The 70,521-nt window shown below is 50.5% G+C and overlaps 1 protein-coding gene across 1 annotated transcript; it reads left to right on the top strand.

Annotated features, from left to right (window-relative positions):
* The first annotated feature begins 25,330 nt into the window (after positions 1–25,330).
* On the top strand, positions 25,331–67,033 carry SPNS3 (sphingolipid transporter 3 (putative)). Its single transcript, XM_040243711.1, has 12 exons — positions 25,331–25,545; positions 29,304–29,369; positions 34,367–34,503; positions 35,160–35,311; positions 36,012–36,078; positions 36,807–36,955; positions 37,906–38,058; positions 42,127–42,316; positions 58,656–58,721; positions 65,289–65,387; positions 65,487–65,658; positions 66,648–67,033. The coding sequence occupies exons 1-12, from the start codon at positions 25,350–25,352 to the stop codon at positions 66,710–66,712; spliced, it is 1,512 nt and encodes a 503-aa protein (XP_040099645.1). The 5' UTR covers positions 25,331–25,349; the 3' UTR covers positions 66,713–67,033.
* The last annotated feature ends 3,488 nt before the right edge of the window (positions 67,034–70,521 follow it).

Here is a 70,521-nt window from a genome sequence, read left to right as displayed (position 1 = left end):
CAGAGAGGTGATGGGAGAAGCAGACAGGTGATGGGAGGGAAGACGCTGCCAAGGCCTAGGGAACTGATTTGCAGGAGAGACAGGTGTCCCCAATGCAGACAGATGCAGCCTTCCCATGGCCACTTGCTCCAAAGCCACAGGAGTGATCTTGGTCATCAGTAGATGGCAGTGCCTCCTATTTTTATTGTTGTTGTTTAGTTGCTAAGTCATGTCCAACTCTTTGTAACCCCAATGACTGCAGCATGCCCAGCTTCCCTGTCCTCCACTATCTCCCGGACTTTGCTCATTCAGTAATGCCATTTTATACCATCCCTTCCCCAGCCCATCAAAAGTCATCTTATGGCCACTACATGGGTACTGGTTTGGTTGGTTAGCTGTAAGATTAAGAAATAGTGCAGGAATCTGGTCTCAACTTTCATTGTTGTTGTTCATTTGGTAAGTCATGTCTGATTGTTTGCAACCTCACGGACCTGCAGCACCCCAGGCTCCTCTGGCCTCCACTATCTCCTGGAGTTTGCTCAAATTCATGTCCACTGAGTTGGTGATGCTATCCAACCATCTCATCCTCTGTCACCCCCTTTTCCTCCTGCCCTTAATCTTCCCCAGCATTAGGGTCTTTTCCAATGGGTCGCCTCATCAAATCACATAGTCAAAGTACCACAGCTTCAGCTTCAGCATCAGTCCTTCCAATGAATATTCAGGGTTGATTTCTTTTAGGATTGACTGGTTTGATCTCCTTGTAGTCCCCAAGACTGCCACTGTATAGATGGAAAACTGAGGTCTGGAAGGGGCAGGGCCACGCAATATGCTTATCACCATCTCTCATGGAGCACTAGGGCAGAAAAATCCTCTAGTTTTAGGGAATTCCCTTGGGGTCCAGTGGTTAGGACTCTGCACACCCACTGCTGAGTTTTGATCCCCAATTATAGAACTAAGATCCTGCAACTTTTGAGGCATGGCCAAATAAATAAATAAACATATTTTTTAAAAGGTCCCCTACACTTAAAATTATTTTATACACACACACATATATTATATACATATGAAATATACATTCATGATATTTTGCTGGATTTGATAATATTTCACAAAATTCAAAGGGCACACACCAAAAAGTCTTCCTCCCATTTTTATTCTCCCAGCATCCCACTCCAGGACACTGTTGTTGACTGTTTCCTTCCAAAGACACTCTATACTTATGAAACATTTACATTTTTAAAAAAAATCATAAGCTTTAAATGCTGTACTCACTGTTCTGCACTTTGCACATGATAAATCTTAATTAGGATCACTTAATTTTAGTACTTAGCTGCCTCATTCTTTTAAATAGAACATAATATTTAATTGTATTGCTGAAGCAGAACTTATTAACTACCCTCCTATTTAGGTTCCAAATGGAAACTATGAAACCTATAGTTCAGTGAATATCCTGGTGCATATCATATACACGTTAGGGCACCTGTATGGTGTTGTTACTGTTTAGTTGCTCAGTCATATCCAATTCTTTTGCGACCTCATGGACTGTAGCCTGCCAGGCTCCTCTGTCTCTGGGATTTTCCAAGTAAGAATATTGGAGTGAATTGCCATTTCCTCCTCCAGGGGATCGTCCCAATTCAGGGGTTGAACCCGCACTGTCTTCTGCATTGACAGACAGGTTCTTTACCATTGATCCACTGGGAAAACCCTGGGGCACCTGTATACCTGCAAGGTAAATTTCTGAAAGTGGAATTGCTAGGATGAAGAGTTTGTATATATAATTTTTTGACAGGTATTACCAGTTGGACCTTTAAAGAGACTGTGCCAATTAACTTTCAGACTTTGTTTTTAGACACCTTGACCTCGACAGGCATGAGCTCCCTTTTGTTGGGTTTCTGGTTTTGCTCATCTGATAGGTGAAAAGTGGTATCTTGTAGTTTTAATTTACGTTTCTTATGTTATGAATGGGGGCTTCTCTAGTGGCTCAGATGGTAAAGAATCTGCCTGCAATACAGGAGACCAGGGTTCAATCTCTGGGTTGGGAAGATCCCCTGGAGAAGGAAATGGCAACCCACTCCAGTATTCCTGCCTAGAGAATCCCTCGGACAGAGGAGCCTGACAGGCTACAGCAGTCTGTGGGGTCACAAAGAGTCGGACACGACAGAGCAACTGAGCACATTTTAAGAATGAGGTTAAGCATCTAAGAAATGCAGAGGGCAGTTTGTAAGTGGAGTGGGGTCTAGTCCTTACCCCAGGCTGAGCCACCACCGTGTCCCCCTTCCTCACCTCGGTTGATGAGAATTGGCTGGGCCAGAATCCTCCCTAGAGCTTCTTCCCTGCCTCCCCTCCTGGGATGAGTAAGTTTCTCCTGGGTGACTGACTGGAAGAGGCATGTTTTATTCAGGCACCCTGGTTTGTCCTGCTCTTGGTCCCTGAGGGTTGGGCCTTGGCCTCTGATGCAAAACAGGATTAGCAGCAGAGAAGTGGCAAGCTGAGACCTGCTTTTATGGGGAATGGAGCTGGGGTAGATGGGTAGATGGGGAGGAGGCTGCCACAGTTCAGGTGAGCTCTGATGAGCCTGAGCTAAGCAGTGGGGCTTGGGGAGGATCCAAGGGACTGACTAGGTGAGGTGGAGTTGGGAGAGGCAGACAGGTGATGGGAGCGGAGTCAGGATGGAGGAGGAGTAGCCAGTTGATGCTTCCCAGTGGGATGGACAGAGGAGAGGAGAAAATGTTTGTCAGATAAAAGTCCTCCATAGGAATGGAGTGGTCATGTGTCCAGTTGAGGGTTGGTTAATTCAGCCAGTCTGGTCACAGCAGGTTAAACCAGCTCTGGGGCATGTCTTGCTCCCAGCTTTCTGCAGCAACACAGTCCTGGTTTCCTGGAAGATAATTAACACCGAGCAAGCTTTACTCCTGATTTACCGCCTCAGTCTAGCTTCTTCTGTGATATCTCTTGCTGTCCCTCTGGTGTAGGGAATGCAGGGTTGGGAAGTGGGTTGTTGGCCTGGTGGCCAGCCCCCAGCCAGAGCTAGAGGAGGAGCAGGTAAACTGGAAACGGGGGAGAAGAGGAGAGACAGGGGTCCACCAAGCCCAGCCCCCATCCAGGCTGCTGGTGTGTTTGCTGCTGGTCTGAGAGCAGAAGGTGAACCAGGCCTAGAGGCCACTACTACCCTTTTTAGGACTGTGTTCTAGATCTTTTTACTTCAGCCCATATTTCTTTCACAGGCTCTCTCTCACCCCATCTTCTCCAGAGTTCTGTCTCAGACAAAAACTTTCCGGTAGCAGCAAGAGAATCAATCTATTATCAGTATCTTAGTCTCTCTTTTAGGGTTTGCAGATAAATTTGGGTTTCAGACAAGGAATACTTTTTTTTAGTCTAAGTATATCCCCAATATTGTACAGGATATACTTATATACTTAAAAACAAAAGTCTCTTAATTGAAATTCTACTTTAACTGGGCATCCTATTTTTAAAATATGCTAACTCAGGCCACCCTGCCAGCCCTCTCCCAGCGGGTGGAGACAGCCAGCATGCCTGACCTGTCACTGACCCAGGTCCTTTAGAGTGCAGGCACCAGGGGCTTTACTTTCATTCCCTGGGCACATGGTCACACGACAACACTCCGAGGACGGGGTTCAGTCCACTCTGGGTGAGAAAACTGAAGCTCGTAGACGTGAAGTGACTTGTCTAAGGTCAGCGGGAAAGGCAGGCGCAGAGGAAGAGTCCCAGCCCCCACCGGGTAACTCCAAGTTCAAGTTTTCTGCTCACCCGTCTCAAACCACCGTCTCCCCGAGCAGGAAAGCAAGAGTGGGTTTCCACTCCCCAAGTCACAGGGACGAAAAAACACCCACGCGGCCAAGGCTTCCAGGCACGGGAACCGCCAAGATTTGGTGCAAGAAAATTCAAAGCGATTTCGAAACCGAGCGCCTCTTAGTAATAACAATACCAACCCCGGTCATATGCATAGCTCTCGGCAGTTGACAAAGGGTGTCCCCGAGAGTCGATCAGAATAATAGAGAAAGCAGATGATGGGAGAGGGACCGCCTGCAGGACCCCACGGCAGGCTCGGGGACTCTTCCGGAATTCTAGCCGGGAGTGGGGCGGAGGGAAAGGCGGGGAGAGTGGGGAGGACGGAAAGCGGGAGGAGGGGGCGTGCAGCCTCTCGGCAGACTTCCTGGAACCTGGGGGGTTAGACACCTGGACCCCTCGCCCCCTCGCCCAGGCTCCGGATGCGGATCTGAGCGGTACTCAGAGTCCGGCGATGCCCCAGGGGGCGTGAGCCTGTGGGGATGATCACTTCTGGACTTTTCCTGCTGGGCTGTGTCCCGGTCTGTGGTCTGAGCCAGCGGCTGAGGTGACAGGTCATATTTCCATGGGAGGGGACTGGGAGCCTGGCCTCAAAGGTGGGTCACGGACGGTGGGTCAGGAAAGCCTGGCTGGGAGGGTTGGAAACCCCGCGCGGGGTGGGTGGGAGTGGGTTGGGGGGGTTAGGTGGGTGGACAGAGGTTGGGGAAAATCTGGTCAAAACGAGACTTCTGTAAATTAGACCTTATTTTCCCCTTGACTCACAGGGTCTTTACGGATCTTACTCAAGTTCTCACTTGCAGTTACCAGAGAGGCTGCTAGATACTTGAGTTTTGAATTTATTATTTTTTTTTAACGAGCCCTATGCTGCTGGTGGGGGAAGGGCTTAGGGTTGGGGTGGGGTTAGAAGTGAGGGGTGAGCTTTAGGCTCCCTAGGGGCTTAAGGAACGCCAGGAACCTTCATGATGCTTTCCCAAAAGCTAGAAAGGAGGAAAGGAAGAGGAGGAAAGAGAAGGGAACTGAAGGGGAAGGTGTTCCCTGAAAACAGTTCATCCCTTGGTGGGTGACACAACCAAGCAAAAGGATCAGAAGGAAGGATTTATTACATGCAGCAAGTAAGGAAAACAGGGAGCATCTCCTCCAAGGCAGTGTCTCCCCAACAGCAAAACTGGGGACGTTTTAACCTAAGGTCAGTTCAGTTGCTCAGTCGTGTCTGACTCTTTGCGACCCCATGGACTGCAGCACGCCAGGCTTCCCTGTCCATCATCAACTTCCAGAGCTTACTCAAACTCCTGTCGGTGATTCCCTTAACCTAAAGGTACACGTATATTTATGAGGGGGCTTGAGCAGAGGAGCATTCAGCCTAGAATTGGGGCCAAGGGTGACAGAGTCCACGCTGAAGGTGATTGAATTCAGAAGGGTCAATGTCATCGTTCTATCTTCCAAATGGATGGGGGCCTTAGTTCCTGCAGAACTCAAAATATATTATTATGTATATCCCCTGAGGAACCAGGACCCTGCCCCAAGGATGTATTATGGGACATAAACAAGTGCAGCCTGCCTTGCTTCTGGTTTCCCTGGTGGCTCAGATGGTAAAGAATCCACCTGCAATGCAGGAGACCCAGGTTCAGTCCCTGGGTTGGGAAGATCCTCTGGAGAAGGAATGGCTACCCACTCCAGTATTCTTGCCTGGAGAATTCCATGGACGCTGGAGGCTGGCGGGTTACAGTCTTTGGCGTCACAAAGAGTTGGACACGTCTTAGCAGCTAAATAACAACAGCGTCAGGAAAGTCATTCCTGGTTCTCTTTCTGCAGGGCCTCCCTAACCTATCTGCCTACAGAGGGAGAAAGAAAAGAAACAGAGAAAGGAGAAGAAAAGAGAGAGAAGAAGGAAGGATGGAAGGAAGGAAGACAGGTGATTGTGGATATAGACAATCTTCCCCTCAATTTCTGTTTTGATAACTATACTTTTTTTCTTAATTTTCTCCTCTAAGCAGCTGTGTTCAAAGTGTAGTCATGTTAAGCTGTTGAGAGGGTAGGAGAAGGTACACTGATTTGACGCCCCCGCCCCAAGTTAAAAGGGACTTCCCAGGTGGCTCAGTGGGTAAAGCATCCGCCTGTAATGCAAGAGACACAGGAGACGTGAGTTCGATCCCCCGGGTAGGGAAGATCCCCTGGAGAAGGGCATGGCAACCCACTCCAGCATTCTTGCCTGGAGAATCCTATGGACAGAGGAGTCTGGTGGGCTACCGTTCATGGGATCACAAAGAGTTGGACACAACTGAAGTGACTGAACACTCAATCACTTCACTCCCAAGTTAAAAATTTATTTCAAATCTGCTGCAAAGGGAGATACTTTGAAAAAAAATCCAGTGGAAAGATTCCCTCTGGGTAAAACATCCAGTATGACAAAAACTGTAGAGAATCGTCATCGCAAGCTGACTTTAAAAGTCTGGGTAAGTGACCTTAGCCTGTTTCCCAGATGGAAGATAGTTATGTGCATAGGTCTAACTTACAGAGAAGGCCTTCATCTCAATAACATCTACTCAAGTATTTTTTCCAGGAATGCTAATGACCAAGGGATCCAGGCAGTGTGAGGCCATCCTCAGGCCCAGGCAGGCCCCAGTCCTCGGGTCTCATCTGTAAAAGGTGCCCTGGGGGACGTGGGACAGCCGGCCAGCCGGCCAGTGCTGTGTGCTGGGGAGTGCCCCTTGGGACAGCCTCATTGGGGAAGCCTTAGGGGAATTTCTGCAGATCTTTACATAGTAGCCCACTCTGAACCTGGACAACTGGGCTCCTCAGCTCATCACCATGTCCAAGGGAATGGGGTACCTAGGTCCATCAAATGATGCGGCATGTGGGACTTCCCTGGAGGTCCAGTGGTGAAGACGCCAAGATTCCACTGCAGGGAGCACAGGTTTGATCCCTGATTGGGAAACTAAGATCCCACATGCCCAGAGGCATGGCCAAAAAGAAATAAAAATTGTTGATGCAAAACAATGAGTAATAAACAAACTAACAAACAAAAGATGCAGGCGGCACTTGGTCCCATCAAAGTGAGAATTATCTCTATTCATATACCAACAGTGACTCTCTAAGAAGCATTGGTAGGGTTAAATTTGGTGACTTCTGAGGGACTTCAGATGTGAGTGACTGCTATTTTATTCTATTATTGTTATTTTCTTTTTTGGCCACATTACATGGCTTGTGGGATCTTATGCCTCGACCAGGGATGGAACCCTTACCCCCTACACTGGGATCTCAGAGTCTTAACCTCTGGGCCGCCAGGGAAGTCCCTGAGTGATTGCCCTGTTAACATCCATTGTAGATGATATATGGAATTCTGGCAAAGTAAACCCCAAGGGAGAAGATTCAAGGCCTAAGCACACATGGGGTTTTGCATGCCCTGTGGATACACACGCACACTCACACAAGCACATATGTTGTAAATAATCCTCTAGGAAAACCCTGACCAGCCCAGCGATGGATGGGTGTAGTGAGCTGGGCAGTAAGATGGCGCAGGGAGAGGGGAGGAGGGAAGATGGGAGAGGGGAGAGGAGTGCTGGGGGCAGTGTGGGTGGAGAGGCTGGGCTGCATTTGGGGACCTCAGGTGGCGCAGCAGTCCCAGTTGCCTTTCTGGGAACTTAGTTTCTCCCTGGCCAGTTAGAATCAAGCCTTTCCCTGGGGCTCTGCCCACCAGCAAAGTGTGCAAAGTGTGGAGCCAAGAAAATGGCATTCATTTTGAGTGATGGAGTCAGCTGGTAGTTGGCTGACACTGGTCCCTTGGGTTGATTTAGACACGTGTCCATCTCCTGCCCCCACAAGCCTCTGCAGTGGTGCCAGGGATGCCTGCAGGCAGATGAGTGAAGGCGCTTCCACTGGTCTGGGGCACCTGCTTCCTGAATCACTGGCCCTGTCCCTTGTACTCCACCCCCTCCTAACCCACATCCTGTGACAGTCTGCATCCCCCACCCCCATGTCTTCCTGCTCACTGTCCTCCTTGACCATGAGTCCCACTCCCCTGAGGATTCGGCTGTATGCCATGAGCTGTCGTCTCCTCGAAGCCCCAGAAGCTGGTTTCCATGTTTGTCTGGGGCCGTGTCCCTGTGCCCATGGGGACAGGGGTTCAGAATTGCTGAGGCAGACAGAAGCCACGTGCAGTTAATAGCTTAGGGCACAACTGTGGTCACAATCATCACATGGGTACTTTTTTAAAGCATCACATTTACAAAAGCACCACTTACTGGTTCCTGTTCTGGTTCAACTTCAGGGATAGCCCCCAGTTACATAGGCATGTTCACCCACATGCAGACACACGTGAGTGTGCATAGGCCCATGTGGGCACGTGTAGAATTGTGCAGGCACTAACGGTACACATAAATACTCACAGGTGCATCTGTTGTCTCCAGCAGCTCACTGGGCAAGCGCTCTTTCAGCTCTCTCTCTATACAGCTCCCTGAAGGGCAGAGACCGCCAAGCCCAGCTGAAGAAAGAAAAGGCGGGGCATGAAGGGTCTGCACCGCCATTGAGAAGGCACAGCCTTCCGTAGCAGTTCTCATCCACCTTTGGGCAGACTTTTCCAGGAGGGAGCAGGTAGGGTAATGGCCTGGAGTTGGCTCTTCTGGGCTCACCAGAGCTGTGTATTTGGTGATGTTGCAATTTTAGCCAGTTTTTAGCTGAGATGGGAGTATTCACACTGTGGCAACTGGCGGATGCTCCAAGTCCCCCTCCCCACTCAGTGGGTTGCTAAACATTTCCCCAGAACACGACTGGAACGGGAACAGAATGCCCTTATTTCCCACATTCCCATGTAACCTATTAGCATGACCTACTGTGCCCGTCACAGGCAGAAGTGCTGGTAGGCAAGGGGTGAATGTGGAGAACAGATATTTCTACACATGTGGGTGGGCTGGGTTAAGTGGAACAGCGGCCCCACTCTCCAGCCCATGATGCACCTAAGTACCCAACAGCTGTGATTGTACCCTTTCCCTGGAAACCCTTTTCTTCTCTATCACAATCTGACCTTCAAGGTGCAGCTGGATCCTGCTCGCTCTGGGATGGTTCCTGGATGCCCTGCAAGTCGTAGGGATGGTGTCCAGAGTCCAGCCAGGACCCCGACTCTGCTGCTTACCAGCTGTGTGGCTTTGGGGTACTTAACCATGCAGAGCCTTGATCCCTTTCTCTATAAAACAGAAGTAATGGAGGGGGGAGATAAATTAGGAGTTTGGGGTTAACGTGTACACTGCTGCTGCTGTTGCTAAGTCACCCCAGCCGTGTCTGACTCTGTGTGACCCCATAGACAGCAGCCCACTAGGCTCCTCTGTCCCTGGGATTTTCCAGGCAAGAACACTGGAGTGGGTTGCCATTTCCTTCTCCAATGCATGAAAGTGAAAAGTGAAAGTGAAGTCGCTCAATCGTGCCCGACTCTTAGTGACCCCATGGGCTGCAGCCTACCAGGCTCCTCCATCCATGGGATTTTCCAGGCAAGAGTACTGGAGTGGGGTGCCATTGCCTTCTCCAAACATGTACACTCTACTATACAAAGAATAGATAGACATTAAAGACCTACTGTATGGCACAGGGAACTATACTCAATATCTTGTAATAACCTATAATGGAAAGTGTTAGTTGCTCAGTGCTAACACTGACTCTTTGTGACCCCATGCCCTGTAGCCCACCAGGCTCCTCTGTCCATGGAATTCTCCAGGCAAGAATACTGGAGTGGGTAACCATTCCCTTCTGCAGGGGATCTTCCCTACCCAGGGATTGCACCTGGGTCTCCTGCATTGCAGGTGGATTCTTTACCATCTGAACTACCATGGAAAAGAATCTGAAAAAGGATATATATATATATATAGGCTTCCCAGGTGGTGTTGGTGGTAAAGAACCCTCCTGCCAATGCTGGAGATGTAAGAGATGTGGGTTCGATCCCTGGGTGGGGAAGATCCCCTGGAGGAGGACATGGCAACCCACTCAAGTATCCTTGCCTAGAGAATTCCATGGACAGAGGAGCCTGGTGGGCTACAGTCCACAGGGTCGCAAACAGTCAGACACAACTGAAGCGACTTAGCTTGCAGGCATGCATATATATACATATATTCATGTATAACTGAAAAAGTGTTGCTGTATACTTAAAAAAACAAGTTAACTGTACTTCAATTAAAAAAAACAAACTTTCAAAAAAACCCAAAAAACTTCTGGGATTTCCCTGGCAGTCCAGTGGTTAGGACTCAAGCTTTCACTGGTGAGGACACAGGTTCAGTCTAAGAACTAAGATCCTGCCAGTCACATGGCTTGGCCATTAAGAAAAAAAAACCTTCCAAAAAAACAGGAGTAACGATGTTTATGCCAACACAGCGTGAGCATTGAGCAAGGCCACCTGTGGGACACACATGGCTCAGGGCTGGCACAGAACTAACATTTGATAAATGGCTGTTCCCTTTCCCTCCTCCCGTCCAGTCCATGGCAGATTGCAGACACCTCTGATTAGCCTCAGTCACGATAATTGTAAATGCACCAACTCGGCCAGATTGGCTGTCAGATTGGATTATAAAAAGAGCCCAGATTCATGCTGTTTACAAAGAGAAACATCTAAAGCAAGGAAATGGAAGGTTGAAAGTAAATAGAAAATATGAACCAAAAGAAAGCTGGTGTATCTCTGCAAATATCAAACAATTATTTAAGACAAAAAATATTTATGAAGGGGGAGAATGGATACATGTATATGTAGGGCTGAGTCCCTTCGCTGTTCTCCTGAAACTGTCACAATGTTGTTAATCGTCTATAACCCAATAAAAGTGAAAACTTAAAATAAAATAAATATTTGTGGGGAAAAATAAGAATGTCTACATCATAATTCTAGGAGTAACCTACTAAGATGAAACAAGTCACCTTAAGACATATAAAGCAAATCTCAAGAACATGACAACCCATGGGAGAATGAGAAAAAAGTTTTGCAAATCATGTAGCTGATAAGGGACTTGCATCCAGAAATTATAAAGAACTCTTAAAACATAACAATAAAAAGACATGGAGGGAATTCACTGGAGGTGTAGTGGTTAGGACTCTGCACTTTTACTGCCTTGTGTGTGGGTTAGATCCCTGGTTGGGGAACTAACACCCCATAAGCCACATGGCCAAAAATAAAGTAGAAAACAAAAGAACAATAAGACAACCCAGTTTAAAAATGGGCAAAGAATTTGAGTAGACGTTTCTCTGAAGAAGATATGCAAATGACCAGTAACCACACTAAAAGACGTTCAACATCATTAGTCATGAAGGAAGTACCAATCAAACCCCAGTAAATAAGATACAACTTCACACTCACTAGAATGAATGGCTAGAATCAAAAAGACAGATGACAAATGTTTACAAGGATGTGGGGAAATCAGAATCCTCGAATGTTGCTGGTGGAAATGTAGAATGTTACCGCTTACTCCTTGAAAGGAAAGTTATGACCAACCTAGATAGCATATTAAAAAGCAGAGACATTACTTTGCCAACAAAGGTCCATCTAGTCAAGGCTATGGTTTTCCCAGTGGTCGTGTATGGATGTGAAATTTGGACTGGGAAGAAAGCTGAGCGCCGAAAAATTGATACTTTTGAACTGTGGTGTTGCAGAAGACTCTTGAGAGTCCCTTGGACTGCAAAGAGATCCAACCAGTCCATTCTGAAGGAGATCAGTCCTGGGTGTTCTTTGGAAGGACTGATGCTAAAGCTGAAACTCCAATACTTCGGCCACCTGATGCAAAGAGTTGACTCATTGGAAAAGACTGACGCTGGGAGGGATTGGGGGCAGGAGGAGAAGGGGACGACATGGGTACAGGGTTTCTTTTCATGCTGATAAAGTGTTATTTATTTATTTATTTTTGGCTGCCCCATGCAGGATCTCAGTTCCCTGACCAGGGATTGAACCTGGGCCATAGCAGCAAAGCCCCAGAATCTAACCACTAGGCCACAAGGGAACTCTCTGAAGAAATGTTTTTGTTTTTGATATTTATTTATATTTGGCTGCACTGGATCTAGTAAAGATACCACTGGGCATGTGGTATCTTTAGTTGTGGCATGTGGAATCTTGTTCCTGACCAGGGATCAAACCTGGGCCCCCTGCATTGGGAGTGCTGAGTCTTAGCCACTGGACTACCATGGAAGTCCCTGAGGAAATGTTTTAAATTTGTTTCCTCCCACCCCAATTCTGCAGCAGTGGAAGTGTTTGACCTAGAACCTGGACAATGAGTCTATACCCAATGGACAGATTGGAAGACTGAGTCCCCAGCCCCAGGGCATTTGCCTGGCTGGCCTCTAGTAGGTGTGTGTTGACTCCCAAGTGTTCTTGGAGACCTTCTTAATGGTGAGCTGATGGTTTAGCCCTCTGGTGCAGCCTTGAAAGGGCTGGGCCATGGGATGACTTCTTAGCAAAGCTGTCTTTAGCGACACCTGGTGGTCACTGACCATCATAGCTCTGATTTGCCTTAAGGGCTATTGGTCCTTAGAGACAAAGAGCTTATTCAGTCACATAATTTTTTTGGTGGAGAAAGCTCAGAGAATAGCACTGTCCTGCCTTAAGTCACACAGCAATTCATTCCTTTCTTTATTAAAATGTGAATGAGCACGGTTTGAGTGTCAGGTGCTGGTGATGACAGCCGTTGTTAAGAAAGAGGGGGAAAAAAGAAAAAACAATCAGTGATAGGAACCATGCAGAGCATTAAACTGAAGCTGGGACAGAAAGTGACTGGATGACTTTTTTTTAGTTGAAGTATAGAGATTTACATTGTTGTGTTAATTACTGCTGTACAGCAAAGTGTTTCAGTTATACACACACACACACACACATATATATACATACTTTTTTTTAATGTATTTGTTTATTTTACTTTACAATTCTGTATATATACATACTTTAAAAAAAGTTCTTTTCCATTATGGTTTATCATAGGATGTTAAATACAGTTCTCTGTGCTATAAAGTAGGACCTTGCTGTTTATCCATTTTATATATAAAAGCTTCCATCTGCTAATCCCAACCTCCCTCTGCATCCTTCCCACAACCTCTCACCCTTGCAGTCTATTCTCTATGTCCATGATTCTGTTTCATAAATAGGTTCATTTGGTCTTATTTTATTTTTTGGGTGTGTTGCAAAGCACTTGGGATCTAGTTCTCTGACCAGGGATAAAACCCTCATACTCTGCATTGGAAGCATGGAGTCTTAACCCTTGTCGTATTTTATTTTCTACATATAAGTGGTATCATGTGGTGTTTGTCTTTTTCTGGTTTACTTAGTATGATAATCTCTAGTTGCATTCATGTTGCTGGAAATGGCTTTGTCTTTTTTTGTGGCTGAGTTGTATTCCATTGTATATATGAGCCACATGTTTGTCCATTCATCTGTCAATGGACGTTTAGGTTGGTTCTGTGTCTTGCTGATTCATATGGTAATTCTGGGCTTCCAGGGGGCCTGGTGGTAAAGAATTAGCCTGCCAGTGTAGGAGATGCAAGAGACTAGGGTTCAATTCGGAGAAGGCAGTGGCACCCCACTCCAGTACTCTTGCCTGGAAAATCCCATGGATGGCGGAGCCTGGTAGGCTGCAGTCCATGGGGTCACTAAGAGTCGGACATGACTGAGTGACTTCACTTTCACTTTTCACTTTCATGCATTGGAGAAGGAAATGGCAACCCACTCCAGTATTCTTGCCTGGAGAAACCCAGGGACCGGGGAGCCTGGTGGGCTGCCATCTAAGGGGTCGCACAGAGTCAGACACGACTGAAGCGACTTAGCAGCAGCAGCAGCAGCAACAGCAGGGTTCAATTCCTGGATTGGGAAGATCCCCTGCAGTAGGTAATGGCAACCAACTCCAGTATTCTTGTCTGGAAAATTCCATAGACAGAAGGGCCTGGCAGGCTACAGTCCACGGAGTCACAAAGAGACACGACTGAGCACACACACACACGGTAGTTCTATTTTTAGTTTTCTGAGGAACCTACATACCGTTTTGTTTTTTTTTAACAGTGGCTGTTCCAGCTTGCATTCTCACAAACAGTGTAGGAGGATTCCCTCTTCTCCACATTGAGTGACATTTTTGTTTTTCAAAAATTTATTTATTATCTAGTTTGGCTGTGCTGGGTCTTATTTGTGGCTTGTGGGATCTTTGTGGCAGCCTGCATACAGTATCCAGTTCCCCAACCAGGGATCAAACCTGGGCCCCCCTCCATTGGGAGTGTGGAGACCTACTCACTGGACTACCAGGAAAGTCCTCGGGTGACTTTTTAAAAATTGAGTAGTCAGGGAGGGCTTCCTGGAGGAGGTGACATTTACGCTGCTATCTTAATAAGAATGAGCTGGTTGCGCAACGATCTCAAGGAACAGCATTCCGGGCAGAGGGGATTAAATTTTTGAAATGAGGATGAGCATTTGTGTTTGAGGGATAGAGAAAGCATGCCTGTAACAAACAGGGTGGGGAGCAGGGAGGGAGATAAGAGATGTGGGGCCAAGTCAGCAGAGTCAGATCACTAGAGGCTGAATTCAGGGAAAGGGATTTGATTTTACACTGTGTGTGGGAGAAAACCTTTGGAAAGTAGTTCTCCCACTCTCAGTGGTTTACTCAAGCAGGGGAGTTACCTAATCTGATATCCATTTTACAAAGATCACTCGGGGGTTGTGTAGCTTGTTGGCCGGTGAGGCAGTGGTGGAAACAGAGGGGCCAGTTCACATCCCACTGTGGGGGTCCAGGTGAGGGCTGGTGGAGATGAGGAGAAAAAGGATAGATTCAAAATGTGTTTTAGAGGGGGCAGGATTTGCTGAAAAACTGAGTGTGGGGGATGAAGGAAGAAAAAGGCTCATTTGGTTTTTTACTTGAGCATCTGGTGGATGATGGCGCTTTAATGGTGTGAGAAGACGGAGGGAGGAGGAACTTGGGAGCAGGAACCAAGAATTCCATTTTTTTTAAATGTTTACATTTATTGATTTGGCTGCATATGGTCTTAGTTGCAGCACCTGGGATCTTTAGTTGCTCCCTGTGGGATCTAGTTCTCTGACCAGGGATCGAGCCTGGGTCCCCTGCATAGGGAACGCTCCACTTGATTGTCCTGACTACTACTTCTGCTAAAATGTTGAGTACAAGAGGGGAGAGCAGACATTCTAGTCTTATTCCTGATCTTGGTGGGAGGGAATATCCAGTCTTTTGTCATTAATTGTGGTGTCAGTTTGGATGTTTTTCATAGATGTACTTTTTCAGAATGGGCAAGTTCCTTTCTCAGTCGCAGTGTTTTAATCAGTAAATGGTGTGGGATTTACTAAACGCTTTTTATTTTGCATTCATTGAGATGATCATGTGAGTTTTGCTTATTGATGGGATACATTACATCAGTGGATTTTTCAGATATTAAACCAATCTGGGATAAATCCTGCTTGGTCATGGTGCATAATCCTTATAATTAAAAATATTGTTATTGTTTTAAGCCACTAAATTTGGGGGTAATTTGCTAAGCAGCAAAAGATAATTCGTTCAAGCTGCCTGATGTGAGGCCATGGGCTCCTTGGCACCTTAGCTGCCAGGTGACTGGGGTCAAGAGTGGGGCAGTTAGGGTCTCCAGTGTCTGCTCTCTCGGGTAGCCGTGAAGGCCTTGTCTCTCCAATGTCTGGGTGGTGGGGTAGTCTCACGTGGAGCCAGGAGCCAAGGACACGCTCTTCTCTTTGGTGGCATGAGTGTTACAGCTGGACACAGGATACCTAGAAGCAGAGCTGGAGCTAGAACCTAAGCCACCAGCCCCTGCCTCTCCAAATCCTTTCAGTGAAAGTCATGATTCAGCTTGAGTTTCATCTATGTCCTCCTGTCGCTTTCAGTTACACTTGAATACTTGAGGAAGACAGGTGGTGTCTATTTGCATGAGGGCCCAGGTGGTCCCTGGAAAATACTGGAGTGTATGGCCATTCCCTTCTCCAGGGGATTTTCCTGCCTCATCGAACCCGGGTCTCTCGCATCGCTGGCAGACTCTTTACCATCTGAGCCACCAAGGAAGCCCCCCACTGCCCGGAAAATAATTTGCCTTGATTAACCAAAGAGTCGGGGCCTCCAGCTTAATTTTTAAAAAAATTTTGACAGTGCTGTGTGGCGTGTGGGATCTTAGTTTCCCAACCTAGGATCGAACCTGTGCCCCTTGCAGTGGAAATGCAGAGCCCTAACCACTGGGCAACCAGGGAAGTCGCAGGGCCTCCAGTTTGATGAGGGCAAACCTCCAGTGATGGAGGGCAGAGTGATGCCACATAGGGCTCCTGCCCACCACTTGGGTTGCGCTCTGCGCCTGAGACCCTGGTCCACACCCAAAGGGGAGGGAGCTGTGAACACTGCTACAGCGATGGCTTCCCCAGGCCCCAGAGAGGTGCCCTTGTGTGCAGAGAGCTCCTGAGTGCTCTATATTTGGGAGAAACATTTTACGCACAAGCAAGCCTCCCTCTGTATGGTCCCTACAGAAGTGTTTGGGGTCATGTTTTCAAAAAGGAAGAGAGTTCTAGCTATTTGCTGGTAAAGGCTAGAGCGACAGAAATGCCACTGCTGAGAACGATTACTCCCAGGCTGGTGCAGCTGGTAGCCTGAGAAGCAAGTTTCATTCACTCACTCACAACATCCATTTTGTGTTTCCCCTCTGGTCAAGGCTAGGGTCAGACTCTGGAGAAGGCAGGCAGAGGGCCTTTCCTTTGAGGGGCTTGATGACCCACAGGGAAGACAGAAAATCTCAATAATGAACAGTAAGTTTCATGATAGAGATAAGCCAAGCCTGCAGGCTTCCTGAAGGAGGTGACCTCTGAGTGGAGTTTGGAAACACCAGTAGGAGGTGGGTAGCATCGTGAGGCTGATGGGTGGATGTTGAAAGCCAGGGATGGGGGAAGTTGAGAAAATTATCTTCCTTTTTTTTTCAATCCGTCTTCTTCCACTTCCTCTTCCCCTTTCCCTTTCTTCTTTTCCTTCTCTTTTCCCATCGTTCCTTCAGGTTGGCAGCCTTCTTCACCCTCACCCCGCCGCCAGTACAGGCCCACCACTCACCAGGGCTGGGTCCCTGTTAACTGCCAGTCCTTGCATTCATAGATTCTGAGGGAAAGGAGGAATTTTCAAAACTGCTCCCAAATCGAGAGAGCCCTGGTGGTCCAGTGGTTAGGACTTGGGGCTTAGGACTTGGTGCTTTCACTACCAGGGCCCAGGTTTGATCTCTCTGGTCAGGGAACTAACATCCTGCAAGCCAAGTGGTGTGGTCCAAAAAAAAAAAAAAAAAAATCAGGAGAGCCCACATGAAGAGGGGATATGGGCCTGTGCAGGCACAAAATCCTGACTTTCTGGTGTAGCTACTGTACCCACGTGACACCAGCAACCCTGACCCCTGCCACACACACCCTCCCATCCCGGCCAGAAGCACAGTTCATGGCCAGCCACGTTTTTCTTGCTTTGTTGCGTGCGTTATTTTTTGGCGTGATCGTAAAAACTACCCATGCCACTGCTTTTTTTTTTTAAATATTATTACATAAGTGGGATACTGCAGAAAATTTAGTATAAACAAACAAGATAGTGTAAGGATTTCGCTGGCAATCCAGTGTGGTTAGGACTCAGCATTTTCACTGCTGGGGCTCAGATTCAAACCCTGGTCAGGGAAACGGAGATCCTTCAAGCTCGGCCAAAAAAAGAAAAAGTAAAGCATAAAGGAGAGGAGCGCAGAGTTCAGAGCCAGAGGGGCAGTTGTTTAGCCTTTTGGGGGCTGTTTCTGTGTCTAAAAGATTACTATAATTATCATACCCAGTTCGCAGGTAGCTGGCAGGACCCATCACATGGAAAGTACTATGTTAATATTTGTTATTGTTACCATTAGCAAGTAAGGAAAAAAGAAAAGAAAGGAAAAATAGTACCTATGATTTTAGGCACCTGAGGTAAGTACTGTTAACCCTTTGGGATATATGTGTCTATGCTTTTGCCCTGGGTTTATGGTCGGTTCCATAATGTGGGATACAATATGATCACAGCTCTTATTTTCCCAGTTGATCACTCACACTTGCACGTGTCTCATTCGCAAGCAGTCCAGGATCTTGAGCCCACCCTGAAGTTTTCAAGTTTCCACTAACTTGGTTGCTTACACAATGCCTGAAATAGCTCTGACCGCTGTTGCTTCTTATGGCCACAGGGTGTCGCTATGGGAACCTGGTCCCAACCGGTCCCTAGCACTTGCTGGTGAAGGATGCCCTCGCTTTTTGAAAATGGGCTGAACTCAGCTAGGCCCTCCTCAGGCTTGACATCTCAAGACTGTGGCACTTAGTGTGCAGCAGCTCTCTTTCCCGTACACTTTCCTGGAAGAGGGAATGGTTACCCGCTCCAGTATTCTTGCCTGGAGAATTCCACGGACAGAGGAGCCTGGTGGGTTCATGGGGTTGCAAAGAGTCGGGCCCAACAGAGCGACTAACATTTTCACTTTTTTCCCACTAGTTAGGGTGACCACTAGCTTCAGGAGCCCCAGGTTAGGACAGTATTTCCTTTTTTCCTTGGGAGCCCACACCGTGGGCTTGTTTCAACCCTCCAAACGTCAAGGGTTATGTGACACCCCCTTTTCCTGGGAGCGCGGTTGCTCAGTCCCTCTTGGAGGGCGCCGAGGTGGTTAGCCATCTGCGAAAGGCGTTGGTTCATCCAACGGCTACTTTCCTTCCTCTTCTTCACCAACAGAGGCAGTCTCACCCCGTGCCCACCTTCCCAGCTTCTCATGCAGCTGGGTCACGGACATTGGCTCAAACCTTGCTGAGGGGTCCTGAGGAGCTGCTGGCTGGGGTTTTCTAGGGAAGACTTCCCTCCCTGATAAATACACATGACCGTCTTTCAGGAAACATTTCCTTTCTTCTTATATGTGAAAGATCAAGCCTACAGATGAAGGCTGAGGTCGCCAGCCTCCAGGAGGATCTCCAGGCAGCTTTGCCTCCTGGTTTTCCATGCCCTTGAGTAGTCCTGTCCTGCAGTGAATCAGGGCTGGCCTGTGTGACCGATCAGAATGCAGCAGAATGCAGACTTAGAAAGTGAAAGGTTTTGAAGTTTCTGCTCCAGTTCCTATCGGATTGCTCCCTCTGAAGGAAACAAGCTGCCACGTTGTAAGGACACACAAGGGCACATACCCCACTATGAAGACACTCAGACAGTTCCTCAGAGAGGAGCCAACAGCCAGCACCAACTTGCTGGCCATGTGGGTGAATCTCAGGGGTCCTGGGAGATGGACCCTCTCAGCCCCAGTCTGGCCTTCAAATGAGCGCAGCCCCAGGTGGCATCTCTCTTCACCACACAAGAGACTGACTCAGAACACCTGATAAGCTGCTCTCGAATTCCTGACCCACTGAAACCATAAGTTAAGTCGCTCAGTCGTGTCCGACTCTTTGCGACCCCATGGACTGTAGCCCACCAGGCTTCTCCGTCCATGGGATTCTCCAGGCAAGAATACTGGAGTGGGTTGCCATTTCCTTCTCCAGGGGATCTTCCCGACCCAGGGATCAAACCCAGGTCTCCTGTATTAGAGGCAGACGCTTTACCCTCTGAGCCACCAGGGAAGCCTGGCATGAGGGATAATAAATAACTATAGTTACTTAAGGGCTTCCCTGGTGGCTCAGGGGTAAAGGATCTGCCCACAGTGCAGGAAACATGGGTTTGATCCTTGCATTGGCAAGATCCCCTGGAGAAAGAAATGGTAATCCACTCTAGTATTCTTGCCTGGAGAATCCTATGGGCGGAGGAGCTTTGTGGGCTACAGTCTATGGGGTTGCAAAGAGTCGGTCATGTCTTAGTGATTAAACCACCACCAACTATAGTTGCTTAAAGCCATACGTTTGTGGGGATGTTATACACTAAGAGTGTGTGTGTGTGTGTTAGTTGCTCAGTCGTGTCCAACTCTTTGTGACCCTATGGACTATAGCTCCTTAGGCTCCTCTGTCCATGGAATTCTCCAGGCAGGAATACTGGAGTGGGTTGCCATTCCCTTCTCCAGGGGATCTTCCTGACCCAGGGATTGAACCCGGGTCTCCTGCACTGGGCTTCTCTGGTTCCTCAGTCAGTAAAGAATCTGCCTGCAGTGCAGGAGACTTGGGTTCAATTCTTGGGTCAGGAAGATCCCCTGGAGAAGGGAATGGCAAGGGTCTTTTCCAGTGAGTGGCCTCTTTGCAAAGTACAGGAGCTTCAGTTTCAGCACCCGTCCTTCCAGTGAATATTCAGGGTTGATTTCTTTTAAGACTGACTGGTTTGATCTCCTTGCTGTCCTAGGGACTCTCAAGAGTCTTTTCTCCAGCACCACAATTCAAAAGCATCAGTTCTTCAGTGCTTAGCCTTCTTTATGGTCCTCCTCTCAACCCACAGTAACTGAACCATATTCAGTCCTACCAGCTATATATGAAGGTTTCAATTTCTCTATTTCTTTGCCAACACTTATTTTTGGTTTTTTAATTGATAAAGCTTAAAATTCTAGTCCATACTAGTGGACATGAGGAATAATATATCATTGTGGTTTCTTTAAGACACTTAAAAATTATTTATTTATTTATGGCTGTGCTGGGTCTTCATTGCACCACACAGGCTCTTCTTGTTCATGTGGGCTTCCTTGCTGCGGAGCAAGGGCTCTAGTTAAAAGCCTATGTGCGTGCTCAGTTGCTCAGTCATGTCCGACTCTTTGTGACCCGGTGGACTGTAACCCGCCAGGCTCTTCTGTTCATGGGATTTCTCAGACAAGAATACTGGAGTGGGTTGCCACGTCCTACTCCAGGGGATCTCCCTGACCCAGGGATCGAACCCACAAATCCTGCATTGGCAGCTGGGTTCTTTACCACTAGCACCACCTGGGAAGCCCAGTTAAAAGCTTATGTCCACACAAAAGCTTGCACGTGGATGTTTTTTTATCACCTTTATTTCTTTATTTAGTCAGCTCAAGTTGTTTTTGAAATTTTGATTGCAGTATACTTGATTTACAATGTTGTGTTAGTTTCAGATGTATAGCAAAGTGAATCACTTACACATATATCCACTTTTTTTTTTTTTAGATTCTTTTCCCATAAGCCATTATGGAGTACTGAGTCAAGTTCCTGTGCTATGCAATAGGTTCTTGTTGTCTATTTTGTATATGTACTGTGTATATGTCAATCCCAATCTCCCTATTTATTCCTCCCCTCCCCATCTCCCAGTAACCATGTTTGTTTTCTATATCTGTGCATCTCTGACTCTACTTCTGTTTTGTAAATAAGTTCATTTGTACCCCTTTTTTTAGGTTCCACATGTAATTGATATCATATGATATTTGTTTTTTGTGTCTGACTTACCTCACTCGGTTGGTGTGACAATCTCTGGGTCCATCCGTGTTGCTGCAAATGGCATTTTTATTCTTTTTTACGGCTGAGTAATATTCCACTGTATATATGTGTGACATCTTTTTTATTCATTCCTCTGTTGATGGAAATTTAGGTTGTTTCCTTGTCCTGGCTAATGTAAATAGTACTGAAATGAACACTGAAGTGCATGTGTCTTTTCCAGTTATGTTTTTCTCTGGATATATGCCCAGGAGTGGGATTGCTGGGCCATATGACAGTTCTATTTTTAGCTTTTTGAGGAACCTCCAAACTGTTCTCCATGGAGACTCTACGAATTTAAATTCCCACCAAGAGTATAGGATGGTTCCCTTTTCTGTACATCCTCTCCAATATTTCTTGTTGTAGATATTTATTTATTTATTTTTAATGGAAGGGTAATTGATTTATCGTATTGTATTGATTTCTACCAAACATCAATAGGAATCAGCCACTGGTTTACCCATGTCCCCTCCCACTTGAACATCCTTCCCCCCGCCCTCCTCACCCCACCCCTCGCAGTTGTTATGGAGCCCCGGTTTAAGTTCCCTGAGTCATACAGCAAACTCCCATTGGCTATCATCTGTTTCACATATGGTACTGTATGTTTCTATGTCACTTTCTCCAGACCTCCCAGCTTCTCCTCCTCCTGCCCATAAGTCTGCTCTCAGTGTCTGTGTCTTCACTGCCACTCTGTAAATAATTTATCAGTACCACCTTTTTACATTCCATATATATGCGTTAGTATAAGATAATTGTTTTTCTCTTTCTGACTTACTTCACTGTGTATAATAGGCTTTAGGTTCATCCACCTCATTAGGACTGACTCAAATACTTTCCTTTTTATGGCTGAGTAATACCACACCATCTGACCTGCCTCTTGAGAAATCTGTGTGCAGGTCAGGAAGCAACAGTTAGAACTGGACATGGAACAACAGACTGGTTCCAAAGAGGAAAAGGAGTACGTCAAGGCTGTATACTGTCACCCTGCTTATTTAACATATATGCAGAGTACATCATGAGAAACGCTGGACTGGAAGAAACACAAGCTGGAATCAAGATTGCTGGGAGAAATATCAATAACCTCAGATATGCAGATGACACCACCCTTATGACAGAAAATGAAGAGGAACTAAAAAGCCTCTTGATGAAAGTGAAAGAGGAGAGTGAAAAAGTTGGCTTAAACTCAACATTCAGAAAACGAAGATCATGGCATCCAGTCCCATCACTTCATGGCAAATAGAAGGGGAAACAGTGGAAACAGTGTCAGACTTTATTTTGGGGGGCTCCAAAATCACTGCAGATGGTGACTGCAGCCATGAAATTAAAAGACGCTTACTCCTTGGAAGGAAAGTTATGACCAACCTAGATAGCATATTCAAAAGCAGACTAAGGTCCGTCTAGTCAAGGCTATGGTTTTTCCAGTAGTCATGTATGGATGTGAGAGTTGAACTGTGAAGAAGGCTGAGTGCCGAAGAATTGATGCTGTTGAACTGTGGTGTTGGAGAAGACTCTTGAGAGTCCCCTGGACTGCAAGGAGATCCAACCAGTCCATTCTGGAGATCAGCCCTGGGATTTCTTTGGAAGGAGTGATGCTAAAGCTGAAACTCCAGTACTTTGGCCACCTCATGGGAAGAGTTGACTCATTGGAAAAGACTTTGATGCTGGGAGGGATTGGGGGCAGAAGGAGAAGGGGACAACCGAGGATGAGATGGCTGGATGGCATCACTGACTCAATGGACATAAATCTGAGTGAATTCCGGGAGTTGGTGATGGCCAGGGAGGCCTGGCGTGCTGCGATTCATGGGGTCGCAAAGAGTCGGACACGACTGAGCAACCGAACTGAACTGAATATTCCATTGTATATATGTACCACAGTTTATCCATTCATCTGTTAGTGGACATCAAGGTTGCTTCCATGTCCTAGCTATTGTAAATAGAGCTGCAATGAATATTGGGTTATATGTATCTTTTTCAATTTTGGTTTCCTCAGGGTACATGCCTAGTAGTGGGATTGCTGGGTCATATGGTGGTTTTATTCCTAGTTTTTAAGGAATCCGCATACTGTTCTCCATAGTGGTTGTATCAATTTGTATTCCCACCAACAGTGCAAGAGGATTCCCTTTTCTCCACACCGGCTCCAGCACTCATTGTTTGTAGATTTTTTTATGATGGCCATTCTGATTGGTGTGAGGTGATACCTCATTAGTTTTGATTTGCATTTCTCTAATAATTAGTGATGTTTAGAATCTTTTCCCGTACTTTTTAGCCATCTGTATATCTTCTTTGGAGAAATGTCTATTTAGATCTTCCACCCATTTTTTGGTTGGGTTGCTTGTGTTTTTGATATTGAGCTGCACAAGCTGTTTATATATTTTGGAAATTAATGCCTTGCCAATTGCTTTGTTTACAAATATTTTTTCCCATTCTGAGGGCTGTCATTTTGTTTTGCTTATGGTTTCCTTTGCTGTGCAAAAGCTTTTTCGTTTCATAAGGTCCCATTTGTTTATTTTTGTTTTTATTTATAATTGTCCAAACTTGTGAGCCTCCAAGATGCCCTTCAGACGTGAATGGATAAATTGCAGTCCATCCAGACAATGGAATATTATTCAGCACTAAGCAAAGATGACCTCTCAAGCCATAAAGCAACATGGAAGAAACTTCAATGCAAATGACTAAGAGAAAGAAGCCAGTCTGCAAGGGCTCCATGCTGTGCAGTTTCAACTATATGACATTCCAGAAAAGGTAAAACTATGGAGATAGTAAAAATTTCAGTGGTTGCCAGAGGATGAGGGGAGGGAGGGATGAACAGGCAGAGTACAGAGGATTTTAGGGCAATAAAATTTTTCTATAAGACACTATAGTGATGTGCATGTGTGCTTAGTAGCTCAGTCGTGTCCGAATCTTTGCAACCCCATGGACTGATAGCCGGCCAGGCTCCTCTGTCCATAGGGATTCTCCAGTCAAGAATACTGGAGTGGGTAGCCCTTCTCCAGGGGATCTTCCTGACCCAGGGATCGAACCCTTGTCTCTTAGTCTCCTGCAGTGACAGGCGGATTCTCTACCACTAGCACCATGGACTCCAGTTCATAATGATAGGTACAGGTCGTACTCATTTGTCCAAACCCATAAAAGGGACAACACCGAGAGTGAACCCTAACGTGAATGATGGACTCCGAGTGATGAGGACGTGTCAGTGTAAGTCCATCAACTGTGACAAATGTCCTGCTCTAGGCAGGGGTGTTGATAATGGGGGAGGCCAAGCATGTGTGAGAGCAGAGGGGTAAGTGGGAAATCTAAACATTTTGCTCAATTTTCTGTGAACCTATGACTGCTCTTAAGAAATAAAGTCTATTAAAAAAAAATAGTGTCCCTCGTTTGGGTTTGTCTGAGATTCTGTGGTGATTAGACTGGGGCCATGCAATCCTGGTGAGAATTCTGCCCCTCATTAGTGATGCTATTTTATTTATTTGACTGTGCTGGGTCTTAGCCGTGGCACGTGGGATCTTTTAGTCGCAGCATGAAGGGGTCTAGTTCCCTGACCAGGGTTTGAACCTGGGTCTCTTGCATTAGGAACATGGAGTCTTAGCCACTGGACTGCCAGGGAAGTCCCTAGAGAGAAACTTTAAGAGCATGCCAATGTTTTGCCCTTCATCAAAAATCTCCCCTTAAATTTCACATCCACTGGTGAACTTTGCCTTCGGGCTGCCTTCCTGTCGGCCTCATCGTCTTTGTTTCTCTCCAGGTAGGACTTTACACAGGAGCAGGGTTTAACCTCCTCTTACGGTCCAGTCCAGTGTCACTCTCCTGGCCAACACCTAGGACCCAGATTCGAATCCCTCATTCAAGTCCTTCTCGTGTGTGGCAGCCAGACCCTCCCCTAGCACATGGGACTCTAGGAAACTCTTCTCACTTCCTGTCCTGCAAAGCTTCTCTTTCTCAGGGCAGCTACCGGATTGCAGGCTGGGTCAAAAGGACCAGTTACTCTGGGGGGCGGGCCAGGAGCTCTCTTCCCCCACCTCGAGCCTCAGGGGCTGTGGATGGTGAAATCTCACCAGTGAGGCTGCAGTGGGCTCAGCAGAGACCTGTGATAAGATCCTGAGCGGTTAGGGCAGCTGCTTTGAGGTTGGGCGACTGGAGCCCACAGGAAGTGACTCTGTGCAGAGCTGATGTGTCTTTCATCCCGGCATCCATCCTGGGACGGGAGCTGTTGGCTGGAGAGGCTGGGGGCATGTCTGTGGAGTTCAGGCAGCCAGAGGGGTTTCACGGTCAGTCCCCGGGGCCAGGTGGACCTTCGAGGGCCACGGACACAGATTCTCCATCCATGCCCGCCCCCTGGAGCCTGCCCCGTTGGAGAGCTTATGTGGCCGCTGCCGTGCTCTGCTACATCAACCTCCTGAACTACATGAACTGGTTCATCATTGCAGGTGAGGCAGGGGCCGGGCAAGCTGGGCAGCACCTGCCACCAGCTGGTGCTGTGTGTCCACAGTGGCCCTCCATCCAGCAAACTTTCTCCTTGGGCAGCACATCTCTGCTATTCTCACCTCTGCAACCCCGCTCCCCGCAATGGTTTCAGGCCAGCCTGAATGGGGAGAGGACCAAACAAGTTCCCAATGCATCCCCTGACTGAGTGTGCCTACAGGTGTGGGTGCTTGATGGCAGTGGGTAGGTGAGGACTCCAGGGAGGGCTGGGCCTCAGACAAAGCTCTGGAAGTTCTGGGTGGAACGTTGAGGTGAGGTCCTGGCATAGGACAGGGTGGCCTGGCTCTGCTTCCAAGCAAGAACCAGCTGGCTGCTTGTTTCTGGGGCAGCAGGCGGCATGCAAACCTTGCACATTCTGCTTTCCTTCCTGTAGGCCCCAGGGCTCAACTCGCTCTGTCTGCATGTCACCACCCATTGACTTCTTCGTTCATTCGTTCAAAGTTCAACCTTGTTTTCTGCCTTGATCATGCGCTCATTCAAGATGAACTGAGTACTATGGGCCTTGGGGACCCAGTGGAGGGGGAGTCAACCTTGTAGCTCCTGAACACAGGAATGACCATCTCATGCGGCAAAGAGAGAAACTTGTTAATAGGACTCCTGCGAGACAGAGAGATGCAGCCAGATGAGGAAACATGGGTTGCGGGGAGGGTACCTAGGGAGCTCAGAGGAGGTGTCTGCAGCAGCCGGGCTCCTTGAGGCCAGGATGTGGATTAATCAGTTACCAGCTCGCAGATGCAGAATGAAGGTGACTTGGGGATTGCAGACAGCACCAGACCCTGTGGGTGACTCCCTTTGAAGAGCTCAGAGGGACACAGAACACACGTTCATGTGTCTCTAACGCAGGACAGAGCTGAGTGACCATTAGCTGGACAGCCCCAGGATGAAAAAAAAAAGGGGGCTTTCCTGGTGGCTCAGATGGTAAAGAATCTGCCTGCAATGCGGGAGACCAAGGTTTGATCCCTGAGTCAGGAAGATCCCCTGGAGGACAAAACAGCAATCCACTTCAGTATTCTTGCCTGGAAAATCCCATGGGCAGAGGAGCCTGGTGGGTTACAGTCTGTGGGGTCACAAAGAGTTGGAGACAACTGAGTGAATAACTTTCCCAGGATGAAACACTGAGGGTTCAGGTAGAATTCACAGATGAGGGGCAGAAGGTTTGGGTCTTGAAGGCTGAGAAAATCGGTAAGGCAGGGAATGGGGCAAAAGTGCATGGTCTGATCAGAGGTGGAGAGATATGGAAAAAGCAGGAAATTATTCTGAAAGAGTATTTGGGGCTGTATCATAGGTTTCTCGGGGACCAGGCTGGGAGCTTGCACTTTCTGCTGAAGCAATGGGGAGCCACGGAAAATTTTCAAGTGGGGAGACTGTAACTGGGATTGAGGCTCTGATGGAGGCCACAGGAGACACAGAGGTCAGTCAGAGGCTACTGCAATAGATCAGGCTGAAGCTGAGGAGTCCTGCGTTGGAGCTGGGGTGGAGGGCTTGAAGAGGAGGGGAAGGGGCAACTGGGGGTATGGAGGTCTTTCAGCCCCCGAGGACTGAAAGGACTTCCTCTGGCTGTGTGAGTAGCAGGGCCATGGTTATTGGGTTGAGGGAGGCCTGGGGAAGTGAAACCTTGCCCGGTGCCTGGGGACTGTTGAGGTAGGTGGTTCTCACGCACCAAGAATTCTCTTGTGTGAAGCAGCTCTCTGGGAGGCCAGAGTGATAGCAGAAAGATGAAAACAAGGCTGGACCCACACTTGGTCCCCCGGCTGCCTCCAGAGCAGCATGGGGCTTGGAGGAACCCAGGAGTGGCCAAAACAAGGGGCTGAGTCGAAGTCCCTAAAATGAATGCGATTATAGAGAATTTTTTACTTAGCCATTGACTTAAAATAATTTTATTTATTTATTTAGGTTTGGCTGTGCCGAGTCTTTGCTTTTCTCTAGTTGCGGCAAGCAGGGGGTACTCTCTACTTGCGATGCACCGGTTTCTCGTTGCCGTGGCTTCTCTTGTTGTGGAGCACAGGCTCTAGGGCATGTGGGCTTCAGTGGCTGCAGTTCCCGGGCTCTAGAGCACAGGCTCAGTAGTTGCGGTGCCCAGGCTTAGTTGCTCTGCGTCATGTGGGATCTTCCTGGACCAGGGATCGAACCCATGTCTCCTGCATTGGCAGATAGATTCTTTACCACTGAGCTACCAGGGAAGCCCACCATTGACTTTGCTTATCTGTGTTGTCTCTTTCTTGACAATGAATATATTTAATTCATGTAATTAAAAGTATTAAGAGAGAAGGAAAGACATAGAAGCTAGTATCTGGATTTTGTGGCAATTGGGTCCAAAGTAAATATCAGAACAAAAATCTCTTATTTGACTTCTCTGTTTCTGCCTTCTTTTTCACCCGCTGGCCGGTCTTCAAGGTGTGAATGGCAGGTTTTCTTCTCCATTGTGGGGGCGTTTCTGCAGAGCCCCATTTGTGACACTGGGTGGGAGGGTAGGCGGCCTCTGGCTGGTATGGTCCCAACTGTACAGCCATAGGTGGCTGAGACCTCTGTTTCTCAATCTGTATAATGGGGACAGTGATACTGCTGGCCCTCAGCCATCTCATAATTCAAAGTGATGACAGGGTCAGAGCCTCACAGCTCAGATAAGTAGGTGCCTTGGACCCTGACTGGCTTTGATATACTACTAGGGACTGACGGGATATTAGGCTAGCAAGATCTTAGAGCAAGAACCTGCAACCTTCAGGGAGGTGGGGCCAAGGTCAGACCTAAATGGGACCTATCTCTGAAGCTCTCATAGGCACTGCATGTCGGTGTGTTCATGCCTCTGGAAAGACGTGCTGTGTGTGCACCTGGGCCAGGCCAGGGCATATATATCTTTGCGTGTACATGCTCATGCATGTATATGTGTATTTGTGAATGTCTGGCGTTTGTATACAAGTAGGGCTGCTGTGCTGCACAGTTTCAGGAACTCTCATTACACCGTAGTCTAAGTGGATGGCTGCCAGTCATTCCGGGGCTTCCCAGGCGGCGCAGTGGTAAAGAATCCGCCTGTCAGTTCAGGAGACTCAGGTTCGATCCCTGGGTCAGGAAGGTCCCCTGGAGAAAGGAATGAAACCCACTCCAGTGTTCTTGCGTGGAGAAGCCCAGGGACAGAGAAGCCTTGTGGGCCACAGTCCATGGGGTGGCAAAGAGCCAGACACGACCGAGTGAGCACACCAGTAGTCAGTCACTCTGTGAATGGTGGGCCTGCATATGTGCAAATGCACATATGCCTGGGGGTGTGTCTTTATGTGTACCTCTCAGTGTACATGTGTGTGGGTGTGCGAGACTGGACTTACACGGCTGTGCGTGCTGGCTCCCGTGTGTGTGTGTGTCTCTGCTTCTGGGAGTATGTATCTCTGGGTGTGCCTGTTTGTATGTGCCTATGTGGGTCTGCATGTCTGTGATGTGTGAGTATGTGTGTGTAGTCCAGCCATGCAGGCTCGTGCGTGAATTGGTATGTCTGTGCCTTTGGGATATCCTGGATCCTGTGTGTGTGTGTGTGTGTGTGTGTGTGTGTGTGTGGTTGTGCACATGTGTGGGAGAGAGGGATGAGAAGAGTGGGCCCGGGTGCCATGTCTGCTGAGCTGGTCAGCTGTGAGCCTGTTCCAAATGCAGAGGCAGCTGCCTTTGGAAGCCTGGCAGGCAACTTCCCGTTTCCTGAGCACTGTCCATCTGTCCACAGGAGTGCTGCTGGACGTACAGAAGTTTTTCCATATCAGTGACAGCAATGCTGGTTTGCTTCAGACAGGTAAGGAGGGAGTCCCCAGCCTGGGGTCGTCGGCTCACGCTGGGCGGGGGTCTTTTGGCAGGTCCTGTTCTCTGTGCAGCTCCAGCTGCTGGTGAGGGGGCCAGCCTGAGCCCCACTGAGTCCCCTGGTGCAGAGGATGGGTGGTGTTTGTGCGGGAGGGACAGTCTGTGTCAGAGAAGGAGGCAGTAGAGGCTGGGATTTGGTGCCTGAACAGCCTCTTAGGGTTTGAGGGTGAGTGCTGGGGAAAGGAGGCTTCCTTGGTGGCTCAGCGGTAATGAATCTGCCTGCAATGCAGGAGCCATAGGAGACACGGGTTCTGTCCCCAAGCTGGGAAGATACCCTGGAGGAGGTCTTGGCAGCCACTCTAGTATTCTTGCCTGCGCAGAGTTGGACACAACTGAAGCAACTTAGCATGCACACAGGCCGGGGAAAGAAGGGAGGCATCTGGGGATTGAAAAGGCTCCCAGGCTTCAGATCCTGGCTGGGGAGTTGGTCATTCGTCCTTCATGTCTATTAAGCTCAGCTTTGTAGCTGGGGTTAGAATTTCTAATATGTGCTTTCTTCTCAGGGATCTGAAAACCCTGGTCACTAGGACCCAGACAGACAGACAGTGGACTTCGCTTGTGGTCTAGCGGTTATAAGATCTGTGCTTCCACTGTGGGTGCGGGTTCGATCCCTGGTCAAGGAAATAAGATCCTGCGTGGTGCAGCCAAAAATAAAAAAATAAAAGTAGATTGACAGACAGCGACACATATCCACAGGGGCTCAGATGAGGTCTGGGCCCACTGGGGCCTACAGTCCCGCAGAGGGGAGCAGCCACACCTTCCATTTCAAGGTGGGGGCGGTTGGGGTCATGAGGTGCTAACTTTTTCTCTATGGGTTTCTGGATGGTGACACACAGATGCACACACACGTACCCACATGTGTGCACACACTGTCACAACATAGGATACACATGGTGCTCTTTACAGTTTTGAGAATCCCTGTACGGATCCTCAAGCCCATATATTTCTTTCCTAAGATAGATCTGCCTGAGAACAAGCATCGGGGTCTTTTTTCCCACCTCCCCTTTAATACTCACCTGCCCACCATTTTGGGGAGGAAAATACAGCTCTCCCCATTCTGAGTTTTACTAGGTGTAAAAAACCTCCAGGGGAGACTTCTCTGGTGGTCCAGCAGCTAAGACTCTTCCCTCCCACTCCAGGGGGCCCAGGTTCGGTCCCTGGTCAGGGATTCCACATGCTGCAAGGAGGAGCCTGAGTAGTGAAACTAAGACCTGGTGCACCCAAATAAATAAATAGAATATTTAACACCCCCCCGCCCGCCTCCGTATCAGACAGAGGGACCTTTCATGGCTGCTGGCTTCTGCTGACGAGGCCCTGCGGGCAGGACAGATGTTTGCTCCAGGCCACAAACCCAGGATGGCAAGGCGCCAAGCCTTATCTCGCTGGCCCGTGCGTGTGTGTGACAGTCTTCTCTTTATCTACAACTGAGAATTCAGAAGTGAGATGGCTGTCTCAGGGATGGGTATCAACACATTTATTTCAATTGAAAAAAAAAGGAAGCTGTACAGTGGAAACCAAGACACCATTGCAAATCAACAAAACCCCAGCAAAAATTAATAAAAAAAAAACTAAGCTGACATTTTCATATCTTTCTCACAATCAGTCTGATTTGCCCTATCGATTTGCCAGATGAGGACTGACTTTGCCCATAAGGCTCTATGATGCATGTTTTCCATGAACTTGATCTGCAGCCCTAAGGACTGATTATAATCTAGTTTAAAAAATACAATCACGGCTGAAAATCACATCCTTTGCAGCTAGTTAAACTTATGATAAAAAAATGCCTTAGATGTCAGCTGAAAACATGCAAAGGGGTACATGATTCTATAAATGGAGGCACTGAACAAGAGAGTTAAATCATTGCATTAGATGGCAGTCTTTCCCAATTGCTCTTATCTCAGGGCTAAGGTGGGCAGATGGTGCTCATCTCCCAGTCATACTGTAGCCAGAGGGAGGCTTTCTAGGCTCAACACCCAGAACCTTCTAGATTAAACAGATAATGGAAGTTGAGTCAATATTTCCCTTCCCTGGTTCTTACCATGGCGACCAGGATTATCACTGCAAGGCCCCTGATAAATGAGTTGTGTGGAGGGAGAAGTCTGTGTGTGAGGGAGACAGGACGAGAGAGAGGGAGAGGGAGAAAGCCTGTGAGCACAGAGATGTGCTTGTGAGTGTGTAGTGGGGATGTGCACATGCGTATATGTGTTTGAGACTGGATGAGGGGAGGGTCTTTTCTGCAGAAGTAGCTCAAACAGGTATGTGGGAAGGGCAGTGAGCTTGGAGGCCTGACAACCAGGCTTGTCCCCGGTGACTTCAGGTGAGTCTTCTTACTTTTCTGAGTCACTGCAGGGGTGCAGACTGGAGGAAACTGATGGCTCAGAGGGCTCAGTGTAGCTGTAAGAATGGGGTGGGAGGTGGGGCGAAGCAGTGGTCAGACACCCCCCACCCCCTCTGCCCCACTACAATGGGACAGAGAAGCTGCTGGAGTTAGTTAATTGATTTACAATATTTAAAACAAACACTGATGTGGCTTTTACCATGTGCCAGGTGCTGTTCTAAGGGCTTAATAACATGTAGCCATTTAATCTTCACAACAATCCTACAAGGCAGGGGTTATTATTATTATGCCCATTTTACAGATGGCAAACCTGAGGCACAGAAAGGCAATGGGGCTTCTGAAGGCCACACAGCTTGCAAGTAAGAGAGCTGAGATTCAAATCCAGGTGGTTGCTTCTAGAGTCCTTCTCTGAACCTTGTGCTCCTTAATGACTTCCACCTTGTCACAGGAATGATTTGAATGTGGAGATGCTGGGAGTGAAGGCGTGCCTGCCTTCCACTTAGGGGTGGGCTTCTCCATTCCAGGAGATCTGCTGGTTTAAAGTGTTTATATCCTGCAGGTGGCTCAGTTGTAAAGAATCTGCCTGCCCATGCAGGAGATGCGGGGGACTCGTGTTCCATCTCTGGGTCGCAAAGATTCCCTGGAAAAGGAAATGGCAACCCACACCGGTATTCTTGCCTGGGAAATCCCATGGACAGAGGAGCTTGGTGGGTTGTAGTCCATAGGATAGCAAAGAGTCCAACAGAATTTAGCGACTGAGCATGCACACACACGTACTATGAGGGATCCCTACCCCTAATCTCAAAGTATTAGAACATTTGGGGAAATAGAACCTTTAGGTGACAAAGATATGTGTTAACAAGACACAAAACAACCTCCCCAGAGAAAGATTGATACATCTGATCACATCAAAGCTAAATTCTTCTGTATGATGGTGATTGAAACTATAAATGCAATTAGCAATAATAGATAACATCTGTTGGGTATTTACAGAAAGCCTATCTTTTATGTGCTTTATTTTATTTAATCTTCCTCATAAGCTTAGGGGGGAAGTACTATTACTTTTGTACTCTGATAAAAGGGGAATCAGAGAGTAAAGGATTTTGTCCAAAGTCACACAACTAGGAAGCGGTGGGGTCAGAATGTGAGCCCAGGAATTCAGTTTCAGAATTTGATTTTAAATCCTTAAAACAAATGTAAGGGACTGGAGAAATTATCAACAGAGCCAATAGAAAAAAATAGGCTGAGGATGTGAACACAGGGGCTGATACTAAGCCTCACTGGGGAAAAGGATGATGCAGATTAAAACGTCGGCGAGACACCATTTGTGTTTTAACCATTAAACGAACAAAAATAAATCGATTGATCCTATCAAGTGTCAGCAAACAATATGTAATACTTCTATTCTAGCGTAAATTGATATAGCCTTTTTGGAGGCCAATTTTCGCTTTTCATTTTGGCAGTAGTTATTAAATTTTTAAATGCCGTTGACATCAAAGACCATTCTCTGCGGAGTATTAGGTCAAACCACATTCAATTGCCGTTTTTGTAGGTCAAAACTGGCTTAATTTCCGCCAAGTGCTTATGGCGTAACCCAATACGAGAACGAGAACGGGTCAGGGCAAAGTGGGAGGGGCTGGAACCTGTTGGGACGCCTCTGGGCATTCATTGGATTCAGAAAACGTCAATCATCTGTGCTTAGTGAATGAAGACGCAGACGCTGGGCGGGGCCCCGAAGAGCCCAAGGCCCTTGGGTTGGGGGGACCGGGTGGCGAAGGGTTAGACCTTACCCTGGCCACCTGCCGGCTCTCGGAGGCAGCGGACTCAGCGAGAAGGATGGAGGCTATTTTATCTGAGCAATAGAAGCAGTGAAGGTATACCTATCCACGTGGTGTAGTTAAGCAAAAACGTGGCAATTTCTTTGTCTTCGCAGAACAGTAAACGCATTCGTTAATCCAGTCACCAATTCATAAGTGTTAGGTACTTTGGAAAAATGGTATAAATACAAGTGCAGCGTCAGGGGAATGTTTTACTTAGGAAAACCAAGTCTCTTCCAGCCTCCAGGGGCCGCTGGTTTATAATCAGTGTGCTCATTCTTCACCGTGCTCATCTGCTCAAAGCAGGCATCTGCCCCGCGCCCCGCCCACCTGGCCTTCCACCCGCTACCTCCAGCAGGGGCCTGAGAGCAAAATTTCACCAGGCCCAAAGTCAGGTTCACAGAGGTGGGAGTTCTCCTAAAGACACGGCCCTGGCATCTCCGTGCCAGACCCTGTGCTCACTCCTGTCTCACCTTTACACAGCCTGGGAGGGGGGAATGTTGACCTCCACTGTTGGGCTGGTGCTCAGAGAGCACTCCTTAGTCACCCAAGGCTGCACAGTGAGCTAGCCGCAGAGCTGAGATTTGTGTCCGGGCCCAGCCCCCCCACCCTTTCCTCCCACTCCCCCTGATTCTGGGTGGTGGCGGGGATTGGGGGATTCAACTTAGGTTTTTCTCTCGTCGGTTTCTACTCACTTTAAAGCAAGCTGAGTCAGTTTCCTTTTCTGGGCCTACTGGAGCCTTCTGCTGCACGCTGCCCCTTGTGTGTCTCCTCCAGTCTTCATCAGCTTCCTGCTGCTGTCTGCACCCGTGTTTGGCTACCTGGGCGACCGACACAGCCGCAAGGCCACGCTGAGCTTCGGTATCCTGCTCTGGTCTGGAGCCGGTCTCTCCAGCTCCTTCATCTCCCCCCGGGTAGGTGCCCTCATTCCTTCCCAGGCCCTTGGGGGGGGGGGCTCCCCCATCTTCTTCCTCTGTGATCCAGCTCCAGCAGAGCTGTTTCTGCTCTGTTCCGGGCTCCAGGCTGGCTGTGGGGGACTGCCTTCCAAGGGCTGAGGGAGGGGTCTTCTCAACAGGCCGTTGGACTTTCTTAACAGGGGCCTTCCTCTTTGGCATCTTCCTCTGGACTGAACTGGGGGTGGGGGTTGGGATGAGGGTAACTGCTACCGTCTGCGGGAAGTGGCCTGGTGAGCAAAGGCCTGTTTGCTAACCAGGATGCCCAGGAAGAAGGCTCCTCAGGGCAGTGGCTGTGGGCGCCAGCAGGGGGCGCCTGTGCGATTTGGGGGAATAGTGAGGTGTCTGGAGTCCTCGGTTGTGGAGATGCTCTAGAGAACCGAACGGCAACCCACTCCAGTATTCTTGCTTGGAGAATCCCATGGACAGAGGAGCCTGATGGGCTACAGTCTATGGGGTTGCAAAGAGTCGGACACGACTGAGCGACTAACACTTTCACTTAGAGCCCTGATCTCCGTGTCACAAGATGCCCTTGGCCCCTCTGACAGATCTTTAAGTCCCCTTTGCCCCGAGGGTGATTTCTGGAACTCACTGTGGTCTTGTGCCCATTTTCCCAGTACTCCTGGCTCTTCTTCTTGTCCCGGGGGCTGGTGGGGACTGGCACAGCCAGTTACTCCACCATCGCACCCACTGTCCTGGGAGACCTCTTCGTGAGGGACCAGCGGACTCGTGTGCTGGCCATATTCTACATCTTTATTCCTGTTGGAAGGTTGGTATTACCCTGGATCTACTTCTCTGGATGGTAACCTGAGGCCCAAAGGGGTCAGAACAGGGGCTGGGCTGGATGTAGGAGACATCGAGCAGAAGGGGTTGCATTTGAAACCCAACTCTGCGCTTCCTCTCTGTGTCACTTTCTCTCTCTGAGCCTCAGTTTTCTCATCTGTAAATGGGGCCAATAACACCTAGCTGCAGGCTACGGTGGGGGTTAGAGATATGTAATGGAGATGCTCCCTACATACTAATACACTCCAGGAGGAGGGAGAAAGAGCAGCTCAGCAGTGTGGGCTACACTGGGAGGGGCTGACTCTGGGAGGTGAAGCAGGGAACTGTGTTAGGGTTGGGCCACACACCCCACAATGGATAGGACAGGGCTTTGTAGTCGGACCCCTGAACTCTGACTTATGTTTCCTGAAATCACCTGACTTGGGCAGGGCTGAGACTTGGAGAGGTGGGGTGAGTGGTCCTTATATAGGGAGACAGTGGGTGGTTGGGATGGGCCTGGAGCCAGAGGTCACTGGTGACTTACCAAGGGCAGGGGACATCTGGGCCTCATGTGGCTCACTTTTCCCAGTTGTGAGCTGCTGAGAGCTGGCTCCCTGGGGTAGGGGCACCCTGGCTCAGTCTGGCCTTGGGGTCTTGGGGCCGCCTGCCTCCTCTCACAGCCCATTCCCCCCACTTCTCTGTTGCAGTGGTCTGGGCTATGTGCTGGGGTCGGCTGTGACAGAGCTGACTGGGAACTGGCGTTGGGCCCTCCGAGTGAGTCCAGCTTCCTTTTCTTCCCTCTGCTTTCCCCCCTGGGCCAGCGGGGACTTTCCAGTCTCCAGTGGCCTTTGCCCCTTGGCACAGGGTCTCGCGCCATGGCGGGTGTTCAGACGTCGGCAGCTTCAGGGCTGCGTATGGACCATGGCCTCTGGAAGCTGTGCCCCTGGTTCATATCCCAGCTGTTCAGTTTGCTAGCTGTGTGATCTTAAGGAAGTCACCTCCCTCTTTAGGGCCTCACTTTACCTATCTGTAGAGTGGGGAAGTAAAGCTACCTTATGGAATCTTAAGGATCAGTTAGACAAGGGAGGGGAAGACCCTTGGACAGGGCTGGCGTGGCAGATGGAGGTGTGGGCCAGGAAAAGAAACCCTTACTGGAGCAGTAAGTTCTCAACAGTCAGGGTCAGTGTAGTCCAGCCTCCAGTTCTCAACAGTGTCAGTCTCACTGATTCCAACAGAGTAATGTCTGTACAGGACAGACAGGTATTAAGTCAAATCCCAAGGGGACCATGCTCCCCAGGGAGCCTGTCCTCTCAGGGGTGAGGGGATGAGAAGCAGTGGTATGTCAAGCTCTGTATAACCAGCTCCCCCGATATGAACCCGTTTCCCCTATCCCCTGGGGCACAGAGTAACCAAAGAACCTGGTCCACAAAGTTCAGTCACAGCTGGGATCTCCTGGCTTCCAGGAATGTGGCCCTTAGCTTCCTGGGTCCTCCTGTCCCCAGATCATGCCCTGCCTGGAAGCTGTGGCCTTGATCCTGCTTATCATGCTGGTTCCAGACCCACCCCGGGGAGCTGCTGAGAAGCAGGGAGTCGCAACCACGGGGGACCCACGGAGCAGCTGGTGTGAGGACGTCCGTTACTTGTGGAGAAAGTGAGTGTCTCTGCTCCTCTCTGTGTGTCATTGAAAACCCCTTTGCCCGCCCCAGCATCACCACCCTCCCTCCCTCCGCCTCCAGGGAGCCCTCCCTGCCTGCCCCAGCAGCGTTCACAGCCCTCTTCTTCCTTTGAGTTCTTTGTCACCAGCTGAGATGTCACTCCCCCACTCAGAGACCTCCCTCTGCCTGCCATGAGACAGAATTTGGGCTGGGAGGGAGGGAGCTCTGGCCTTGGCTCTGCCACTGCCTTATCCCTGAGTGACCTGAGACTTGGAGCCTCACTCCCCTCATTTATTCAGCAGACATAGTTCTGTAGCTTTGCCGGCTTCTCAGGTTGTTGGGAAGATGCCCAAGTGTATAATGCTCACCTCTCTGAGCCTCATGGGAGAGCATCCCTCCTCTGTTCCAGGCATGGCTGGGGAGGTAGGTTGGGGTCACCTACCCAGGTCTCATAATTTACCATAATGTGGGGCATGGACCGGATGCCACTTCTTTGTTACAGAGCCATGAGCTGAGTGGAGGGCAGGGGAGAGGGACAGATTGCTGGAGAATGTGATGTTGGATTTGGGTCGCTCTGGTGGGGGAGACTTGGTCCTCAGAGAAGAGGGAGGAAGGCAGAGTGGGAGCGAAGGTGTGGAGGTGGGAAGGGCAGGCAGGCTGCTTAGGGGGTGTTGGTGGAGGATCAGGGATCACCTGAGTGCCCAGGAGACGGAGGAAGGGAGCGGACAGGCTCCGACAGCCCCGGCCCTCTCCCAGCTCCATCCAGAGCACTTTTCCTTGTTGTTCAGTCGCTCAGTCGTGTCCAACTCTGCGACCGCATGGCCTGCAGCGCGTCAGGCTGGCCTGTCCTTCACTGTCTCCCCAGAGCTTGCTCAAACTCATGTCCATTGAGTCGGTGATGCCATCCAACCATCTTGTCCTCTGTCTCATCCACTTTCTCTTTCAGCTGGAGTTTTGTGTGGTCGACACTTGGGGTGACAGCCATGGCCTTTGTGACTGGAGCTCTGGGCTTCTGGGCCCCCAAGTTTCTGTTCGAGGCCCGTGTGGTGCACGGGCTGCTCCTTCCCTGCTTTCAGGAGCCGTGCAACAGCCAGGACAGGTGAGGGACATCTCTGCTCTTTTTTGGCCACACAGCCAGCATGCAGAACCTTAGTTCCCTGACCAGGGATCGAACTCATGCCCCCTGCAATGGAAGCGTGGAGTCTCGACCATGGGACTGCCAGGGACGTCCCCAACATCTGGGTTCTTGATGGGGAAGTTCTTGGTGTTCTGAGTCCCAAGACTCAGTCTCTGGGTGGACACCAGGACTCGGGGGGCCCACTGGCCTGGTTCTAGCTCAGGCAGAGCTCTTGCTGCTAAGTGGCCACAGGCCGCTCCCTTGTCCTCTCCGGGCCCTATTCCCTGTCTTCTTGCTCTTGGGCCACGGTGAGGGTCCAGAAGGCACTTGGGGGTGAGTGAGGCTTCTGTGGGACCTAGGGAATGGTGGGATTTCTAGGCAGCCTTGCTTCAGAGGGACCTGAAGCATGAGGTTGTCCCATTTTACAGATGGCAAACTGAGGCACCAAAGGAGATTGTGTTTTTTTTTTTGGCTGCACTGTATGGCATGTGGGAATTTAGTTCCCCGACCAGGGAACTGAACCCGTGCCCCTGCAGTGAAAGTGCAGAATCTTAACCACTGGACCGCCTGGGAAGTCCCAGGATATTATGATGTTTATCCTGGCTCTACAGCTAGATTCTTATCTCCCCAGAGGCAAAGACTGAGTCCAAAAGTCCCCCAGCAGCTTGAAAAAGTGGAAAAATAAGCCAGGACTCCATCCCACTTCAGGCATTCACTGGCTGTGCATTCCTGGGCCGGTGATTTCCCCTTTCTCTGCTTCAGCCTCTTCCTCTAACTTGGCTCCTTCCCAGAGCCTGAGTGAGAAACTGACATGGGAGTTAGTTTTCGGGTCCCAGGGCTGATGGACCGAATGTCCACACACTCAGTAGCTTCGAGCAACAGAAATGTTTCCCATAGTCCTGGAGGCCAGAAGTCCAGAATGGTTTAACTGGGTCAAAACCAAGTTCAGCGGGGCCATGCTCCCGCAAGGGGCTCTCGGAAAGCCTCCTGCGGTGCCGCTTCTGGTGCCTGCGGGCGGCCTCTGGCTGAGGCCGCATCGCTGCATTCCTGGCCACATTGCCTTGTCCCCTTCAGCCTCATATCTCCCTCTGCTTCCCTCTTATAAGGACATTTGTAGCTGCACTGAAAGACCCACCAAAAAGTGGAGGAAAATTTCTCTAGCTCAAGAACATTAATATAGTTACATCCACAAAGATTATTTTGCCCATACAAGGGAACAGTCACAGGTTCCAAAAGTTAGGACATAGATGTCTTGGGTGGGGGCATTGTTTAGTCTACCCCAGTGTGGCTAGAAAGCTCTGGTTCTGCATAGATCTTAGCTTTTTTTTTTTTTTCTTAAATATTATTTATTTGGCTGTGCCGGGTCTTAGTTGTGGCATGTGGGATCTAGTTCCCTGACCAGGGATTGAACTCAGGCCTCCTGCATTGGAAGCGTGGAGTCTTAGCCACAGGACCACTGGGGAAGTCCCCAGAACTTACCTGTTCATACACCCTCCTTGGCTAGGCTAAGCCCTCAGGTGAGGGTTGGATGGGAGCAGGAAGCCACAGTACACAGGATTCTAGCTCAGCCAGAGGGAAAACTTCCAACATCCAGAGCCCAGACGGAAGGGGCAGCAAGGGGCTACTGAGTTTCACACCCCTGGGGTCATGTAAGTAGGCATTGGATAGCTGCTTGCCTGGGCCACTGTAACAGAGGATCAGCACAGAATTTGCAGGCCTTGAGGACCCTCTTGGCACTAAGAGTCTGATTCTGGGGCTGCGATGTGGGGGTAGGGACACTTCATGGTAGGTGTAACCTCTGTCCACCCCTCTGATCAGGGGCTCTGGGGGGGCGCCCCCATCTAAATAATTTGTCCGAATAATCAATCCTGAGTCTTGGAAAGGTCTTGAGAACCTGCCAAGTTCGGCTCAGACCAAGACTCAGAGGCAGATAGCATTCATCTGGATTCGGGGTCACCTGACTGGGCTGAGCTGGAGCCTGGTACAGCTTGGAGGCCTAGGAAGGTTTGGTTAAGCACCTTTAAGCTGCCTAAGGACACACATGCTTTGTTCAGTAGGAAGAGAGCCAGGAGACCCTGGTTTTGCTGGTGTGGGTCTGTGTGGCCTCAGGCAGGTCCCTGTCTTCTCTGGAGATTTTTTTTTCTTTGGTGACATTCAATTTGTCAGTAACCATGGTCTTGCATCTGTTATGTTCTTATGCCTTGGTGGGAGCCATGGAGGTCATGGCAGGCACCTGGCACTTTTGGAAAGGTTTGGCTCTGGGAGAGGATCCTGGCCAGGTGGAGAATGGTTGGCGGGGGGTGCTGGTGCTCCAGGCAGAGGGAAGAGTGTGGGCCAAGACAGGGAAGCCGGAAAATGTAGGGTAAGTTTAGAGAATTCTCAATCATTCCTGCAGAGTGAGGGAGGGAGAAAAGAAGGGAGGTTACACAGGTCAGCAGGGGCCAGTGCTGCAGTGCTGGCTGGGAGCTTTGAGGATGACAGGAAGCCAGTTAAGGGCTGGAAAAGTCTTAGTTACATTTGTTGTTTTCAAGAGTTCACGCTAGTCAGTCTCAGCATCCCTTTGCCCTTCAAAGGAGGCTTGGGTCCATCCTTTGGGCTAGGATGGACCAGCAGGATGAAGACATATATTCAGATCCTGGTTCTGTCACTTACTAGCTGGGTAGTCCTGGCCTTGACCTTTCTTAACCTCACCTTCCTCACCTGTTCGCTTGGGAACTTGTGGGAGAGATTAGTGAGCCATTTGCTTAACACATATCGCTTGTTCCAGACTCTATGCTCCCAGCCTAGAGTCAAGAAAGTAAACCAAACCTGGTTCTGTTCTCCAGGAATTCACGGTCTAGTGAGTGATCTTGATGATAGAGACGCAGAAGGTGCTATAGTAACTGAAAGAGTGAATGAATCAGCAAACGGACAGGAGAAAGCATCCCCAAAGAGGAGACATTTGTGATGGGTCTTGAAGGATGTATAGGAGTTTGGTAAATAGAAAAATCAGTGAAGGGTGTTCTAGATGAAGGAATAAAGATATGAAGTGGGGACAGAAACAAGTCTAGGGGTTGAGGAGGATGGAATTGGGGTTTGGGGTTGAGGTCACTGAGGGTCAGATCAGGAAGGGCCATGTACACCACAGTGAACTGGAATCAAATCTGTTGGGTATTTAAGAGCTGGTGGAGAATTTTAGACAGGAGCTGGGCAGATACCTGGTCAGATTGGTGTCCTAGAAAGCATTCTCTGGGGACCTGTATGGAGGTTGTCTTGGAATGACGTTTCTACAGAAAGAAGCTGCAAGAGGGACCAAGTGGAGTGGAAGTGGGCCCAAGAGTAGGTGGGAAAGGTAGTGAAGTATGGAAGGGCTACTTGAGGGATGTTCAGAGACAGAGAGTGAAGGATGGAATCAAGAAGTGTAAAATTCCCAGGTGAGTGCCAGTATCATAGGAGCTCTATAAGTAAATGTTCACTTATCTACATCCCATTAGTATTTGGGGCTGGAAGGCAAGGAGCTTGGGGCTAGAGTGGGACTGTAGAATTAAGATTTCTGAGTGGGGCAGTTTTCAGTGCTGAGACAGTGCAGGAGGTTGCTGGTGATGAGGCAGGCTGGGTGCTGGAGTGCTGGAAACGTCTCCCACACAGCCAGTGAAGTCCCAAGGATGAGGCAGGAAAGGGGATGGGAAGGGTAGGGGAGTACATGGATCCCTGAGCAGGGTCCCAGGGACCCAGGTTAGGAGGGAGGGGAAGAGGCCCACAGCCACATGCCCTGCAGGTACCAGATCACGTGGCTCGGCTGTAAAAAATCTGCCTGCAATGCAGGAGACAGAGGAGACCTGGGTTCAATCCCTGGTTTGGGAAGACCCTCCGGAGGAGGGCATGGCAACCCACTCCAGTATTCTTGCCTGGGGAAATCCATGGACAGAGGAGCCTGGCAGGCTACAGTCCATGGGGTCATAAAGAGTTGGACTGAACACACGCACATACCAGGTCAGGCACTGGAGGGCAGGTGGCTGGACCCCTATCCTGATCCCACCGCTGACCAAGCCCTCTGCTCTTTTCCATCAGCCTGATTTTCGGGGCACTGACTGTTGTGACTGGTATTATTGGGGTCATCCTGGGAGCAGAGACTTCAAGGAGGTACAAGAAAATCAACCCTCAGGCTGAGCCCCTCATCTGTGCTGCCAGCTTGCTTGCTGCAGCCCCCTGCCTCTACCTGGCTCTCATCCTGGCCCCGACCACCCTCCTGGCCTCCTATGTAAGTGAGGGCCCTTTCAGAGGTGGGAGCGGGCTGCGGTGGGTAGGGAACTCCTGTTTCACATAGGCTGAGACTGTGCCAGGTCTTCCCAAATGTTATGTTTATCACTCCTTCCAGGTGAAGCTCTGATATTCCCATTTAACAGATGAGTAAACTAAGGTATACCAAGAGCCTCAGCTAGGAAGGGGTAGAAAACTAGGATTTGAGCCTAAGCTTTTCTGACTCTAAAGTGTGTCCTTTGAGCTCTTGGTTAATGCTTTTTTAAAAAAAAAAAAATATTCACTGCACTGGGTTTTCATTGTAGCACATGGGATCTCAGTTTTGGCATGCAGGATCTAGTTCCCCGACCAGTGACTGAACCCCGGGCCCCTGTAGTGGGAGCATGGAATCTCAGCCACTGGACCACCAAGGAAGTCCCTCCTAGTTAATGCTTTGATTGGAGATAATGGGACCTCATTTCTTCTAAAAATGATTCTTCTACTGTATTATTCTAGTCTAAAAGTATGCAGGGAAAGTCTCAGTCTTTTATCTTCTTCTCTATTTAAAATTAAATGTAGACTATTTGCCTGGAGGAGTGTCATAAGCTAGACCAAAGTGGGTAGATATAACTAATGCCCTGTACTATCCTTGGTAGGTGGCACCTCCTTTAAGGTATGAGTGTTTCTCATCAGCATCCTCAGCTTTGGTTGGGTTTCCGCTGAAATTCCTGGGAAATAGACAAGTTCTGTTAGCATTCCCTCCCGCATGTGCTCTTATTTGGTCCTTATCATGCCCTTGTCCCTGGAGAAGGAAATGGCAATCCACTCCAGTATTCTTGCCTGAGAATCCCACGGGCAGAGGAGCCTGGCAGGCTATAGTCCATAGGGTCGCAAGAGTTGGACATGATTTAGCAACGAACCCACCACCACCATATGCCCTTGTCAGAAAGGGTTTTTCTTATCCCCGCTCAACAGATGGGAAAACTGAGGCCCAGAGACAGCCGCACCAAGAATGAGACAGATAAGCCTCTAACCCCGCCCCCGCAGGCTCCAAAGTCTGTGTCCTTCATGCCGCATCGACCCTTGACACCCCCATGGGAGAGAAACAGAGCTGGCATACACCAGGCCAGCCTAATAAATGCCTTAGTGCTTATTGGCCGAGAGCGTGACTGGGATCGTCCTCTCCAGCTGGTGGGGACTGAATGAGCCTGACCTTGCAGGGAGGCGGCGGCCCTGGGCAGACGGAGGCCCTGTTGAAGGCCTGTCTCTGCATTGGCTGGGCCCACGGAGGCCCTGCCAGCTCTGCTTCTGCCACTGTCTTGCTTGGCTCTGGGAAGTGGCTCCTTGGCTGTGTTGCGGGGACACAGCTGTCCCCCCTCCGTAGCCTGGCACATCTCCAGAGCTGGATGGCTCATCTAGAAATGACACTGCATCTTGGCTGGCAAAGCCCGCTGGAGAATCTCTTCTCTGGGCCTGCCCTGGGGCGTGAGGGGCTGAGGGGCAGGAAGGTAGGCGGGTCTGGGACATGTCCACCCTCCTGTGCTGGGAACCTGCTCCTCCCTGTGGCTCCTGCAGGGGCCGGACGGGACCCCCAGAACTCTCAGCCTTCCAGAAGTGGTGTGGTTCCCTCTGGACGCCCTGACCAGGCCCCCCTGGCCACGTCCATGGCTCTGTGCTCCTGAGGTCCCGAGATTCAGGCTCCAGCTCCCCCCAGCCTCCCCACGCCCCACCCCTGCCCACTAACACCAGTCACAAACCCTAACACCTCCAAACTGCCCCTCTTCTCTTTTTTCTTTTCGTAAATTTATCTCCTTAATGGAGTTAAAAAAGTAATTTCTATTGATTTATTTATTTGTGGCTGTGCTGGGTCTTTGTTGCTGTGCGGGCTTCTCTTTAGCTGTGGTGAGCGGGGGCTACTCTCTGGTTGCCGTGCGCGGGCTTCTCATCACGGTGGCTTCTCTTGGTGTGGAGCGCAGGCTCAGCAGTTGTGGCCCGTGGGCTGAGTTGCTCCGCGGCACCTGGGATCTTCCCAGATCAGGGACTGAATCCGTGTGTCTCCTGCACTGGCAGGTGGAGTCTTTACCACTGAGGCACTGGGGCAGCCTCTGCCCTTGTTCTCTTGGTCCACTCCGTCCCGTCTTGGCTCACACCTTGGTGTCTTTCTCTGGGACTGTCCCAAGAAGCCAGCTTCCTGGTCTCCTTGTCTTCCTGCTCCCCCACCACAACCTGTTCTTCTCGCACTGCGAGAGTGACACCACGGACCTTTCCTGCTCAGAAGCCTTGCATGGCTCCTTGGCGCCTCCGGGAAAACTAAGTCTGACTCCTCATCCTGGCATTCCAGGCTCCTCATGGATGGCCCTGATATCCCTAGTAGCCTTATTCCTATGTGGTCCTGCCATGCAGTTCCCCGCCTGGTTCCCAGGACATGCCCCCTGCTCCCTACATCTGGGCTCTCCATCTGCTCTCTCTACTCCTCCCCTTCTCCGTGTGCCTGAATCATTCTGGGCACTCATGGATTGGCTGGAGCACCGTCTTTCCATGGAGCCATCGCTCACGGCTAGGACCTGCCCTCTCTCTCCATCCTCGCCGCTCTTCAGCACTGTCTTCCTCAGGTTCTGGTTACATATGCTCTGATCGCCCCTCCCAGCTGGGCCCAGGTTGGTTCTAATCTTTCTCAGCCCTCCTAGCTCAAAGCATGGTGTCAGGCAGGTGTGGGATGGGTGGGGGTGATCTTTGCTCATTGTGTGAATGGTTGAGTGACCAACTATTGTTCATTCATTCTTTTTAAATAACTATTTATTGAGTGCCTACCAAGTGGCATGCTGGTTTAAAGACTGCAGATATATCAGTGAATAAAACAGCCAAAAACAGCTCTGTTCTTAAGGAGTTCACATTCTAGTTGGTGGAGATAGCTAACAGGTAAGATATATAAGTAAAATTCACAATATGGTGAATTATGGGGTATTTTGGGGAACAGTGTGCCAGGCAGAGGGAACAGCAACTGTAAGTGCCCTGAGGCAGGAGTGTATCTGGTAGGTTTAGGGACCAACAAGAAGGGCACTGTGGCTAGTGTGGAGTGAAGAAAGAAGAGGACAGAGAGATGGTGGGGACAAGGTTTGTTGGGTCATGTGGGCATTGGGTCGAGGTGGCTTTTACTGAGAGTGAGTTGAAGTTTTGTGTTAAGGAGCAGGTGGTCTGGCTTATGTTTATTGCATCTATTGAGATGATCATGTCATTTGTCCTTTATTTTATTAGTATGGTATATTACATTGATTGTGTGTTTAACCAACCTTGCATTCCTGGGATAAATCCTCTCTTGGTTATGGTGTAAAATCATATTTATATGTTGCAGAATTTGGCTTGCTAGTATTTTGCTGAGGATTTTTGCATCTCTATTCATAAGAAATATTGGTCTGTAGTTTTCTTCTGATGTCTTTATTTGGTCTCATAGAATGAGTTGACAAGTGCTTCTTCCCCTTCTATTTTTTGGAAGGGCTTGTGAAGGATTTGTATTAATTCATCTTTAGACATTTGTTCAGATTCCCCAGTGAAGCCATCTGGTTCTGGGCTTTTGTTTGTGGCAAGTTTTTTTGATTACTGACTCAATATTTACTTGTTATTGGTCAATTAAGGCTTTTTATTTCTTTTTAAGCCAGTCTTGGTAGTTTGCATCTTTCTAGGAATTTCATTCATCATATTCTCTTATAATCTTTTTAATTTTTGTAAGGTTGGTAGTAATGTTCATTTGTGATCTTTGTAACTTGAGTCTTCTTTCCTTTTTCCTTGGTCAGTGTAACTAAAGGTTGGTCAGTTTGGTGGCCAACAGTGGTTGTATTGACTTTCTCTATTGCAGTGGTTGTATTGACTTTATTGTTCTTCTGCCATTGACTTCTGTCAGTGAAATCACTCTGACTTCAGTGCTGAGAATGGACTTCCCATGAGGGTGGAGAGTGCAAGAGCAGAAGTGTCGGGGTGGTCAGAAATGGTTGGATTATAGATACACTTTGAAGGTAGAGCCATTGTAATTTCCTGATGGATTCAGTATGGGGTGTGAGGGAAAGAAGACTCAAAGGCGAGTGCTAGGATATTAGCCTGTGTAGCTGGAAGGAGAAGAGGCCATTAACTGAGATAGGAAAGTAGGCGGAACAATGGAATCTGGGGGGAGATGAGCAGCTTGGTTTGGTACCTTCTGAGTTTGTGGCAGGAGGCTGACATCCAAGTAGAGGTGTTGGTGGAGTTGGATACACAAGTCTGAAGTCCCTGGATATGACATCACCCCTGAAACTTCAGAGGGTGGGAACTGGCTGCAGTTCACCGTGAAGGATTGTTAGTAGGTTTTGGAGACCTATGTGGGTCAGTGTCAGAAAGGGTGGCCAAAGAGGGCTGAGGAATTGGCTTCTGTTCAGATTAGCTTCAAAATAGGAAGTCACTTGAGTGTCTTCCATATACCCATCCATCCATCCACCCCACCATCCATCCTTCACCTTCTCAGACTGAAGGAATCACAGTTCTTCCTGTACTGTCTCTGCCAGTCCTGGGGAAATTGACGGGGCTTCCTGGGAAGGCCCACAGGAATGTGGGCATGTGTGCTAGTGTCTGCATGCGTCTAAGTGTGCAGGTCTGTGAATAGGAATGCAGATATAGGTACGTTCCCGTGTGTCCATTTCTGTGTACCCGTATAGCCAGGCTCCATGTATACTGCATGTACATGTATACTCATTGTATATATGAACAGTGTGTATGAGTGTGTCTATGGGTGCTGTTTTGCATACATGTCTCTGTGTGAGTGTGCACATTCATGTGTATCCAGGCAAGCAGATAGTTGTGTGGGATGTGTGTACACACGTGTCTGCAGCTGCATACGGCTTTTCTCCCACTGCTTTTGTGGCTGCATCGCATTGGAAGGAAGGGTCTGGGGAAGCATTGTGGGCGTGCTCGTCCCAGTTTGCTGAAATAAGGCCAAGTCGTGCTGTCTGTTTCATGGTGATGAGGTTTCCTGAGTATCTAAAGTCTGGCCTGGGGCCTTCTGGGGGGGAGCCTGTGCCCTGCGGCCCACCTGCAGGAGCAGAGGGTTCCTTCCCTTCCCTCCTTCCAGTCCCCTTGGCAGGGAAACTTGACTTCTTGGCTGTTAATTGGGATCCAGACGCGCACAGCAGGTCTTGGCTCACACCCTCTTCCTTGGCCTTCTTCCCAGAGCCGCTGCCCTTCAGAGGAGAAGGGGTTTGTATTCAGTGGAGGGACTGAGCTCAGGGTAGGAACTCCATCATCACTGGCTTGGTAGCTGGTTGAACACTGGCAATACCCCCTTAGGTGGGCTTTGTGGTCCAGAGGGAGGAGCTGGAATTGGGGGATGGCAACAAGCATGCATCGAGGCATCTGAAAGACCTGAACCTCTTCCTGTTTCTTCACTACCTAGCTGTGTGAGTTAGGGCAAGATCTCGACCTTGCTGAGCCTCGATTTTCTCAGCTATAAAATGGGAGTGCTAGTACTTTCCCCTTGGTTTAACTGAAGAGATAAATGAACTTTGGGGCCAGTTCTAGTTACTATAGATACATAATGGAATTTAGTGGTTTAAAAAAAACAAGAATGCTTATTTTGCTCATGACTTTGTAGTTTGGACAAGGTTGGGGGAGAGGGTAACATATCTGTTACCACTTGGGGTTAGCTAGGCTGAAGGGGTGGGAGCTGGATGTCAAAGGCTAAGGGCTGATGCTTGATGCTGGCTGTTGGCTGAGGCCTTAGCTGGAGCTACTGGCTAGAGCAGCTGCCCATGACCTCCCCATGTGGCTGGGGCCTGCTTACAACATGGTGGCTGGCTTCCAAGGACTAGAGTTTTGAGAGAGCCAGGTGAAGCTGTATAGTCTTTGATGACATACCCTTGAAAGTTACAGAGCATCACTTTCACTGCTTTCTGTTCTTCATTGGAGCCACAACTTCTTGCTCAGATTCAAAGGGAGAGAGAATGGATTTACTCTTTTTGGTGGAGGCTAGTAGTGATCTGAAAGAGCATGTGGAAATATTGCAGTGGCTGTTTTGGGAAAATAGTCTGCTTTGTGGCCCAGAGGCTCATCCTTCACTGAGCCCTGGGTCCCGTTGCTATCCAGCATTATGGTGAGCTATATCTGGGCACACATAGCCACGAAGCCCCACAGTTGTACCCCGACCCCTGCCCAGGTCGTCTCTGGTTCTGTGCTGCTCTTCTCATCTCACAGGTGAGAAGCCTGGGAGTGGGGGGGGGTCTTTACCCTCATACCCTGCTGGGCTTCACGGGCTGAGGGAGCAGAGCTGGGGGCATGGTGAGGTGGCTGCAAGGCAGGTCCTAACCAGGATGAGCAGAAATGATGCTCACTCACTTACCCAGTATTTCCCAAGCATATCTTGTATGCCAGGCACTGTTCTAGGCTCTGAGGGTGCATCATTGAACAAAACAGGCAAAAATATGTATGCAACAAAATAGATGTAAAATAGGGGATTCCCTGGTGGTCCAGTGGTTAAGACTCCGTGTTTCCAATGCATGGGGCATGAGTTCAATCTCTAGTTGGGGAACTAGGATCTCACATGCTGTGCATGTGGCCAAAAAAAAAAAAAAAAGATAAAATAAATGGTGAGTTAGATGGGGCTGAGTTCTGTGGAAAAGAACAGAGTGCAGAGAGTGGACAAGAAGAGGGACTGGCCTGTGCCAGGAGGTCAGGGAGGCCTCACTGAGATGGTGATGCTTCAGCGGGAACCTGAAGCCAGTGAGGGAAGGAGCCATGGGGATACGCGGGTAGAGCTGTGGAGAACCCTCCATGCAGAGGGAACAGCAAGTGCAATGGCCCTGGGTCGGGGAAGCATACTGGTGTCTTCTAGGAAATGTGGTTGGAAAGGATCCAACCAGGGTAAAGCAGAGAAGATGAGGTCACAGGGAATGGTAGGGGTGGAGGGGGAGCTGCTGATTGTATGGAGCCCTGTACATCGAATGACTTTGGCTTCCAATTTAAGTGAATTGGGAAGCCATTAGAGGATTTTTAGCTCAGAGGTGATGCTCTGACTGATGGTTTGTATCAGTTAGCTATTGCCGAGTAACAAATCATAACACTTAGTGGCTTCCGTTAATGATTTATTCTTATGATTCTGTGAGTTGGCTGGATGGTTTCATGGCTGGGAACCAGCCCATAGCTCACTCCATAGTTGCCTTTAACTGGGAGACTGGGTTGAACCTCCAAGCTGAACTCATTCATGTCTGGTGATTGGCTGGGGCTCCTCCATTCAGTCTCTCATCCTCCACTGGCCCAAACCCGGTGCTTCCATTGTGGTCTCAGGGCCACATTCTCAGAAAGCAGGCATGGAAGCTGTGAAGTCTCTTAAGGCCTATGCCAGGAAGAGCGTAGCATCACTGCTGCCTTACTGCATTGGTTGAAGCAAAGGGTAAAGCTGGCCCAACTTTCCCCTTGGGAGAGGACTGTACAAGGATGTGAATACCAAGAAGCATGATTCATTGGGAATTGTTTTGTTAATTTTTTAAATTTATTTATGGCATGCAGGCTCTGAGTTTCTTGACCAAGGATTGAACTCATGCACCCTGCAGTAGAAGCATGGAGTCTTAACCACTGGACCACCAGGGAAGTCCCAGCTGGGGACTTTTGCTAACTACCTGGGCTTTCCTGGTGGCTCAGACAGTAAAGAATCTGCTTCTATCCCTGGGTTGGGAATATCCCCTGGAAAAGGAAATGGCAACCCACCCCAGTATTCTTGCCTGAAGAATTCCTTGGACAGAGAAGCCTGGTAGGCTAAAGCCCATGGTGTCGCAAGGAGTAGGACACGACTGAGCAACCAGCACTTTCATTTTCCCTGTAACTGCCTAGCATGTGGTTTAACAAGGTCTTCCTGGCTGCTGTGATGATAACAAAATGAAACAGATAAAGATAAGAGATAGGAAAATCCATTATCAGACTTTCCAATAATACAGGCAAGAGATGCCTGTGGCTTGGATTGGGCTGGTTGTAGTAGAAGTGTGAAGAAGTGGTCAGATTCGTGGTGTGTTTTGGAAGTAGAATCAACAGAATTCCTGGTGGGTTTGGTGTGGGGTGTGAGAGAAAAGGATGAGAGAAAGGACGACTCCAGGGTTTTTGGCCTGAGCCGTTGGAAACACAGAGTTGCCATTTACTGAGATGGAGGTGCTGATTTGTTTTTTTGGTTTTTGCTTTTGAAAAGAGTGGGATTAGGAGTTCAATTTTAGACATTTTGAATTTGAGGTGCCTTTTGGGACATTCACCTGCAGATGTTAAGGGGCAGTTGGAAATATATGAGTCTGGAGTTCGGGAGAGAGGTCTAGGCTGGTTATTTAAAGCCATGAGGCTGAATGAAATCAGCATGGGCCTGAGCTTGAATAGAGAAGAGGAGAGGACTGAGGATGATACTCTGGGGCCCTTGACATGTCAGGGATGTGGCAGCCACATGCTACCACAGTAAACTCAAACGTTGAGACCAGCAGTTCAATCCAGCACACTCTATCAGTGACCTTTCTATTTTTATTTGGGGGAAAATTAAAAAAAAAAAAGCAAAACCAGAAACGCCTGAAGAAGAAAATAACAACTTTCCATTTTCTCATCCTCCAGAATCAGCTACTCTTAACATCTTGGCCTGTTTGTTTCCACTTTTATGTGACCATCCTTCTATATGTGTCTCTCGGTGTATAAACATAGGTTTATGTTTTTAGAAACACTTTTATTAAACTGGGGTTATATGGAAATTTTTGTCGTTTCTTTTTTAAAAATTGTTTGACTGTGCCTTGTGATACGTGGGATCTTAGTTCCCCAGCCAGGGATCAAACCCTTGCCTCCCACATTGAAAGTGCAGAGTCTTTAACCGCTGGACCACTGGGAAGTCCCTATACGGTAATTTTAAAAACAGATTTATTGAGATGAAATTCATGTGCCATGCAATTTACCCATTTAAAGTGCAAAATTTAATTGTTTTTAGTATATTTGCAGAGTTTTACAATCATCACCACATCAACTATAGAACATTTCATCACCTCAAAAAGAAACTTCCTAAGGGACAACAGAGTAAATGCATTTCTTGGACTTTCTATTAAAAAAAGAAACTCCATAGTCATACAAATCATTCACCCCAGCCATTGTCTATTCCAGCTCTACGTAACTGCTAATCTACTTTCTGTCTTTATAGATTTTCCTATTCTGGATATTTCATATAAGTAGAATCATGTAACGTTTCATTCATTTGTATGAACTTCCCTGAAGAAATTGAATTGAAATCGAAGGAATTGTTTAACTTCAAATTAATTTGAAAGTTTTGGACTTATTGATGAATCCTGACCAGCTTTTTTTCCTTTTTAAAAAATATATATTTATTTATTAATTTGGCTGCAGCAGATCTTAGCTGTAGCATGTGGGATCTTCTGTCTTCATTGCAGCATGCAAGATCTTTAGCTGTGGCATGTAGGGTCTAGTTCCCTGACGAGGGATGAAACCTGGGCCCCCTGAGTTGGGAGCACAGAGTCTTAGCCACTGGACCACCAGGGAAGTCCTTTGAGCTCTTTCTTTATTGAATTAATATTCAATATAGTTTGAAACTGCTTCCCCAGTGGCTCAGTGGTAAAGAATCCACCCGCAATGAGGGAGACCCGGGTTTGATCCTTAGGTTGGGAGGATCTCCTGGAGTAGGGCCTGGCAATGCACTCCATAGAGGAGCCTGGCGTGCTACAGTCCATGGGGTCGCAGAATTGGACACGACTGAAGAGACAGAGCACACAGCTGGTTTGGAACCATTATTAGCGATTTCCTCCTGCTCCTTTTCCTGGCCTTTGTCGTCCAGGTCGGGTTCTTTTTCCTTCCTCTCTTTCTTCTTCCTTCTCCACCTTTCTGTTTCCTCTCTTTCTCTCTCTCCTTCCTTCTAATTCCCTCCTCCTTTCTTTCATCCCTTCCTTTCTCTTCCCCTTCCTTTTGCCTCTCATCCTCTCTTCCTTTTTTTCTTTATTTTCCCTGTTTTCTCTTTCTTTCCTCCCTCCTTCCTCTCTGCCTTGCTCCCTTCGTTCCTCTTCTTCCTTCCCTCCCCACTTGCCTTCCTCTTTCCCTCTCTCTCTTTTTCTGTATGTCTGCAGAGTTCACATGCTGCTTGCTCTCCCCAGCCTGGGTGTGGGCAGCTCTGCTCTGATATCAAAGCGCTGTGACGTAGTATGGGGGACTCTGTTTTCTTCGACCCTCTTCCTGCCTTCTCTGTGACTCTTCTCTTCCCCAAAGGGGCTGCAGCTTGAGAGTTGAGTGTTAGGTTTTCTGTCACTGGAGGGAATTGCAGGGCTCAGGTAAGGTGGGGGTGGCTTTGTTAGAACACCTGGACGCTGCTCTTTCATCTGGGATTTGGGTAAATGCTCTATCACAGGGTTCATTCTACTTAATGACTGGGTGTCTCCCCTCTTCTGGGACGGGAGCTGTTTTTAGGCCTCACGTGAGGTCAGTAACTGGTGTCACTCATTCACTTTCTCCACTTCTGCCCATTTCTCCCCAGCAGCTTTTGCCACTGGGTCTCAGTTAAGAGTGGAAACAAAGGACCCCTGCTCAGTTTATTTCCCTCCAGATATGGGGGTTTTGGAGAATAGCTTTGGGGAGGGAGAGCTAGGAAGGGCTATATTTTCTACCCTAGAATCATCTGTGGTTTTTTGCCTTGGTTGCCAATATTTAATACTTATCTCATTAGGCTTTGTTCTTTTCTTTGGTGAAAAACATTTTTTTCCCCCCTGGCGTTATTTTTATTTTTATTTTTTTTTACTTCTGGGGGATGGGAGGTCTATGATGCAATTGCAACCTTCCATTTTTACAAAAGACTTCTCAGCCTTTTAGCTAAGATCAAGTGTAGTATGGGGACTTTCCAGGTGGCAGAGTGGTAAAGAATCCGCCTGCCAATGCAGGAGACACTGGAAACTCAGGTTCGATCCCTGGGTTGGGGAGATCCCTTAGAGTGGGAAGTGGCAACCCACTCCAGTATTCTTGCCTGAAAAATTCCATGGACAGAGGAGCCTGGCAGGCTACAGTCCGTGGGATGGCAAAGAGTCGGACACAACTGAACGACTGAACGCATTTTTACCCAGGAGTTGCTCCAGATGACCTTTAGGCTCCTTCCAGTCCAAACTGGGTTATAACTCTGAGTTCTCTAGTGGCCCAAGGAGAGATGCAGCTACCACAACAAAGCAGAGTCAGCATGGTGGTCACTGAGGCCTTCACATCCGGGAGGGGATGCTGCCCTCCTCAGCCTTGGAGATTCCTGAGCAAGGACCAAGGATGAAGGCCCCACATCTGCCCAGTCTGGTGCCAACAAGGGAACCTTGTGTGGTGCTTGGCAGGGAGCAGCCAGGATGTGTGTCCACCCTGTAGCTGTGGTCAGGGTCAGCTGAGGGTTCCAGAGTTGGTTTTGGGATCTGCTGTCACCCCTGGCGGAGAACCAAGCACAGCTTACTGACTCAGCCTTGCTCACCTCTCTATGATGCTCCAGGGGTCTGGGATGGGGAAGGCCTGGGAGGGGCTGTGGACGGGATGCCTGGTCTGGGCAGTCTGGTTGGCATGCAGGAGGCGCCTCCTCAGTATACACGACCGAGACTGGTAGGCTGTGCAGATAGCCCAGGTTGGGTGGGGGGCTCTCCTACCACTTGGCCCTTGGGGGCTTCTTGGATAATTTTATTTTGCATCTTGAGCTGGAGTAACTGAGACTTGCCAGGGGCTGCCTCAGAGGGGCTCAGAGAGGCCCACCTACCCTTCTTCTGAGGACCCAGTCCCTGAGGGAAGCTGGCAGGTGTCTCTTCTTGGATGCGCAGCAGAGCCCGCCGTGTCATCTGAGTTCTCCAGGAGGACTGGAGCCCGTTCCCCACCTGCTTGCCTCCCAGGCTGCTGGCCCCTGGGAGCCGGACGGTACCCTTGTGCCTTGAGCCAGTTCCTGTGGTTACAGGCTGGCAGGCCCAGGGGTGAAGTGTGCCAGCCGGCCCAGCAGCTTGCTGACGACCAGTCTGTGCTGGGGACCTGCATCCTGACTGGCTCAGCCACACTGGGTGAAGAGTTGACCCATGCAAGGGGAGGATCGGCCTTAGCTCTCCCTGAGTCTCCATGAGCCTTTGGGAGACCTTTGCTTTCCCCCTTCCTGGGGGCACCTAGAACCCATTCTTTGCAGTTCAGAGGTCAATGACTATCCAGTTAGAAGAGTGAGATGGACCAAGGTGGAGACACTGTCCTTTATACCCTACAGGGACTGAGTCTTCTCTGGAGTAAGTGGTCCAGCTTCCCTCCTGCTCCCTGCCCATGCCTACATGTGCCTGCAAGTGTACACAAGGAGGGGTGATGACGTGTGTGAAGGTATGAGTGTGTGCACGTCTATGTGTATATAGGTGCCTGAGTGCAAAAACAAGAGTATATTTGTGTATCTTTATATGCGTATGTGGGCTTCCCAGATGGAGTTAGTGGTAGAGAACCTGTCTGGCAATGCAGGGGACATTTAGAGACACAAGTTTGATCCCTGGACTGGGAAGATCTCCTGGAGGAGGGCATGGCAACCCACTCCAGTATTCTTGCCTGGAGAATCCCATGGAGAGAGGAGCCTGACAGGCTACACTCCATAGGGTTGTGAAGAGTCAGACACAACTGAAGTGACTTATCACACACATATGTGTGTGCCTGTGTGATTGTGTGTGCATGACTTCTTGTCCACATCATGAGACCACAAGCAGGCATGTGTACATGCTAGGCTGTTTTCCAACAGGTTCACCCCAGCAAGCCTGCCTCAATGTTGTCAGCCACTATCTGTTTGGTTGGTACTCTTGCTATACATGTTTTTATACTTGGAACGTCATCCCTGTTACCTGCTTATGTGTTTCCTTGTGGTGTGTGAGTTTTGCACGTGCATCTCAGGTTTTGGGTCTAGGTATGTGTGCGTGGGTGTTGGAGCTCGTGTGTGTATGTGTGTATGTGTGTGTGTGTGTGTGTGAGGTCTTGAGGATGCTTGTGTCTGTGCGTGCTTGTGTGGTTTTGTGTGAGTGCGTATGTGTGTGTGTGCATGCCTCTCTGGCTGGGGGTGACTCAGGCTAGAAATATTCATCATCACTGCCCCAACTCGAGGGGGAAATCCTCTTGAGCCTGAGATGGAAAAGGCCAGGGACTGCGGGGCCCCATGCTTCTCAGGCTCCCAGCGGCATTCCCAGGCCCTGTGGCCTGGGGGATGGAGTCAGGGTGCAGGGGAAGCATGTGCCGGTCCTAAGGGGATGAGGGCAGAGTCAGATTTCCCTTTCGGAAGTTCCCTCTGGGGCTGCTGTTGTGGGGGGGATCCTGGGGCCTGGGAAACCGGTGAGGAGGAGGGACTGGCCCAAGCCAGACAGTGGATGGGAGGAGGGGGCAGAAGGGAGGGACATCTAGGATCAGCATGGACAGGAATCTGTCTGGAGGGGTGTGAGGGGAAAGCAAGGTGTGGAGGAGCAACCCCCAGCCCTGCCTCCCCCTGTCTGTGTCTGACCAGAATGATGGGGGGACAGAGGCCATCCAGGAGCAAAGCCACCTGGGCAGCTTGCTGGTGATTTGCCTGATTTGCACACAGCCTGTGGAGAACACAAACAGCACCCAGTGAGGTTATCTCCTAGGTTATTTTTTATTCTTGTTTTAAAAAATTTATTTGGCTGTACTGGTTTTAGTTGCAGCATGTGGGATCTAGTTCCCTGACCAGGAATCGAACCCAGGAGTATGGAGTCTCAGCCACTGGAGCACCAGGGAAGTCCCTCTCCCAGCTTTAGAAGCACAAGCTCTTGGCACTGTGGAGGCACCTGGTGAGGTGTGGGGCTGGAGAAATCAAGGCCTAGTGGGTGGTGATCTCCTCGGAGCAGCCCCGTGTGGCAGGGCGGGGGCCGAGCTGTCTACTCTTAGTGTAATTATGGGATGAGGCGGTGGCCTCTCCCTAGCCGGGCCTCTCTTTGCCCCTCAGAGCTGCCGCGTGGAGACAAGGGTTTGGTGGCTTGGGGTGGGTTTCCAGGTGTGTCTGAGGAAACCTGGCCTCCTCCGGCAGTTTGTTCAGCCTGAAAGGCTCCATTGTGGCTGCAGCCTCCCTCTGATCAGCTCTATTTTGGGACAGGATCCACCCTGCTCCAGCTGGAGGAAGGAAAAGGTGTATTTCAGTGTGTCCTGTGGGTGTTGGGGGCGGGCAGTGGGTAGAACACAGCCCCAGCCGAGAAAGCAGCTCAGGGTGACTGGCGCAGTGGGCCCCAGCCTGTGAGCTAGAGGGGGAGGGAGACAGGTCCTGGCTGGCCCTGGAGGTGGGAGTCGAGGGGAGGGTGGGTGTGAGCGGTCCCTGCTTTCATGTGGCCCCAGGAGGCCAGCTTGGCAGATCCTGTCTAGCTGGAATGCGGGTCTGCGGCCTGCCTGGGCCCCACCTAAGGCTTGCCCACCGGCCACTTCCTGATTCCTAACCCTGTGGATGCCCAGCCCAGGCCCAGAGGAGGCCTGCCCTGCCCTCAAGAGTTCCCCAGTTTGTGGAGGGCCAAGGCTTGGTGAGACTGGGAGAAGACCCTTGCTGCATCCTCTCCCCAGTGGGTCCTGCCCTCTCTCTGCAGCCCTGGCCACACTCCTGCCCGCCCAGCCTGGCAGGTACCTTCTGGCCTCCTCGCCTCTGCTCATCGGGTTCTCTGCCTGGCATGGGCTTGGGGCTCTTCTAGACCTATCCCAATCCTGCCCATCCTTCAGGGCTCTGCTCAGTGCCACCTCCACCTGGAAGCCCTCCACATCCTGAGCTTTCCTCTGACTTCCCTTGTACCAGCCTCGCCCTGCACTGCAACTTCTGGGGCCTTTCAGAGTCTCCCCCAGCCCCCTGACAGCTACCTGTCCCTCATCTTGTCACTGGGGTGAGGGGCTCACCAGAAAGTGATATGTGACCTGGGCCTGATCCTTCTCATCTGTAAAGTGGGAGTCATGGTACGGGTCTTACGAGGTGGCTGAGAGTCGGGTGGGTGACAAGGAGACAGGCCCAGCGTGTCGTCAGTGGGCAGGCAGTAACCCTTCGGTTCCTCTGTCCTGGGTGCTTGTAGGCCTTTGGGTGCCAGAGCCTGGGCTGCCCTGGGCACAGCCCCGTGACTCCAGGAATGACTAATTCCACTCCAGCAATAAGCTCTCAGGAGCTCTAAGAAATGAGACTTTTCCCCTCCTTCTTCCTGCCTCATTAAACTCTTCTTGAGTGAGTGGAATGAAGATTGTCCTAATCCTTTGGCACGAGGTGGGGGGCTCAGGGAGCTGGGGGAGACAGGCCCACAGCAGCCTCCAGTCACCCGCAGATAGGCAAACAGGTTTTCCGAGCCCCATAGGTGCCCAAGGCAGGGGTGGGCACCGGACAGGGGCTGGAAGCCTTGTGTTTCAGTCTGGCTTTGTCCTTGGCCAGCTGATGACCTCAGACAAGCCCTGATCCGGGCACAGTTTACTGCCTCAGCCTTGCCCACCTCCCTGTGATGCTCCAGGGAACTGGGAAGGGGAAGGCCTGGGAGGGGCTGTGGATGGGATGCCTGGTTTGGGTGGTCTGGCTGGCATGCAGTACGTGCCTCCTTAGTGTATACAGGCCTTAGGGGAACAAAGTGGGAGGGGTGGGCAAGGCCAGAGCAGCCTCTGTACCTTTCTCTGTTTCCCCACCTTTAAAAGTGGCCTGGGAGGGACTTTCCTGGTGGTCCAATGGCTAAAACTCTGTGCTCCCAATGCAGGGGTCTGGGTTTGATCCCTGGTCAGGGAGCTAGATCCCACATGCTGTAACTAAGAGTTTGCATGCTGCGACTAAAGATCCCACGTGCTGCAGCTAAGACCCAGTGCAGTCAAATAAGAATAAATAAATATAAAGTGGCCTGGGAGTAAACTGGGCCTTGGGGCCCGTCCATCAAGGGACGTGCTCTTCCCAGGCCTGGGCCCTAACTCCTCTCTGGGTCATGGCTGCCCATCTGCCCAGATGGGAATGTCTACCCACTCTGGGAGCTTCTCTGGTGGCTCAGTGATAAAGAATCCACCTGTCAGTGCAGGAGATGCAGGTTTGATCCCTGGGTCAGGAAGATCTCCTGCAGAAGGAAATGGCAACCCACTCCAGTATTCTTGCCTGGAAAATCCTATGAACAGAGGAGCCTGGTGGGCTACAGTCCGTGGGGTTGCAGGAGTCTGACATGACTTAGTGACTAAACCATTCCTCCCACCCACTCTGGAGGCTGCTGCCACTGGGATAACAGTTGCAGACCTCACCCACCCCAGGAAGTCTCGATGGGGCTTCCTGTGTGCAGACTAGTCTCCCTCTGCACAGATGGGAAGACACCATGGGGAGGGGCTGGTGACTGAAATCCAGGGAGCCTCATCCTGACCCCCTGTGTCCACAGGTATTCCTGGCCCTCGGGGAGCTGCTCCTGTCCTGCAACTGGGCAGTGGTTGCCGACATCCTGCTGGTAGGTGTGGGGGTCAGGGCAGAGGGCTGGTCCTGGGGCGTTGAATGGGGGCAGCTGGGGTCTGTCCTGCTCAGGGCTGGACTTCTGCTGTTGAGTGGCTCAGAGGTCAGGTGGGGCTTCAGAGACCATGGGGTCAGGGACTGAGGTCAGCAAGCAGTTACCTTGGACCAGGGGCCTCCCTGACACTCTCAATTGTATCCTCTGACCATCACTCCTGTGTTGTAGGTAAGCACATGGAGGCTCAGAGAGGGCAGGGGCCTGGACCAAGGTCACACAGCCCACAGAGGCACTGAGCCAGGGCTGGGACCTAGTCTTTTTGACTCCAGGCCTCTTTCTTTGCCCCTGTTTCTTGACTGCCATCCTTCTCAGCAAGTGGTCTCCTTGGCCTCTACACTGGGTATGCAGTCAGGGATGCTGGACTTCAGGGGCACCAAGCCCACGTGGGTCCGGGCCACCCCAGCTCCCATATCATGGGCTACAAGGCTCAGGCTACAGTGAGTCCTGATGCTGTCCTGACCACATGCTGCTAGGTCCAGAGTCTAGCACGACCCTCCCTGAGCCTCACACTCTCCATCCAGCCTCCCTGCCTCCTTCTTGGAGACCACAGGGAAGTTGTTAAACACTGAAGGGCTGTGCCCTTGTGGATTACACAGGGTCCCCAACCTAGCGACACCCCGAGAGCCCTCTCCCTACCTCCTGGCAGCCCAGCATGGTCCAGCACTGGGCACGAGGGAACCAGAGCTGTCCTGAGGGTGGTCCAGTGCAGGGGCATGAAGGCGGGCTCACGAACCTGGGTGTCAGCCCTGCTTCTGCCACTTACTAAGTCTGTGCGACCTAGGCAAGTCACTTTGTGTCACTGAGCCTCAGTTTCCCTGTGTGGAAAATGGGGATGAAAAGACCTCCTGGATTATGGTGAGGGTGAAACAAGATGACCCCTGTAAAGCTTGTGCCCTGTGCCTGGGGCAGGGAATGCTGGCTGGGGTTCTGGTAATAAATCAGCAGTTCCTACTTTCTCATCTTCCATCTCCTAAAGAAATCCTGGCATCCTGGAATCTGAGTTTGAAAGGGCTGTGGGGAAGTGTAGTCATGTAATTAGCCAACAAAACCTGCTTGAATACTGCTGTGAACAGGAGGCTCACTCTCTGTCTAGATGCTCTGGCCCTTCCTTTGACCCAGGCTAGCGGGTGTAGACAGCGCTATCCTGTCTGTGACTCCTGGGTGAGTGTATCAGCTGCAAGGCTGTCGGCTCTTCTCTTTTCCTCCCTCCAGACAGGAGACTTGGGCTCCAGCCCAGACTCAGCCACAGACCTGCTGAACGGCCTTGGGCCTCGGTTTCCTTGCCTATAAAAAGGGGCAATCATAACTGGCCTGACGGGATGAGCAAGACCGCCTGAGGGAAAGCCCTCGGTGTATGGGATTATGCTGGCAAAGCTTGACCCAAGTGCGGCTGCCCACTTGTAGGTACAGGGTGATGACCTGCCCCCACCCCCAACACAGCTTGTCCTCTGAAACCTGGCCCCCCACAGCTTCCTCTGCCACCCCCTCAGCCCTGTTCCCGCTCCACATGACAGCCCCACAGATATGTGAAGACTGCGCCCGCCCATGGTCTGAGTTTGCAGGAATGATTAACCTGGCGGAGCTGGCCTCTTTGTAACACCACGTGCGGGTTGGGGGCAGGGGTCGGGGAGGGGGTGGCGGGGAGAGGAGAGGTGAGGGGCCAGTCAACCATAGTCTGACCCATCTGGCGGTGCTGGGGAGTGGGCGTACCCGCCCAGGGGGCCAGACTGGACCCAGCCCGCCTGGTGCTCCTCCTCCTCCCCTGGCTTAGAGGCGTCTAGCCCCCAAAGCTCAGTGGGGCCTGTCAACCCAGGGAGGCTTCTAGCCCCTCTTCCCCTGCCTCCCCACCTTCCCAAAGCCTCACGGGAGGGCCAGCTTTGTGACACTTTATTGGCTGGAGCTGGACCACGTCTCTGCCTTTCTTGGAGCTCAGTCTCCAGGCAGAGAGAGGGGGAGGGGCTCCAGAAGGGAGGGGTCTCAAGCCAAATGCTGGTGAGGGGACCGCTGCGGGGACCTGAGCTGAGGAGTGGAGGGACAGACCGGGAGCAGGGTGGGGAAGGGTGAGGTGATGAGACTGGAGTGTAGACCAGTGAGTAGACGGTGCCTGTGAGAAGCGGCACAGGGGAGAGAGGGGAAGAGAGGAAGGTCACTGGAGTTGGGGGGTCATAGGTGGTGAGTGCTGCTTTTCTAGAGATGAGGCCGGAGGGGAGATGGGTAGAGAGAGACTGGCAGGGGTTAGAGTGGGGCTGGGGCAGGAAGTGTGGGGACGCTGGTGTGGCATGAAGTACAGGGAGGTCCTTGCTGGCTGCCCGTTCTTCTGAGGCCCGGAAGGCAAGAGGACAGCGGAGCCCAGGAGCCAGGATTCTGGAATGGTCTACCTGCTTCCACTCCCAGCTCTGCCCCTCTCTCTGGCTGGCCTTGGGGTGCTCAAATGTGCAATAGGTATTTAACAGAAAGGCTGCTGCTGCTGCTAAGTCACTTCAGTCGTGTCCGACTCTGTGCGACCCCATAGACGGCTTCCTACCAGGCTCCTCTGTCCCTGGGATTCTCCAGGCAAGAACACTGGAGTGGGTTGCCATTTCCTTCTCCAATGCATGAAAGTGAAAAGTGAAAGTGAAGTCGCTCAGTCGTGTCCGACTCTTATCGACCTCATGGACTGCAGCCTACCAGGCTCCTCCATCCATGGGATTTTCCAGGCAAGAGTACTGGAGTAGGGTGCCATTGCCTTCTCCTAACAGAAAGGCAGTACCTACCAGTTACACCCAGGCTACAAGGGCCGAGAGAGCTAAGCCTGCATCCCTGAGGGGTTGCTCTGGGCTCCATAGGCCCCATGGTGGTCCTGCCTCAGAGACACAGCTCTCTTTGATCTGTTTATCCACAGGGAGGAGAATTCAGATTCTCTCTGGGGAAGAGACTTCAGGGACTCTTCAGTGGTTCTCAAACTTCACTGAGCATAAGAATCAGGTTTAGAGGAGCTTATTACAAATTTTACTCCCTGGGTCGGGAAGATTCCCCGGAGAAGGGAATGGCTACTCACTCCAGTATTCTTACCTGAAGAATTCTATGGACAGAGGAGCCTGGTGGCCTACAGTCCATGGGGTCACAAAGAGTCGGACATGACTGAGTGACTAACACTTTCACTACAAATTCATTTTCCCGGCCCTGTGTCCTCAGAGTCTGATTCAGTTGTGTCTATGTTGGGGGCCCAGGGATCTGCATTGCTCTTGAATTGTCCTGCGTGATCCTGGAAGAGCTGCTCCTCAGAAAGCACTGGAGGACACTATTCTAGTGCAGCCAGCTCTCCAACTCATGAACCTTCTGCAAAATTCTGACCAGTGCTGTCCACCCCCTGTTTACATACCCCTCTGATGGGCAGCTCACTCCTTGCATCCTGGGAAACCCCTGCCTCCTGGTGGCTCAGTTAATAAAAAGGATCTTGGTGCATCACAGCCAAGACCCACTTCAGACTCTTGTCCGCAACCTCCCCACTAGCCTGGCTGGGCCTCGGATGGCCTTGCTCCCTGGAAGACTAGAGACCGTGTATCCCCAAGTGAGCTCCCTATCTCCCCCAGTCCACTGATGGTGTCTCCAGCTCCCTTCCCACCCTCCTCTCTCTGGGCCCCCCTCTAGTTTGCCCATCCCCAGCTATGGGGAGTTGGGTAGAAGGGGGACTCAATCCCTCTCCCAGGTCTGTATTCTGGGATGCTGGAATCCTGCCACCGGGATCACCTCCCACCTCTTCAGCAGAGCCCCCTTCCCTGGGGGATCGTCACCCTCCACGTCTCCCTCCATCCGCGCATCTCCATGCTTCCCTGCTCTGCCTTCTGCCCCTGGGTAGCTGTCTGCTCACTTGTCTGTCTTACCCTTCCAGGGGTGTCTGGGTGTGAGGGCTGAGTTGGGGCGCGTGAGGCAGGCTGCCAGGAAGTTTGCACCTGGTGACTGCCACTCCAACTTTCTGTGGGCCCTTGATTGGCGCTGGTTATGCCCCAGGCTATAAAGGGAACAGCTCTTCTAAGAAAGGCAAGTCAAAAACAGAGGTGTTTTTGTCTCCGAATAGAGTGAGCCTGGAGTTTTGGGAACCCAAAAGCCTCTAAGCTTCTAAAATTACCTTCCTGGCTCTCCAGCTGCTGGCAAGGCCCAACCTTGGCCCCTGGTTATGTGGAGACCCTGGGGACCCAGAACAGGTAGGGGGAGACCTACCTCCCTGCCACTGGCAGCAGGAGCTGGTCTGGGTCCTGCAGTTTGGAGTTCCTGGGAGGGGAGGAAGGGAACTTTCTCTCTCCAAGCAACCCTGGCCCCTGCATGGACTTTTTTGGACATTCAGAGTCCATGTTCTAGGAGTGGGGTCCCCAGCTTCTGGGATCTAATGCCTGATGATCTGAGGTGGAGCTGATGTAATAAAATAGAAATAAAAGTGCACAGTAAATATAACGTGCTTGAATCATCCTGAAACCATCCCCTACCTCATTCGTGGAAAAACGGTCTTCCCTGAAACAGGTCCCTGGTGCCAAAAAGGTTGGGGACTGCTGTCTCTGGGAGGCCCTGCCCTTCTGCCCCAAACCACCAGTGAGTAATCACATAATTGTGGAGTGAGAAGGAAGCACTTGGAGAAGGTGCAAAGCTGTGGTCAGTTCCTCCTCAGGCCTGTTGGCAGGCCCTGGTGATGGGTGGGAGGCCCAGCTTCTCTCACCACCTGGACAGCGTGGCCAAGGGCCAGTGACTCCAGGACCAGCCGGTCACCCTCAAGAGTGACCCCTGCTGCTCTGCACTGCCCACCCACAAGCCCCTCTCTCCAGTCCTGCGGCTCCGGCCTTCACACCTTGGCTCAACCTGTCCCCTGTGTGGAGTCCCTTTCTCTGCCCTCCTTGCCAGTTCCCCATTTGCAGGGCTCAAGGTGAGCTTGTCCTCTTGGTTCTTCTCACTGTTTTCCAAACATTATGTTACAAACATGTAAATATTGCTAGACAGTCTCCTTTTTGCTTTTAACAGCAGGATGGTCAAGCATCAGACCCTGAGAAGAAGGCCTGGGATCAAATCTTAGTCCCACTGTTTGCTGGCTGGGTGACCCTGGGCAAGTTACTTACCCTCTCTGTGGAGGGTTTCATCATTTGTAATAGTGGATAGGAATTGTGTCTCCCTCATGGGTTGCTTGAGTGGTTATATAAAATATATATATATGAGATATATAAAATGCATACAGGAAGCACTTAATGAATGTTAGTAATTATTATCATAGTAATTATTATTATGTTGTTATTCTCTGATGGGCTGAGATTATGGCCAACTAGGCCTTGGGAATAAGGCGTTGGTGTGGGAAGCTCCCCTGTGGATGTCCTGTTGGGACCGTGTGACCTGTGGCTTCTAGTTGAACCTCCTGCCTCCCTCCTATCGTCTTGCTGCATCTCTGGGTTCTAGCAGGGTTTCTCCTGGGATCAGTCTCCAAGATGACTCTACTTGACTTGTTTAGTTGGCAAGCTGTCAGCTAGTCCCTTCCATGCCTGGTGGCTTGCTGAACCCCCAGGGATTCCAAGAGAAATTAGGCAGGAGCTTTGCTGCCAGACCGTGTAAGGGTCAGAGGAGGAGGGTGATGAGCCCTTCCAGCTGTGGGGGTGTGCCTTCAATTAGGGGTGCACACGGGGGCTGTGGGAGCTCAAGGCAGGCACCTGAACTCTGGGAAGGCTTCAAGAGGAGGTGACCTTCTTGAAGGTCAGTCCTAAAGGACGAATGGGGATGCTCCAGTTGGACCAGAGAAGGGAAGGCTTGCCAAGCAGGAGGCACAGCAGGTTCAATTTATTTCAGTCTAATGTCCTCAGGCACCAGATGAGGAATGATCGTGAAAGTAACCCTTTATGGAGGTCCCATGATTATCCCCACATAGGGATGAGGAGGCTAAGGCACAGAAACGTGAAATGACTTGCCCAGAGTCAGACAGCTAGTGAGTGGTGGGGTGTGGGATTGGAACCCAGACAGTTTGACTCCAGAATTCATATCTTCAACCTCCCCACCCCCTTCCAGGTGGGCCTTTTCAGCAACGGTGCCTTTGGTCTCTGCCCAGATGGGCTTCCTGAGAGAGAGACTGAGCCCTCCACACCACCCCACCTGGGTGCCCACATATGTGGGCACCTGGCTGTGCGCCCTGTCTTCACTCCCCAGCCCACTGCTGCCTTCCGTGCCCCTGACCTGGGACTCGTCCACCCCTTCACTGTCGTCACAGCCCTGCCTGGGCCCCTCGGTTCAAGAGCAAACCCTTAAGAGGGGTGGCCCTCATTGGGGGCTTGGCAGCTCCATCCTGGGGGACTGGGGAGCCTTCCTGAGACTCTGAGAGGCTAATGTCTCAGTGGTGGGACTTCAGGCATTGGGGTCAGTGACCCTCTGCCACCCTATTCTCTCTGCCAGCCTGTTGCCACACCAGGCAGGTCCTTGGGAGCAGGGGGACAAGAGAGGGTCTGAGGGGCCACCTACTCCCTGTCCTCGCTCAGGGACATCCCCTGGTGTTCCTGTGTTTTGCAGTCGGTGGTGGTGCCCAGGTGCCGGGCGACAGCTGAGGCGCTTCAGATTACAGTGGGCCACATCCTGGGAGACGCCGGCAGCCCCTACCTCACGGGACTTGTAAGGCCGGGTGGATGGTGGGGCTCCAGGGAAGGGCTGCACTTGGAGGCCCAGTGGCTTCCTGGTGGGCCTGGCAGACCCAGCCTCTCTCCTCTGCAGATCTCCAGCGCTCTGCGGGCGGGGCGCCCCGACACTTACCTGCAGCGGTTCCTCAGCCTTCAACAGAGCTTCCTGTGCTGCGCCTTCGTCATTGCCCTGGGTGGCGGCTGCTTCCTGCTGACTGCACTGTACCTAGAGAGAGACCAGGCCCAAGCCCAGGAGTCTGGCACAGGTACCCTGCTCCTTTGCACCCATGCCGGGCTCAGGGCTGACCCTATAGGAGCAAAGAGCACTGGCCACTCCCTGAATTTATTAATTTATCCATTCATTCATTTGTTGATTCATGCACACGTAATTGTTACGCCCCTGCTATGTGCCGGGCAAGATTGCAGACCTGGGGAGTGAACATCAAGTCCAAGCCCATGTGAAGAGAAACAAACAAGAAACAAACAGAAGCAGTAAAAGACAGTGTGTTTGAGGTCGACAAACGGAAGCAGTAAAAGACAGTGTGTTTGAGGTCGTAAGTGCTATGAGAGGCATAAGGCAGGAAAATGGGGAGAGAGGAACAGGTGGGGGCAGGTTGCAGTCTTTGAAAGGGTGGCCAGAGAGGTCCTCACTGCACAGGTGACCTTGGAGCAAAGATTTGGAGGAGGGAATGAGTGGTGCAGCTGTCTGGGGGAAGGTGCTCCTGCTGGAGGGAAGAGCTTGTGCAAAGGCCCTGGGGTGGGAATATACCAGCTTGTGTTTGAGGACCTGCAAGAAGGCCGCTATGGCTGAAGCAGGAGCAAGGGGGCCCAGCGGCAGAGATGAGAGTGACAGTAAAAGGACCAGAGCATGGGGGGACTGAAGGCTTTTGTAGGGACTGAGGCCTTAACACTGAGTGAGATAGGAGCTGCTCTGGGGTTTCCAGGGCACAAGCCCCAGGGTGTTTGATTGAAATCATAAAAACACCACTGTGGTGCTGCTGTGTTGAGAGCAGACTGTGGCAGGGTGGGGTTGGGTCAGTGTTGAAGCAGGGAGGCCTAGGGAGGTTCTGTAGCCATCAGGGGAAAGCTTAGGGGCTGGGACCATGGTGGTAGCATTGAAGGTGGGGAGAACACGTTGGATCTGGAATTTACTTTGAAAATGGAAGCTGGAGGATTTTGTAGCAGACTGTGCCCAGGCATGGTCCCCAAACACCTCTGCCTCCTTTGGGCCTGGCTGAGTGATTTCTGCCCACAGGGATCCTTGAGAGTGAGAACCAACGCCTGATTCCTGGCAGGGGTGCCTCCCCAGAAGACCCCTGAGGCCCTGCCTGGCAGCAAGGAGGTCCCACCTGCCCTGTCTGTACCCCTCTGGGTGACCTCCACTGGATCAGTGCCTCTGCCCACCTTTGACTGTGGCTCCAGGACCCTGGCCGAGCTGCACCTGCCGTTTCTTTGCTCCCAGCTGGAGAGCTGGCAGCGCCTGTGGCTGGGCTGGGAATTGAGCTGTCAGCAACCCCCGTGGGAAGCCTGAGCCTATGCCTGCACCCAGCATGAAGCCACTCACTCCAGCCCGGAGTCCTCAGCCTAGCTGCCAGCAGGCCCGATTAAAGTGTGGCCGGTACAAAGCCCATGGATATAGGCCTTTAGACAATCATGTTATTTATAGCCTCAAGGTGTCTCTGCTGGGATCAGGAGCTGGAGAGGAGGAGGTGGGCAGTCTGGGCAGAGGATGCACGGCTGCTCAGCATGGGTCTCTAGGCATGCCCACCCTGGACTGCCCGCTCTGACCCTGCTTCCCCACTCTGCAGGGTCGGGAGGGCACAGGACATAGCTTTGTGTGCATCAGCCTTTGAACTCAAGGTGGGGGCTGAATCAGTATTCTGGAAGATAGGTCTCTACTCGGGTGCTGGTGTCAGGGTGTGGCCACAAGATCCATGGAAATCGTCTGCCCGCGCTGACCCAGCCGCCTCAGACCCACGCTGGGGGGCTTGCATGGCTGTGCATGAGTGCCTTGCTCTGCATCCCTCCCCCCTCCCCCATGGGGAGGGCCGGCTCGGTGGGACTCACCGGGTTCAGAGCAGCTGGGCGCAGCAGGCCCTGCAGGAGATCAACAGCTTCCAGGCGGGTAGCAGTGAGGAGACATGTTCTTTCCACCATGAGCATAAGCGTCTTGCCCTCTCCCCTGGTGCCTAGCCAGGCAATCACTGTTCACTTTCTGATCGCTGCCAGTGGGTCTGCCTCTCAGCGGCTATGGGCAGAGCAGTGACCCAGACTCATGCTCACCTCCTGACTCTTGTTTGCTCCATCCCTGCCCTTTATGGGTGTCCTCCCTGCCCCTTAGGTTGGAGGGGACAAGCTCCAGGAGCTGGACTCTCCAGCTCAACCCACACCTGCCACTCCCAACTTCCCCAAGTCTCAGCCCTCCCTCTGGAGAAGCCATCATCAGGCTGACTGCCTGCCCCCACCCCCCACCGTCTGATGCTTGGAGCTCATGAAATGGGCTGGCTCTGAGGTTACAAGAAAAACGACTCCTGAGGGTCCTTGTTTAGGGTTCTGCTCCCAAGTACAACATGGGCATGGGAGGGAGAGGATCATTCCCACAGCCCTAAGCAATCCTCTCATCTCAGCTGGGTATCCTGCAATTCAGTTCAACTCTGACACTGTCTACCCAGTGAGTGAGTGAAAGTCGCTCAGTCATGTCTGACTCTTTGCAACCCCATGGACTGTATAGTCCATGGTATTCTCCAGGTCAGAATACTGGAGTGGTAGCCTTTCCCTTCTCCAGGGGATCTTTCCAACCCAGGGATCGAACCCAGGTCTTCCACATTGCAGGAGGATTGTTTTTACCAGCTGAGCCACGAGGGAAGCCCAAGAATACTGGAGTGGGTAGCCTATCTCTTCTCCAGCAGATCTTCCTGACACAGGAATTAAACCGGGGTGTCCTGCATTGCAGGTGATTCTTTACCAACTGAGCTATCAGGGAAGCCCTATCTACCCAGAGGACATCACATTCCACAGGTTAAGGGTTCAGTCCTACGAGACCCCTACTAGGCCCGTCCCACACTACAGATGCCAACCACAAGTCCAGGTGGTAAGTGGCTGTAAACCCAAGGTTCTCACAACTCCTTCCTGGGGTTCCATTAGTGTGCTAGAGAACTTAGGAAACCCATTTACTTGCTGGTTTATTACAAAGGATGGAACTCAGGAATAGCCCGATAAAAGAGATGTGTAGGCCATCTGAGCATCTGGGATCTGCACCTTCGGTCCCAGCCAGTGTATGGTATGGGAGAAGGGCATGGAGCCTCCACGATCCCAGAGGTCCATGTGTTCACCAGCCTGGAAGCTCTCTCGACGCCTCCCTTTTGGATTTTTATGGAAGCTTCATTACTCAGGCATGATTGATTATACCATTGGCCATTGGAATGTGATCTCAATTTCTAGCCTCCCTCCCCTCCCCGGAGGTGGTTTTGGGGCAGGGTTGAGACCAAAAGTTCCAACCTTCTAATTGCAGGGTTTGCTCTTAGCCTTGTCTTTAGGTGAGTTCCAAAAGTCACCTAACAAACAGGAGACACTTTTAGGATCTCATCACCTAGCAAACTCCAAGGGTTTTAGGAGCTCAATGCCAGAAACAGGATGAGCAGTCTTGTTATAAATGACAGTTATTATACTTGGTTTCTCCTGAGAAGGAGGCAGTCAGTGTGGGATTCACTGGCTGTGTGACCTGGGCCACTCTCTGTCCTCTCTCAGCTTCAGACTCTCTGGCTCTATTTAAGAGGTGTGTTGCATGTGGTTTTTCTAGCCTGTTAGTCACTCAGTTGTGTCCGACTCTGTGACCTCATGGACTGTAGCCTGCCAGACTCCCCTTGTCCATGGGATTCTCTAGGCAAGGATACTAGGGTGGCTAGCCATTCCCTTCTCCAGGGTATCTTCCTGACCCAGAGATATACCTCGTGATTTCTCATGAACTGGTCCACAGAAGCCTAGCTCCAGGGTCTGAACCTTCTCCCTACAGTCCTAGGGAGGACCCCTGTGAGACTCAGCTCCCAGGAAATGGGCAAAGGCTTCCCGAGGGTCATCGGCTGCCACCTCCCCAGCTTGAGTCCAGGGGCTGGGGAGAAAGATCAGAAATCTCATTTATGCCAGTTCCAGAAACACATTGGTACCAGTGGGTGCCCATCTAGGTGGTGGGCAATGACTCCAACCCTGCCCTTGGACCTCATAGCCCCAGAAGGAACCAGAAAACACTTAGCTGGGCCAAGTGAGGACCACTTACAGGCAGAAGAAGCGGTTCCATCCCTCAGAAGTTGTGAGAAGTTGACCTAGGAGCTGGGAAATAGCCAGAGAAGGTACGGGGAAGGGAATCCCTGGTGGAGGAACAGGCAGAGACATGGGCTGAGGCAGAAGGTATGTGGTGAGTCATGGAGAGGTGTGGTGTGGTCAGAAAGGAGGGGTGTGTGTGTGTTTTGAAACGGAGGAGAGGAGGCAGGAGAGACTGGCTGGGACCAGAGGGCTCACGTGGCAGTTGAGGAGCTGGGGCTTGGAGCCTGTAATCAGGGTAGTCCCTTCTGACTCAAGCACTTTCTGGAGTTTAGGTTGCCAGGCAGGGCAGGGTGGTGCTTTCTGGGACTGAGCTAGACAGAATGCCCTGCTAGGAGTTTATAGGATGTTATCATCCCAAGTGTTTTGAGGCAGGGCAGGAGCACTGGGGTGGCGGACTCTGGGCGGGGGAGACAATATCTGTTCTGTAAGCAACCCAACCCTAGCTGTATTCAACTCCCAGCCCCTGCCCCAGTGGGGCTGGTCACTCAGACCTCGCTGTGCTGAGGTCCTAGCTATAGATCTTTGAGAGCTCAGCCACTCAGGCTCAGCAGGAAGAATGGTCAGTAAAACACACCTTTCTGGCCAAAAGGGCACTTGCTGGGCGACCCTAGTCTCTGATACTCTGGACTGACTCATTGGGAATGTCGATGGGGGACCTCACTGCTGAGCAGGATGAGGCCCTCAGACCTGACCTGCTCACATCATGTGTTACTTGTGCTTCCTGGACACATGTCACATTCCAGCTCCCAGGTGTCATTCCAGGTATGCAGGTGTGCCTGTCTGTGTGCATGCACCCGTATCTGCTCATT

The sequence above is a fragment of the Oryx dammah genome, unplaced genomic scaffold, assembly GCF_014754425.2.
Source record: "Oryx dammah isolate SB20612 unplaced genomic scaffold, SCBI_Odam_1.1 HiC_scaffold_8, whole genome shotgun sequence".
Classification (NCBI taxonomy): domain Eukaryota; kingdom Metazoa; phylum Chordata; class Mammalia; order Artiodactyla; family Bovidae; genus Oryx; species Oryx dammah.
Note: the sequence above shows the minus strand (reverse complement) of the source record. Positions and strands in the feature narration are given on the sequence as shown.

Excerpts from the sequence above, each read along its gene's own strand:
- SPNS3 (XM_040243711.1), top strand. The coding sequence starts at position 25,350 with ATGTCTGTGGAGTTCAGGCAGCCAGAGGGGTTTCACGGTCAGTCCCCG. Across the intron at positions 25,546-29,303 it reads GAACTGGTTCATCATTGCAG|GAGTGCTGCTGGACGTACAG; the intron begins GTGAGGCAGGGG and ends ATCTGTCCACAG. Across the intron at positions 35,312-36,011 it reads ATCTTTATTCCTGTTGGAAG|TGGTCTGGGCTATGTGCTGG; the intron begins GTTGGTATTACC and ends TCTCTGTTGCAG.